Below are 65320 nucleotides of genomic sequence, written 5' to 3'. Positions count from 1 at the left end.
GGTCCTGGTATTTAGACTATTCTGTAACTGGTCTCTCTCCAGAGTTATTGTGGTGAGATTATTCTGCAACTGGTCTCTCTCCTTAGTTTTGGTTGTGAGACTATTCTGTAGCTGGTCTCTCTCTGTGGTCCTGGTATTTAGACTATTCTTCAACTGGTCTCTCTCTTTGGTCCTTGAATTAAGATTATTATTTAATTGATCCCTTTCAGCAGTCATAACGTTAAGTCTATCTTTCTGCTGGTCCCTGTCTTTGGTCCTTGTGGTGAGACTATTTTGTAGCTGGTCTCTCTCTTTGGTCCTGGTATTTAGACTATTTTCTAGCTGGTCTCTCTCTGTGGTCCTGGTATTTAGACTATTTTGTAGCTGGTCTCTCTCTGTGGTCCTGGTATTTAGACTATTCTGTAGCTGGTCTCTCTCTGTGGTCCTGGAATTTAGCCTATTCTGTAGCTGGTCTCTCTGTGGTCCTGGTATTTAGGCTATTCTGTAGCTGGTCTCTCTCCTTAGTTTTTGTGTTAAGGCTATTCTGCAATTGATCCATTTCCTGTGTTTGTGTGGTGAAAGTATTCTGCAACTGGTCTTTCTCCTTAGTTTTGGTTGTGAGACTATTCTGTAGCTGGTCTCTCTCTTCAGTCAGGGTGTTGTAACAGGTCTGTAGCTGGTCTCTCTCTTTCTGTAGCTGGTCTCTCTCTTTAGTCAGGGTGTTATAACTAGTCTGTAGCTGGTCTCTCTCTTCAGTCAGGGTGTTGTAACTGGTCTGTAGCTGGTCTCTCTCTTTAGTCAGGGTGTTGTAACTGGTCTGTAGCTGGTCTACCTCTTTAGTCAAGTTATTATAACTGGTGGGTTGCTGATCTCCTTCTTTAGTAAGAAGGCTGTAACTGGCCTGTTGGTCTCTCTCTGTTGAGTAGTGATGACCAATAACTCCATCTTTAAAAGGGAAAAGTTAATCAATTATTCAAATATGTGTAACTATCACACCATGGAAGTTTACAAATGTTTCTGTCCAAACCTTCTAAACTTACAGTAGACAGACAGGCCTATGATCCCAGCCAGTAGGAGAACACACAGCAGCCCCAGACACACTGCAGCAACTCCAGAGGGTCTCTTCCACCACTGAAAATTAGCTGAATTACAGGGAATTATCATGTAAGGTCTTTGAACTCTCTCTGGTAATGTTAAAAATACCTACATCATCCAGGATTGTAAGCAACAAAAGCTGTGTGTTTGTACTTGAATTGATACCTGAAAATGTAACACTGGGCTTGTTGGGATACGTGACGTCATCAATATCCATGGTCTGCATTGTTGGATTCTCCACCTGTGGTTGTATAGATTGTCTCTTACATTTCTAGAAATCAAATGCTATATTTTCCTCTGTTACTTCAGGAATCATCATCTAGATTCAGCCATGGGACAATTTTGTAGGTTTGTATCTGTGCCTTATGTATCATCAACTCAAATACTAGAGGTGAGTTTGACTTCGCTTACCCGGTACAAAGGAAAAAATAGGATAGTCCCAAGTGCAAATTCTACCCAACTAGCGACACATGCACGGTGGTCAAGCTCAATCAAGCTTACTTCAGTATTTGACATACAGTGCATTCGGAAAGTATTCAGACCCCTTGACTTTTCCGACATCTTCTTACGTGGCAGCCTTATTCTAAAATGTATTAAATTACTTTTTTTCCACATCAATCTACACACACAATACCCCATAATGACAACGTGAAAACTGTTTTTTAGAATTTTTGCAAAGGTATAAAAAAACAAAAACAGAAATACCTTAATAACATAAGTATTCAGACCCTTTGCTATGAGACTCGAAATTGAGCTCAGGTACATCCTGTTTCCATTGATCATCCTTGAGATGTTTCTACTACTTGATTGGAATAAACCTGTGGTAAATTCAAGTGATTGGACAGAGTTGACAGTGCATGTCAGAGCAAAAACCAAGCAATTAGGTTGAAGGAATTGTCCGTAGAGCTCAGAGACAGAATTGTGTCGAGGCACAGATCTGGGGAAGGATACCAACAAATGTCTGCAGCATTGAAGGTCCCCAAGAACACAGTGGCCTCCATCATTCTTAAATAGAAGAAGTTTGGAACCAGCAAGACTCTTCCTATGGCTGGCCACCTGGCCAAACTGAGCAATCGGGGGAGAAGAGCCTTGGTCAGGGAGGTGACCAACAACCCGATGGTCACTCTGACAGAGATCCAGAGTCCCTCTGTGGAGATGGGAGAACCTTCCAGAAGGACAACCATCTCTGCAGCACTCCACCAATCAGGCCTTTATGGTAGAGTGGACAGACGGAAGCCACTCCTTTGTAAAAGGCACATGACAGCCCACTTTGGAGATTGCCAAGAGGCACCTTAAGGACTCTCAGACTATGAGAAACAAGATTCTTTGGTCTGATGAAAGCAAGATTGAACTCTTTAGCCTGAATGCCAAGCCTCACGTCTGATGGAAATCTGGCTCCATCCCTACGTTGAAGCATGGTGGTGGCAGCATCATGCTGTGGTAATGTTTTTCAGTGGCAGGGACTGGGAGACCAGTCAGGCTTGAGGGAAAGATGAACAGAGCAAAGTACTGAGAGATGTTTGATGAAAAACCTGCTCCAGAGAACTCAGGACCTCAGACTTGGGCAAAGGTTCACCTTCCAACAGGACAACAACCCTAAGCATACAGTCAAGACAACGCAGGAGTGGCTTCGGGACAAGTCTCTGAATGTCCTTGAGTGGCCAAGCCAGAGCCCAGACTTGAACCCAATCGAACATCTCTGGAGAGACCTGAAAATGGTTGTGCAGCGATGCTCCCCATCCAACCTGACAGAGCTTGAGAGGATCTGCAGAGAAGAATCGGAGAAACTCCCCAAATACAGGTGTGCCAAGCTTGTAGCATTATACCCAAGAAGACTCAAGGCTGTAATCGCTGCCAAAAGTGCTTCAACAATGTACTGAGTAAAGGGTCTGAATACTTATGTAAAACAGTTTTTTTTAAACCTGTTTTTGCTTTGTCATTATAGGATATTGTGTGTAGATTGATGAGGAGAAAAAACTATTTCATACATTTCAGACTAAGGCTGTAACGTAACAAAATGTGGAAAAAGTCAAGGGGTCTGAATACTTTCCGAATGCAATGTAGATGTGTACTTTGTCCCAGTTACAGTTCACCTACTTATTATCCCAGAGACTCTAACATATTACAAAATAATTAGACAATGCATAAAATAATAATATCTGGTGAAATAGAGAAAATAAATCTTACCACAGTCTTTGAGAGTTGAAAACGGATACATACAACTAAGTTATATTGGTTTGTTACGTCGACCTAATGAATGAGCATGACATGTCAGATTGGAGTAACGTGTCCACAAGTTTTTTATAGTGTAAGCGACCCCACCTTTCGTGTCAACATCAGCATTTCCTTTACCTTATTTAGCCTAACAATTATGAACTAATATACCACTGGATGGTAGGTTCAGATATGAGGTAACGTGGTTAACATGTGGTCATGTCACGATCGTCAGGGAGAGACCAATGCGCAGCGTGTTGAACGAACATGGTGAACTTTATTATCTTTAGTGATAATCGATACAATAAACAAATCAAGAAACGACTCGTGAAGTCCACGGTAACAATGACCGAACACGGAACAAAAACCCACAAACACAAAGGGAAAAACATACAGTTTAAATATGGCTCCCAATCAGAGACAACCAACGACAGCTGACACTCGTTGCCTCTGATTGGGAGTCACTCAGGCAAACATAGAAACAGACGAACTAGAACCCCCAACATAGAAATATAACACATAGAATACACACACCCTGGCTCAACATATAGAGTCCCAGAGCCAGGGTGTGACAGGTCAAGCTCAAGTCAAACTGAAAGTTCAAGTTACAGAATGCTGCATAGAAGAGTTTAATTTCCCCTCTCTCAAGCACATAAACTACACGAGTATAGTTTATACTTAAATTTATGGTTGAATGTTCAGCTACTCCAAAATTCTAAAGCTTGGTAAACTTGGAAGGCTGAATGTGGCAAGGCAAAATGTGTCTATACCTTATTTAAAGCCCTGTCAACTGCCATTATATAACAATGTTCAGTGTTCAAACTTGGTTCCGAACTTTCTAACCCTTTTCCTGTCCCGACCTACAGTAACTCAGTAACTGGTTGTTGAACCCTGTTCAGGAGGAGGGTGCTAGAATGGTTTTAGCCAACAACAGATTCACCGAAATGTCCATGACAGGCATAGCTGGTAACATCCTAATCATTCTAGATGCAACGTTAAACATTCCCCCTTCACTTTAATGGATTTGACATCCTGCAGTCAGTGCGTCAGCATCCTGTAACGCATTTGTCATTCCCAAGTTTTCATCACTTGTAAAAATACAGCTTTCTCTTTGACATAGGGTTGCTAGCTAGCCTATAGCCTATTGTAGGGGTGCTGTCTTCATTTAGACTTGCTAGTTAGCCTATTGTAGGGTCGATAGCTTAATTTACACTGACTTGGTAGCCTATTGGAGGGTCGATAGCTTAATTTACAGCAACTTGGTAGACTATTGTAGGGTTGCTAGCTTAATTTAGAGTTGCTAGTTAGCATATGACGTGATTTGCATCTCTGGCGGGTTGATTTGTATCTGGCAGGATGATTTGCATCTAAAAGCGGGCGCCCTGCCAGTAAGGCCGGTGAGCAAGTCTGCTGTCTCGCTGCCCAAATCATTTTGGAGAGCCACCTGCCTGCTGAGTGGTTGTTGATAACTGGGTAGCTAGCCTGTTGGAGAGCCACCTGCCTGCTGAGTGCTTGTTGCTAACTGGGTAGCTAGCTGTTGGAGAGCCACCTGCCTGCTGAGCACAGCTCCGTCTCTTCTCCTTTTCTCTCACCAAACTTTCATATTTTCATCTTTCACTTTCCTCTCTTTTTCTCTCTTGTTTCTGTAGAATATTTAGACGGATGTAAAATCTAAATAAAGTGCTGCGTTAGCAGCCTCAAGTCAGGGCCCATATTTATCACGTCTCAGTGCAGGAATGCTGATCTAGGATCTGCTTAGCCTTTTTGATCATAATGAATAAGGTGATGTAGACACTGATGACTTGATCCCAGGTAAGTATTCCTGAGATGGTTGATCTCTAGATCTGCATTTGTTTTGCATTGAGTCAAGGTTTGGGTTTATTTCACTGAAGAAGATTCCCTGCACTGTCATTCACACAGACTACATAAACTTTAGTTACACTTCCTGCCTGTTTCCAACCACCCACACATTCTGTTGTTGCCACATGTTGTATCTGAACCTACCAGACAGCGGTACATTAGTTCATTATTGTTTGGCCAATCTTAATAATGCTCCATCACTACTATTGTGTTATGTTTGTGTTAACAACAAACCAACATGATAAGATGTAGTTTTTCTTCATTTCACATGATATGATCATTTTATGGATTGTCTGATTCTTATGTAATGTGTTAGTGGTTCTGGGGGACTGAGCAGGGGGTGATAAAATAAAATGCCAGCAGGGTTGAAAGCAAATAATCCAACTAGAGCAATGCAGACAATGGATATTGATGTCGACACCTATGCTGACAAGGCCAGAAAAAAGGATGGCATTAGTGTTACATTTTCAGGTTTCAATGCAAGTACAGACAGACACATAGACAGAAACACACACACACTTACACACTACTCATTTCATAAGTAGAATGAACACATGGTCCATATTCAGCTGCTGTCATTTAAATGTATTGATAACTGTAAAAACGTACAAATGAAATCAGTATGTGGTTAAATTGTTACATCACACTATAATGGTAAATATTGATATTGCAACCACAGCCTATTAGACAAAGGCGTGTGTCCCCTGGACCTGATGAATGATGGACAAGCTCACATAGCTCCAATACAACTCCATTAGACATGGGCTACAGCACGAAACATTATCGGTAATTTACGTTTGAAGCGACATGCACAGCATTTACCATTAATGCGGTTTCTGCAAACATACTGTAGGGGAAAATGCCTTTAAAAGACGCATTGTCTGCTGTATAGTGCTCCACGCTATAACACGCCTTGCATTGAATCCCAGTCTGTAGCCATTTACACACGTATCCCATATACGGGTTGAACATGGCAGATTTGGACACGGATAAACGCCTAAATTGGAATGCTGTGGCTGTACAGTAACCTGCTATACATGACATCAGAGCTCAGGGTCTCCCCTTCACAGTTCTGTATGGGTTTTGACAGACAGCTGTTCTGAAATTGAGCGCTGCGCGCCACAAGAAGTTGAGCCCATTCCTTATCGCTAATTGGGACACTTTGAAAATGTTTTGTTGTCTGAGTGAGAGAATGCTGTAAATTAAGAGGACTCAATGTATTTTGAAAGATGAGACGTTGGGGATGATAATAAATACCACGTTGATGTCATACAAGAGTCCAAATCTGCACTTCACATTCATAAAACTCATGTAATATAGTGTCAATGTTTATGATCACAGAATGAGCCTATGTTTGTTGTATTGTGAAGACAATTTGCAGCAAATGACGAATCTGAAAGCACTCAAGACTCCATTTTATGCGCACCAAAATTACCATCTGCTTGCATGAATTGCCTTGTGAAAGCTTAACACTGTCAAATCGTATTTTATAATTCATCTAGTCATGTTGGCAATGATTAAGCTTTCAAATGATGACAACCTGACCCAGATTGCGATTTATAATGGAGCGTTTTTGGATTGCGTAAACAACAACAGTAATTGTGTGATGGAGGGGATGCAGGGCTGTTTCCAAACATAACGATTACACATTTGCTTGCTCTAGTTCCTCAACAGCACAGCTAGGAGAGCTCAACAAATCACCTTTATAGTTGAATACTATTCTTTGAGTCATAAAAGTGCATTGAAATGACTTAGGATCTGTGCACACTTTGGAGAGGTGTGTGGCCACTTGGAGACACCAGTTAGACCATTCACTCAAACCCTAGTTGTCACGGATTCAGCCGAGGCTGCCCCTCCTCCTTGCTCGGGCAGGCTTCGGCGTTCGTCGTCCCCGAAGTACTAGCTGCTACCGATCTATGTTTCGGTGTTTGTCTTGTTTGGTCTTAATTGTGTACACCTGTTCCCAATTACGTTGTATTGTATTCCCTATATAACCCTCTGTCTTTCATTGTGTGTGATTGTTTTCGTCATTTCGGCAGTTGCTTATTGTGCGGGTTATTTTCCTCCCTGTTTGGAGGTTGTTTTGTACTCTGGTTACGTTGTTAGTAAAGTACGTTTCCAGTAGCTCGGTGTCCTGCGTTTGACTTCGCCTACCGCATTCACGTCGCACATGACAGAATCACACACCACTGACATGGAGTCAGCAGGAGCAGCGGTGCCAGCTGGATCAATGGAAGAACGCGTACAACAACAAGCGGCCATGATCGAGGCTCTCGGCACCGCCATGGAACGGGTAGTAAACACCATGGAGCGATGGGAGTGAGGAGGTCTGCCTACACCTCCTCCGACTATACCACCACCATCAGCGATGCCCATCGCTTCACCTCCGGGGTCCAGTGGGATTCGGCTCTCGCTCCCGAGGACTTATGATGGCACAGCTGCCGGGTGTCAGGGTTTCCTGCTCCAGGTCGAACTCTACCTGGCGTAGAGTGTCCGGCGTGTCCGCCTTCATCTCCTGTCTGTCCGGCAAGGTGCTGGAATGGGGGGGAATAGACGCCGCTACTGTCAACTATGCGGAGTTCACCCGCCGCTTCAGGGCAGTATTCGATCATCCACCAGAGGGTAAAGCGGGTGAGCGTCTATTCCACGCAGGAGTTCGCACTGGACTTCCGGACGCTGGCTGCCAATGCGGGATGGAAAGAGAGGGCCCTCATCGACCACTACCGATGTAGCCTGAGGGAGGACGTGCGTCGGGAATTGGCCTGCAGGGACACCAACCTAAGCTTCGACCAACTGGTGGACATGTCGATTCGCCTGGATACCCTGTTGGCTACCCGCGGACGTCCGGATTCGGGGTCGTCCATTCCATCCCCCAGCACTTCCGAACCGACCCCTATGGAACTCGGTGGTGCTGGTACCAGGGAGACCAGGAGAGGGGCCGTCCCCTGCACCAACTGTGGCCGCAGAGGACACAATTCTGGTCGGTGCTGGGGAGGGTCTCCTAGGAATCGAGGCAGTAGGCAGCGCACTGATGAGTCATTCCAGGTGAGTAGGAACCCAACTCACCCAGAGCTCCCTGTTGCGCATATGTGTATTAAAGTTGTGTTTCCCGAGGTTTCTCCTCATTCCCAGCATAAGGCGCTAGTAGATTCAGGCGCAGCTGGGAATTTTATCGATCGCCAGTTTACCTATAAGTTAGGGATTCCTATTGTTCCAGTTGATGTGCCCTTCCCTATCCATGCCCTAGATAGCCGCCCTTTGGGGTCAGGGGTTGATTAGGAGGTCACAGCGCCTCTCAGGATGAAAACGCAGGAGGGCCATGAGGAGATCATTCGTTTGTATTTGATTGATTCTCCTGCGTTTCCCGTGGTGTTGGGGCATCCCTGGTTAACTTCTCATGACCCCAACATTTCATGGCAACAGAGGGCTCTCAAGGGATCAGTGTTTGGGGAGGTGTGTAGGTGTTTCCGTAGGGGCAACGACGGTGGAAAGTCCGAACCAAGCACATTCCACCTGTATATGCCGATTTGGCTCTCGCCTTTTGTAAATAGAAGGTGACTCAATTACCACCCCATCGACAGGGGGATTGTGCGATAAACCTCCAAGTAGGCGCTGCGCTTCCCCGAAGTCATGTGTATCCTCTGTCTCAGGAGGAGACGGCGGCTATGGAGACATACGTCACCGTTTCTCTGAGACAGGGATACATACGGCCGTCCACTTCCCCTGTGTCATCGAGTTTATTTTTTGTGAAGAAGAAGGATGGGGGTTTACGCCCGTGTATTGACTTCCGTGGTCTCAATCAGATCACAATCAAATACAGCTATCCTCTCCCTCTGATTGCTAGTATGACTGAGTCATTACACGGGGCGCGATTCTTCACAAAATTGGATCTCAGGAGCGCGTACAACCTGGTGCGTACTAGGGAGGGAGATGAGTGGAAGACAGCATTTAGTACCACCTCGGGTCACTGAGTACCTCGTCATGCAATACTGTTTAATGAATGCTCCTTCAGTCTTCCAATCGTTTGTGGATGAGATTTTCCGGGACTTGCATGGACAGGGTGTAGTGGTGTATATTGATGACATTCTAATATACTCCGCTACACGAGCCGAGCATGTGTCTCTGGTTCGTCGGGTGCTTGGTAGACTGTTGGAACATGACCTGTATGTGAAGGCGGAGAAATGTCTGTTCTTCCAGGAGTCCATCTCCTTCCTGGGACACCGGTTGTCCGCGTCAGGTGTGGAGATGGAAATTGACCGCGTTTCGGCCGTGCGCATTTGGCAGACTCCCACCACGTGAAGGAGGTGCAGCGGTTCTTGGGTTTTGCCAATTACTACCGGAGGTTTATCCAGGGCTTTGGGCAGGTAGCAGCTCCCATTACTTCCCTGCTAAAGGGGGGGTCCGGTGCGTCTGCAGTGGTCGGCTGAGGCGGACAGGGCTTTTAGGCATCTGTCCTGTTACGAACCCCGTGGCTTTAAACGTCTAGGGTGAATGGACAAGAGACCCGTAACATAATTCATGCAAATTAGAGTCGTGACATGGAAACAGTGAGAACAAAAACTACACGACAACCATAAACTACCGTCAAACATAAAATGTTTATTTTTGAACACACAGTAAATGTTTGGGAAAAAGGGCTGAACAGGACCCAAGAAATGAAACAATAGTGTAAAAAAAACCTAAACTGATCTTGCCTGCATCAAGAACCGCTAAGCTACTGCTAATCATACAAAAATTACAGTGGGTGGTCCGCTCAGGTCTAACTAGTGTTTTTAGACCGTTTTCTTCCTACGGGTAATGTATGCCCAAGGGCAACTTGCTTAAATTCCCCTTTTCCCAGAAACACACAACAAAGTTACCAAACAGAGTAACCAGCAAATGAGTGAGTACACAAAACACAGGACACCACAGTATCCATGCTCACATACGGAAAAATAGTCTCTCCCTACAAACACAACTGACCGGCTTTTAAACAATGGGATGTGTGATTGAAAAACCAGAAACAGGTGGTGCAATTCAGAGGAATGTCCACTGATTGGTCCACCTCAGCAATCAGCAGACACCCCAACAACCACCAATCAGTAACATACAGGACACCTGTGATTAGGGCAGAAGGAGAGGAAAAACACAAAAAGACACAGGATACCTGTATCCGTAACACCTCGGCTCCGGTGCTGGCACATCCGGATCCCTCTTTGGCCTTCCAAGTTGAGGTGGATGCGTCCGAGGCTGGGATCGGTGCTGTACTGTCTCAGCGCTCGGGTACGCCACCAAAACTCTGTCCCTGTGCTTTCTTTTCTAAGAAGCTCAGTCCGCGGAGCGCAATTATGATGTGGGGGGACAGGGAGCTGTTAGCTGTGGTTCAAGCCCTGAAGGTGTGGAGGCATTGGCTTGAGGGGGCTAAACACCCTTTTCTCATTTTGACTGACCATCGTAACCTGGAGTACATCTGGGCGGCGAGGAGGCTGAACCCTCGCCAGGCAAGGTGGGCTATGTTTTTCATCCAATTCGTATTTACGCTCACCTACAGACCAGGTTCCCAGAACGCTAAGGCAGACGCCCTGTCCCTCCTCTGGTCATCCTGGTATTGGTCGGACAGTTCACTGCCTTAGTGGGTAGCACTGGTGGCCCACGTTAGCTAAGGACGTGAGGGTTTATGTTTCCTCCTGCTCGGTGTGCGCCTAGTGTAAGGCGCCTAGACACCTGCCCAGAGGGAAATTACAACCCCTACCCGTTCCACAACGGCCGTGGTCTCACCTATCGGTGGACTTTGTTACGGACCTTCCCCCCTCACAGGGAACACTACGATCTTGGTCGTTGTGGATCGGTTTTCAAGGCCTGCCGTCTCATTCCCCCTGCCAGGTCTCCCTACAGCCCTACAAACTGCTGACGCCCTGTTTACACACGTCTTCCGGCACTACGGGGTACCTGAGGATATAGTGTCTGATCGGGGTCCCCAGTTCACTTCTAGAGTCTGGAGGGCGTTTATGGAACGTCTGGGGGTCTCGATTAGCCTTAGCTCAGGTTTTCAACCCGAGAGTAATGGGCAGGTGGAGAGTGAACCAGGATGTGGGTAGGTTTCTGAGGTCCTATTGCCAGGACCAGCAGGGGGAGTGGTCGGGATATATCCCCTGGGCAGAGATAGCCCCCCCCCAAAAAAAGTTAAATGCACAAGAAATCAACTGATTAATGTTTGGATTCAGTCTTGTCAGGTGAACTGTGGTGTCCTCACCTTTAGTGTAATACATTTCCCATAAACTGTTCCCTTGGGATTGCTACCATGGTTATGCATATGCTTTCCATAATTATTCTGTATTTAACATTTCAATTGAGCCCTATCCATACAGTCCAATTCCCATAAAGGTGTGCATTTTACAATTTAACAACATAACATTTTGATGTGATAAACGTGTTATTCCACCTTGTAGACAAGTACCAGAAAATCAATATATGATTAAAGATGTATGTATACTGTACTACTAGCTGTTGTAATGTACTAATACTATATTAACACCAGTATTTCACTTCTAAATGGTGTCAGTTATACCTTGGCAAAACACAGTTTGAAAAAAATCTAATTGAATAGATAGAAACCAATGATAAACCCCGGAGTGGTGATGCTATGTATTGGCCAATGAGAGGCTTTGAAGCCACCGGTCGGCCATATTGGCCCTCCCCAGTAGGAGCAGTCCTCCATAGGAATGAATGGAATTCTACAGTATTTCAATGAAATGTTTCAAGGCCCAAATTACATGTATTTAAGTATTTCTTTGTTGTAGTGGTGACAGTAACATTAGTACTCTCTAAAATATATTTGAAGGAATGTTTTTATATGGATGGTTTAGCTGACAACTTCACTAAAACAATGTGCACGCTTCCATGGGACAGAAGTCAGACTATAGTCTTCCTAAAGAGCATGATGAAAAGTCAATACACCCTGTTCCTATTGGACGGTTGAGTAACTCAGAGATTCTAGAAAACATTGATGTCTTTTCGGCATACTTGTCTCCAGAGGAAAAAGGGGACATTGTTGCACTGCTTTTAGAATATCAGGGTTTATTATCAGATGTGCCAACTCCGACATATGTACTAGAGCATGACATTGACGTTGTGGACTCTGCCCCAATCAAACAACATGCCTATCGAGTGAACCCTGAAAAGAGAGAGAAGCTCCGCAGTGAGGTAGTTCATGCTTGAGCATGGCATTGCAGAACATGGCAACAGTCTGTGGAATTCGCCCTATATACAGCTGTGGAAAAAATTAAGAGACCACTGCACATTTTTCTTAAAATCAGCATCTCTGCATGTATGACAGCCATTCTATTCCAGTGTCTGTTGAATTCCAACACAGGCACACCTCATTCTACTGAATTAGGTACTGATTAGGTGATCACATGAACCAAATCTTATTTAAATGAGGAAAAGTATAAAAACCACTGCTGTGGTCATCACTATCCTCTTGCATTAGGACCAGCTGGATGGCAAAAACAGTGCTGATAGTACCTCAAAAGTAATATTAATCAAAAAATAACTATTGCCCATGCCAAAAGAGTTGAAAAGGAAAGTTTTGAGTAAGGAAAAGAAGGGTTCAATTCTGGCTTTACTGACAGAGGGATACAGTGAGCGTCAGGTTGCTTCCATTCTTAAAATGTCAAAGACGGCGGTTCATAAGAACAAGGTCAAGCAGCAGACATTGGGGACAACAAAGCTACAGACCGGCAGAGGGCGAAAACGACTCTCTACTGACCGGGATGACTGCCAACTCATTCGAATGTCACTCAACAACCATAGGATGACATCAAGTGACCTACAAAAAGAATGGCAAACGGCAGCTGGGGTGAAGTGCACGGCGAGGACGGTTCGAAACAGGCTCCTAGGGGCAGGGCTGAAGTCGTGCAAAGCTAGAAAAAAGCCCTTCATCAATGAGAAGCAAAGAAGAGCCAGACTGAGGTTTGCAAAAGACCATAAGAATTGGACCGTAGAGGACTGGAGTAAGGTAATCTTCTCTGATGAGTCCAATTTTCAGCTTTGCCCAACACCTGGTCGTCTAATGGTTAGATGGAGACCTGGAGAGGCCTACAAGCCACAGTGTCTCGCACCCACTGTGAAATTTGGTGGAGGATCGGTGATGATCTGGGGGTGCCTCAGCAAGGCTGGAATCGGGCAGATTTGTCTTTGTGAAGGACGCATGAATCAAGCCACGTACAAGGTTGTTCTGAAAGAAAACCTGCTTCCTTTTGCTCTGACATTGTTCCCCAAATCTGAGGATTGGTTTTTCCAGCAGGACAATGCGCCATGCCACACAGCCAGGTCAATCAAATCAAATCAAATCAAATCAAATTTTATTGGTCACATGCGCCGAATACAACAAGTGCAGACATTACAGTGAAATGCTTACTTACAGCCCTTAACCAACAGTGCGTTTATTTTAAACAAAAAAAGTAAGAATAAAACAACAACAAAAAAAAAAAAGTGTTGAGAAAAACAAAGAGCAGAAGTAAAATAAAGTGACAGTAGGGAGGCTATATATACAGGGGGTAACGGTGCAGAGTCAATGTGCGGGGCACCGGCTAGTTGAGGTAGTTGAGGTAATATGTACATGTGGGTAGAGTTAAAGTGACTATGCATAAATACTTAACAGAGTAGCAGCAGCGTAAAAAGGATGGGGTGGGGGGCAGTGCAAATAGTCCGGGTAGCCATGATTAGCTGTTCAGGAGTCTTATGGCTTGTGGGTAGAAGCTGTTGAGAAGTCTTTTGGACCTAGACTTGGCACTCCGGTACCGCTTGCCGTGCGGTAGCAGAGAGAACAGTCTATGACTAGGGTGGCTGGAGTCTTTGACAATTTTGAGGGCCTTCCTCTGACACCGCCTGGTATAGAGGTCTTGGATGGCAGGGGAGCTTTGCCCCAGTGATGTACTGGGCCGTACGCACTACCCTCTGTAGTGCCTTGCGGTCAGAGGCCAAGCAGTTGCCATACCAGGCGGTGATGCAACCAGTCAGGATGCTCTCGATGGTGCAGCTGTAGAATTTTTTGAGGATCTGAGGACCCATGCCAAATCTTTTTAGTCTCCTGAGGGGGAATAGGCTTTGTCGTGCCCTCTTCACGACTGTCTTGGTGTGCTTGGACCATGATAGTTCGTTGGTGATGTGGACACCAAGGAACTTGAAGCTCTCAACCTGTTCCACTACAGCCCCGTCGATGAGAATGGGGGCGTGCTCAGTCCTCTTTTTTTTCCTGTAGTCCACAATCATCTCCTTTGTCTTGGTCACGTTGAGGGAGAGGTTGTTGTCCTGGCACCACACGGCCAGATCTCTGACCAATCAAGGTGTGGATGGAGGACCACCAGTTCAAGACCCTGTCATGGCCAGCCCAATATCCAGACCTGAACCCCATTAAAAACTTCTGGAATGTGATCAAGAGGAAGATGGATGGTCACAAGCCATCAAACAAAGCCGAGCTGCTTGAATTTTGCTGAAGGGATATTGGCAGGTCCCTCTAACTCAGAGCGCCAAAGAATTGTCTGCTTTTGTCACTCCTGACTGTTTGTTTTCCTACCTTTGTCTTCCGTTCATGTTATGAAATGCTAACAACTTTTTGGTCTCTTCACCAGTGCTAACTGCTCCAGATTTCCGTCGTCCATTTGCTTTGTACACCGACTCCAGCGACGTAGGAGCAGGGGGAGTTTTTCCCCTTGAAATCAGAGATATCTGCAGTAAGGACAACTTGGTTGCTGATTGTCTTTCAAGGGTGGGCAGTCAATACGTTTTGTGTTTAGCCAGTGTGTAGCTCTGGCTCACAATTTATTGACTGCATGTTTTGCCGTTTTGGGCATTCGTTTTGCTTTGGTTAAAAGTTATAGAAACGTACGTGATTTTACCTATGTTTCTCAAAACTTCTGCGTTTTAGGCAACTAAATAAAAGTTAAGGTAAAAAAAGTGTCTGTCTTGTCTTTAAGTGTTGACAGCCAGTAGACACCATGTTTATATTGAAGGAGGCAATGATTAAGTTGATCATATTGTGAGAGATGGAAGAAACTTTCTGTTGGTTGTGAGCAAACTTGTCTTAAGGGGTAATGTGTTACAGGCTTTGGTTTTTCCATTTCTATTTTGAGGTTGGACGTTAGAACATTAGTCAGTATGTCTTACACCTTCTTCTTCTATGGTATCTTGGCGATCACACAATTGAATGTGTATCCCGCCACCTACTATGCGGGATGGAAACAGGATTCCCCTGAAAAAAACTGAACTACCAAAAAATGACCAAAAAATGAATAAATCTAATAAATCAAACAACTTTTCTGTTAAAAATATATAAATAAAACAGATCTGATCCCTACACAGGCTCAAGGGGAACATGGGAGCGCGGGTCTTCCAGTACAACCTTGTAAGTCTTTGGATGTAAAATCCCTGAGTCCCAAAAACCTTTCTGCTGCAGCCACAATAATGTCCAGTTTCTTCGACTTCTTTGAGACTTGTGCCGTACAGTTTATAACTGTGGCAAGGAACGCAACAAAATCCACCTTTTTAACACACAGGGTATGTTTTGTCTGGCAGCAAACATTTACTACATGCTGTGGTGTATACACTACCATCTCTTCACTAGCATCACTTGTTTTCTCAATTATTTTAATCACCTCCACATAGGAGATTCGATTGACCGCTAACTTTTGCCACCTCAATCTCCTTCACCCTTACACGTCACTCCAGGAACTCAGGATCATGATCCCCACCACAATTGCAACACCGTCGTCCTTCTACACACCTTTCTTCAGTATACTCTGTTTGTCTGCACACACCGTTGAAACATGGCCAAATCCTTTACAATTCTTAGACTGCAGTGGTTTGGGAACGAAAGCTCTTACGGCGTATCTTACATAACTAAGCTTCACATACGCAGGTATTTGCTCTTTATCAAAAAACAACAGGACCGACAGACTTTCTTATTTTTCTCCATTCACCCAGCGGGTCAGACGCCGAGCACCAACCACACCAGGAATTCTCTTCAGGTATTCAACCTGAACATCTGTTATCACCCCTGAGATGACTCCTTTGACGGATGCTCTACTCCGAAGTTCAAAACATAAAACTTCTGTTGTCCGGATTCTTTTGAGGCCCACTACAATCTTCATCTGCTCTTCAGAAATACAATGAATCAAAATAAGACCACTCCTGGTCACTCTGACAGACTCCACTTTTCCCAGCGCATACTTCACCATTTTTGACACCTCAAACGTGTTTCCCATATCCTTACTCAACAAACACATCCCAACAAGAAGCCATTCATTATCATTTACACACGTATCTTCCACTCCAGTTTTAGACAATTTCCTTTTTGTTCCAGTTTTCGATACTACTATTGTCCATTCAGAACATTCGTCTTCACCATATTTACTTGACGCGCTGCTTAATTCAAACTCACCATGTGTTACACCTGTGCTGGCTTGTCCATCTCATTAGTCGAAGGTGTTGGCCCAGTGCTCCAGTTGTGTTGAGAGATGTGGAGGGTCAACACCTTTTAGTTGGTGCTCCCTATTTGATTTCTATGAAAACATGCCTTTGTCTGATCTTCCCTGATTTCGTTTTGCTCCACTTTTTGGTTTGCTTCCTGTCTTTCAGTTTGGGTTTTTTCTTTTGTTTGGCTCTTCTTGGGCAATTTTAGTGGGCGCTCATGGTGGGTGTCTTCTAGGTTCCAGTTGTTGTTGCTAGTCAACTTCCAGTGGACATCTCCATGAGTGTTTTTCAGAACCCCTCCTAAAAAGCACCTGTTTCTTTTTGGTTGTGGTCAGTGACTCTTTGTTAGTTCCCCTTCTATTTGATCTACGTTATTTGGCTTTCTTGCTGGGGAATATAAAAGTGGTTCTGGATTCTGGATGGCCAGATTGCTAGTAAGAATTACAAGAAACTGCCATGTGGGGAGTGGCTTGTTTCATCTTGTCATTCATACCATGTCTTGTTTTGAGGTGTTTTGACTGACTTCACATCAAAACTTACAGTGAGGGAAAAAAGTATTTGATCCCCTGCTGATTTTGTACATTTGCCCACTGACAAAGACATGATCAGTCTATAATTTTAATGGTAGGTTTATTTAAACAGTGAGAGACAGAATAACAACAAAAAATCAAGAAAAACACATGTCAAAAATGTTATAAATTGATTTGCATTTTAATGAGGGAAATAAGTATTTGACCCCTCTGCAAAACATGACTAAGTACTTGGTGGCAAAACCCTTGTTGGCAATCAGAGGTCAGACGTTTCTTGTAGTTGGCCAAATAGGTTTGCACACATCTCAGGAGGGATTTTGTCCCACTCGTCTTTGCAGATCTTCTCCAAGTCATGGATGTTGAGGCTGACGTTTGGCAACTCGAACCTTCAGCTCCCTCCACAGATTTTCTATGGGATTAAGGTCTGGAGACTGGCTAGGCCACTCCAGGACCTTAATGTGCTTCTTCTTGAGCCACTCCTTTGTTGCCTTGGCCGTGTGTTTTGGGTCATTGTCATGCTGGAATACCCATCCACGACCCATTTTCAATGCCCTGGCTGAGGGAAGGAGGTTCTCACCCAAGATTTGACGGAACATAGCCCTGTCCATCGTCCTTTGATGCAGTGAAGTTGTCCTGTCCCCTTAGCAGAAAAACACCCCCAAAGCATAATGTTTCCACCTCCATGTTTGATGTTGGGGATGGTGTTCTTGGGGTCATAGGCAGCATTCCTCCTCCTCCAAACACAGCGAGTTGAGTTGATGCCAAAGAGCTCGATTTTGGTCTCATCTGATCACAAGACTTTCACCCAGTTCTCCTCTGAATCATTCAGATGTTCATTGGCAAACTTCAGACAGGCCTGTATATGTTCTTTCTTGAGCAGGGGGACCTTGCGGGCGCTGCAAGATTTCAGTCCTTCACGGCGTAGTGTGTTACCAATTGTTTTCTTGGTGACTATGGTCCCAGCTGCCTTGAGATCATTGACAAGATCTTCCTGTGTAGTTATGGGCTGATTCCTCACCGTTTTCATGATCATTGCAACTCCACAAGGTGAGACCTTGCATGGAGCCCCAGGCCGAGGGAGATTGACAGGTCTTTTGTGTTTCTTCCATTTGTGAATAATCGCACCAACCTTCTCACCAAGCTGCTTGGCGTTGGTCTTGTAGCCCATTCCAGCCTTGTGTAGGTCTACAATCTTGTCCCTGACATCCTTGGAGAGCTCTTTGGTCTTGGCCATGGTGGAGAGTTTGGAATCTGATTGATTGCGTCTGTGGACTGGTCTTTTATACAGGTAACAAGCTGAGATTAGGAGCACTCCCTTTAAGAGCGTGCTGTATAAAAAGACACCTGGGAGCCAGAAATCTTTCTGATTGAGAGGGGGTCAAATACTTATTTCCCTCATTAAAATGCAAATCAATTTATAACATTTTTGACATGCGTTTTTCTGGTTTTTTGTTGTTGTTATTCTGTCTCTCACTGTTCCAATAAACCTACCATTACAATTATAGACTGATCATTTCTTTGTCAGTGGGCAAACGTACAACATCAGCAGGGGATCAAATACTTTTTTCCCCTCACTGTATATGGGTAAAATTTGCTATCTAACCAACAACAGTAACGATGTACAGTACCAGTCAAAAGTTTGGACACCTACTCATTCAAGGGTTTATCTTTTTTTTTTTTACATTGTAGAATAATAGTGAAGACATCAAAACTATGAAATAACACACATATGGAATCATTTAGTAACGAAAAGAGTGTTAAACAAATAAAAACATTTTATATTTGAGATTCTTCAAATAGCCACCCTTTGCCTTGATGACAGCTTTGCACACTCTTGGCAGAATTGGTATCAAACCCATGGTTTCTATGTGTTTGATGCCATTCTACTTGCTCTGTTCCAGCCATTATTACTAGCCGTCCACCCCTCAGCAGCCTCCACTGATGTATATACTTTTACATGAATCATACATGAATCTCACACACACCATGCCTAAGGCTGTCTCTCTGATATCTGGAGGTCATTGCCACCTGTCCTACTGTAGTCAATGATTAGTCCCAGTTAGTTTAGTAACAAAATCATAGACACTGTTTTCATAACTGATGGTTATTTATGACCCAACCCTTCATTCTGGTGTTGTCACCGCAAAGAGGTTAAAAAATATGAGTTAAAATGGAAACAGTAACATTCACACTCTATCTATAAGTGGCAGAGAAGTGTCTTGTCCTTCTAGATTCCATGTTAATATTAGATAAAGTATAAAACAGAGAGGTGTCTTGTCCTGGAAGTGTCTTTAATCTAGGTTGAATGATTTATTAAAATAGCAGGACGTAGACATTGTTTATGTTCAGTATGATAAAAGCACAAGAAGCAAACATACAGTATATCTGAAACATAAACTGTCATTTCAAATGTATTTAGTACTGTAAAACTGTAATTGATTGACAGCGGCTATTGAATGATATACCCCTATTATACAACTCATTGTTTGACATATTAATAAATGATTGTGTGTCAGCTTGTGTAGAGGACATGTGTCGGTCATGATTGGTTGCTCATGGTCACGTGATGAGGTAGCCCCGCCTGCAACTTCAAAATCAGTGTCTCGGCCCAAAAGGGAATTTCCTCTAACTAAGAGGTTGTTTTCTCCCGTTGGAGACTCAGGTTCAGATCAGTGTGTGTGTGTGTGTGTGTGTGTGCGCGCGTCTGAATGTGTGTTTGTCTCCTACCTGTAGTTCAGAGTACCATTCTACCAAATCACGCCAGTCTTCAGACCATCATTAACATAAAGTAGATTAATCAGCAGTGCAGAGAAATTACCTATGAGAAGCTTATTTCTCACAGATCCATTGTTGTGAAAATGAACACTCATAATCCCACCATACTCCTTGGCCTGGTGATATGTAAAAGATTTCCCCACAGTTCCCCACTCTACCACCATCAGGGTCTCCACTCTTCCAATACCTGCAGTAGAAACAACAGAGTTAGACTGGCCACTCTCTCAGAATCTAGAATATGAACAACACAGAGAATCAGTCCTACTCCTTACACTGTGGTCAGTGTTATCAGAGCAGTAGTATATTACCTTGGGGTGGTCAGTGTTATTATAGAGCAGTAGTCTCTTACCTTGGGGTGGTCAGTGTTATTAGAGCAGTAGTCTCTTACCTTGGGGTGGTCAGTGGTGTGCCGTCCACCCATTTCCAGGTCCCCTCCGTAACAGAGTCAGTCAGACCAATCCAGGCAAAAGTGAATGCTTCAAATACATTGATGAATGCCTGTTGTGGTGGCACAGAAAAAGCATTGTTAATAATACATGATAAATACAGTAGTTCTCTCTGTCTCTGTCTCTCACCTGTTCCTCTTCACTGTTAATGATCACCAGGTCTGCTCCTCTCTCCAGACAGTCCTGTCTACTCTCAGTCCAGGATTTCTTCTCAGTAGAGAGGTAGTAACAGCTGCAGCCAAACCTTCTCCATCCTTCAGGACAGGACCCTAGAAGTTTGGCATTTTTACTATCTTCGACACTCGAATGTTACAAAAAAGAATGTATGAAAAATAAAAAAAGGACATGACATAGAAAAGTACAAATATTTAAATAAAATATTCTAATAAACCCTTCCAATGAGCTGATTGAGATGTCACCTTGCAGCTTTAGGTAATATTCAAATGTTCTGGGGATTTCACAGAGCAATTGTTTGTGTGAATTGCCTGTTTGCCTATAGCTTTTACACTGAACAAAAATATAAACGCAACATGCAACAATTTCAAAGATTCTACTTAGTTACAGTTTATAAGGCAATCAGTCAATATTGCCCCACTCCACATCAATGGCTGTGCAAAGTTGCTGGATATTGGCGGGAACTGGAACACACTGTTGCACACGTCGATCCAGAGCATCACAAACATGCTCAATGGGTGACATGTCTGGTGAGTATTCAGGCCTTGGAAGAACTGGGACATTTTCAGATTCCAGGAATTGTGTACAGATCCTTGCTACATGCAGATGAGCTTCCCTGAGACGATTTCTGACAGTTTGCGCAGAAATTATTTGGTTGTGCAAACCCACAGTTTCATCAGCTGTCTGGGTGGCAGGTGAAGAAGCCAGATGTGGAGGTCCTGAGCTGGCGTGGTTACACGTGGTCTGCGGTTGTGAGGCCGTTTGGACGTACTGCCAAATTCACTAAAACGACATTGGAGGTGGCTTATGGTAAAGAAATTAACATTAAATTATCTGTCAACAGCTCTGGTCGACATTCTTGCAGTCACCATGCCAACTGCATGCTCCCTCAAAACATGTGAAGAGTCGTCGTCGTCGTCGGGTGAGGTTGTGTCTCTCTCTGGCGGGAGGTAAGCTTGGCTTATATGGCTTATATACATAGTTTAAGCTTTACTCGACAAAGCCCAAACTATGTATTTAGATTGTAGTTAGGTATTGTAGGTAGTTATCATGGGTTGTTGTATGTAATTATTGTAGGTTAGTATTGTATTCAGCTGAGCCCGGTGAAGCACGAATCTAGCTAACCCACTACCTGGACTAGCTAGCGGGTAGCTACTGGTAACTATTAGCAACTGTGGATAGTTGTTTCACGCCTGAGAGTACCTGTAATTACGCCAGCTAGCTGCCTACAATAATTGCATACAATAATGCCTACCATTCAGCTGTTTTTCTAACCTCATTGTCTGAAGTGTTAACGTTAGGTAGTAAGTGGCTACTGTGCTTGAAATGTAGCTAGCTTGTTGCTACCTGGATAGCTACTAAACAATAGCTGGAACGACCTAGCGAACAGACGCGAACTGGCTGAGTCAATTCAGTGGCTAGCTTTGCACTTGGCTAGCTAACAGTAGCTGCTAGGGGTAAGTTATAACCTACATTTGTGTTTTGTTTTTACATACTGGTAGCCAGAGTCGTTCAAGGGAATTCAGGACATGGGTGACTAGTTAACGTTAGCTTGGCTCTCTCTGTGTGTTCGTGCCGTGGGAGGAGGGGTTTCTTCTTTGTCTGAAAGCAATGGCTAGCTAGTATGCTAACTATTCTAGCTTTCTAGCTAACCCTCCAGTCCCTCGACTTCTTGGCGCTGACGGAAACATGGATTACCACTGAAAACACTGCTACTCCTATTGCTCTCTCCTCGTCTGACCATGTGTTCTCGCATACCCCGAGAGCATCTGGTCAGCGGGGTGGTGGCACAGGAATCCTCATCTCTCCCAAGTGGACATTCTCTCTTTTTCCCCTGACCCATCTGTCTATCTCCTCATTTGAATTCCATGCTGTCACAGTCACTAGCCCATTCAAGCTTAACATCCTTGTCATTTATCACCCTCCAGGTTCCCTTGGAGAGTTCATCAATGAGCTTGACGCCTTGATAAGTTCCTTTCCTGAGGAAGGCTCACCCCTCACAGTTCTGGGTGACTTCAACCTCCCTACGTCTACCTTTGACTCATTTCTCTCTGCCTCCTTCTTTCCACTCCTCTCCTCTTTTGACCTCACCCTCTCACCGTCCTCCCCTACTCACAAGGCAGGCAATACGCTTGACCTCATCTTTACTAGATGCTGTTCTTCTACTAATCTCACTGCAACTCCCCCTCCATGTCTCCGACCACTACTTTGTATCCTTTTCTCTCTCGCTCTCCTCCAACACTACTCACTCTGCCCCTACTCAGATGGTAATGCGCCGTCGCAACCTTCGCTCTCTCTCCCGCTACTCTCTCCTCTTCCATCCTATCATCTCTTCCCTCTGCTCAATCCTTCCTCCCTCCAATCTCCTGATTCTGCCTCCTCAACCCTCCTCTCCTCCCTTTCTGCATCCTTTGACTCTCTATGTCCCCTATCCTCCAGGCCGGCTCGGTCCTCCCCTCCTGCTCCGTAGCTTGATGACTCATTGCAAGCTCACAGAACAGGGCTCCGGGCAGCCGAGCGGAAATGGAGGAAAACTAGACTCCCTGCGGACCTGGCATCTTTTCACCCCCTCCTCTCTACATTTTCTTCATCTGTTTCTGCTGCTAAAACCACTTTCTACCTCTCTAAATTCCAAGCATCTGCCTCTAACTCTAGAAAGCTCTTTACCACCTTCTCCTCCCTGCTGAATCCTCCTCCCCCTCCCTCTCTGTGGATGACTTCGTCAACCATTTTGAAAAGAAGGTTGACGACATCCGATCCTCGTTTGTTAAGTCAAATGACACTGCTGGTCCTGCTCACACTGCCCTACCCTATGCTTTGACTTCTTTCTCCCCTCTCTCTCCAGATAAAATCTTGTGACTTGTGAAGGCTGGCCGCCCAACAACCTGCCCACTTGATCCTATCCCCTCCTCTCTTCTCCAGACCATCTCCGGTGACCTTCTCCCTTACCTCACCTTGCTCATCAACTCATCCTTGACCACTGGCTATGTCCCTTCCGTCTTCAAGAGAGAGAGAGTGCAAAGAGCCCTGGCGTGACCCTGGACAACACCCTGTCGTTCTCCGCTAACATCAAGGCGGTGACCCGATCCTGTAGGTTCATGCTCTACAACATTCGGAGAGTATGACCCTGCCTTACACAGGAAGCGGCACAGGTCCTAATCCAGGCACTTGTCATCTCCCCGTCTGGATTACTGCAACTTCGCTGTTGGCTGGGCTCCCTACCTGTGCCATTAAACCCCTACAACTCATCCAGAATGCCGCAGCCCGTCTGGTGTTCAACCTTCCCAAGTTCTCTCACGTCACCCCGCTCCTCCACACACTCCACTGGCTTCCAGTTGAAGCTCGCATCTGCTACAAGACCATTGTGCTTGCCTACGGAGCTGTGAGGGGGAACGGCACCTCCGCACCTTCAGGCTCTGATCAGTCCCTACATCCAAATCGAGGGCATTGCGTTCATCCACCTCTGGCCTGCTGGCCCCCTACCTCTGCGGAAGCACAGTTTCCCGCTCAGCCCAGTCAAAACTGTTCGCTGCTCTGGCACCCCAATGGTGGAACAAGCTCCCTCACGACGCCAGGACAGCGGAGTCACTCACCACCTTCCGGAGACACTTGAAACCCCACCTCTTTAAGGAATACATGGGATAGGATGAAGTAATCCTTCTAACCCCACTTACCCCACCCCCCAATATGTTTTTTAAATATATATATATATATATATATATATTGTAAAGTGGTTATCCCACTGGCTATAAGGTGAATGCACCAATTTGTAAGTCGCTCTGGATAAGAGCGTCTGCTAAATGACGTAAATGTAAAGTGACATTTATGGCATTGTGTAGTGGACAAAACTGCACATTATAGAGTGGCCTTTTATTGTCCCCAACACAAGGTGCACATGTGTAATTATCATGCTGTTTAATCAGCATCTTGATATGCCACACCTGTCAGGTGGATGGATTATCTTGGCAAAAGAGAAATGCTCACTAACAGTGATGTAAACAAATGTGTACATACAGAACATTTCTGGGATCTTTTATTTCAGCTCATGAAACATGGGACCAACACTTTACATGTTGCGTTTATATATTTTTTTTCTTCAGTGTATGTGTGGACATTTTCACATTAAATGTAACTTTTGCAACTACTATTTAATCACACATTCAATAAGTGAGTAGCTTTGCACGAGCCTTGGCTTGAGAAGAGTCGGAACAGCTCATAGGATCTAGGCTCCTGCTCCTGTTTCTGTAAGCGTGACCATAGTCACCAAGAAAACAATTGGTAACACACTACGCCGTGAAGGACTGAAATCCTGCAGCGCCCGCAAGGTCCCCCTGCTCAAGAAAGCACATATACAGGCCCGTCTGAAGTTTGCCAATGAACATCTGAATGATTCAGAGGAGAACTGGGTGAAAGTGTTGTGGTCAGATGAGACCAAAATGGAGCTCTTTGGCATCAACGCAACTTGCCGTGTTTGGAGGAGGAGGAATGCTGCCTATGACCCCAAGAACACCATCTCCACCGTCAAACATGGAGGTGGAAACATTATGCTTTGGGGGTGTTTTTCTGCAAAGGGGACAGGACAACTTCACCGCATCAAAGGGACGATGGACTGGGCCATGTACCGTCAAATCTTGGGTGAGAACCTCCTTCCCTCAGCCAGGGCATTGAAAATGGGTCGTGGATGGGTATTCCAGCATGACAATGACCCAAAACACACGGCCAAGGCAACAAAGGAGTGGCTCAAGAAGAAGCACATTAAGGTCCTGGAGTGGCCTAGCCAGTCTCCAGACCTTAATCCCATAGAATATCTGTGGAGTGAGCTGAAGGTTCGAGTTGCCAAACATCAGCCTCGAAACCTTAATGACTTGGAGAAGATCTGCAAAGAGGAGTGGGACAAAATCCCTCCTGAGATGTGTGCAAACCTGGTGGCCAACTACAAGAAGCGTCTGACCTCTGTGATTGCCAACAAGGGTTTTGCCACCAAGTACTAAGTCATGTTTTGCAGAGGGGTCAAATACTTATTTCCCTCATTAAAATGCAAATCAATTTATAACATTTTTGACATGCGTTTTTCTGGATTTTGTTGTTGTTATTCTGTCTCTCACTGTTCAAATAAACCTACCATTAAAATTATAGACTGATCATGTCTTTGTCAGTGGGCAAACACACAAAATCAGCAGGGGATCAAATACTTTTTTCCCTCACTGTAACAGAAACTCAGATTTGTTGTGTGCAAAAATATGTGAACCCCTTCAGTCAATAGCTTGTGGCACCTCCTTTAGCAGCGATAACTTGGACTAAACGTCTCCTATAGCCAGTAATTAGTCTCTGACATCTCATTTGAGGGATTTTTGCGCACTCCTCCTTACTCAGCATCTTGATTGGATTTACATTTTACATTTTAGTCATGACTTTGACTTGGCCAATCCAAAACACAAATCTTCTTTCTCTTGAGCCATTGTTTGGTAGATTTGCTTTTATGCTTTGGGTCGTTGTCTTGTTGGAAGATCCATTTTCGGCCCAGCTTTAGATTTTTGACTGATGGCCTGACCTTCTGTTCAAGGATCTCCTGGTATACCTCAGAATTCATGGTTCCCTTAATGATGTGGAGTCGTCCAGGTCCAGAGGAGGAAAAGCAGCCCCATATGATGACATTCCCACCACCATGCTTGACCGTTGGGTTAAGGTTATTTTAGTGGTAGGAGGTGTTGGGTTTTCAACAAACATCGCGGGGTGTTGATTGTGACCAAAAAGGTCAATTCTGGACTTGTCGGTCCAGAGAATGGACTTCCAGAAACCTTCAGGTTTGTTCAAGTGGTCCATGGCAAAGTTAAGATGGGCAGTTTGGTTCTTTGTTGACAGCAGAGGCTTCTTCCTAGCAACCCTCCCATGAATGGCATTTCGATTCAGTAATCTTATTGTTGAAGCATGCACAGTTATCTGAGAAGCAGCAAGGGAGGTATGCAAATCTCTAAGATGTTTGGGTTGGCTTTTACCTGATTTATTATTGTTCTTGTGGACCTTGGGGATAAGTCCATCCACTCCTAGGCCGAGTTGCTGTCATGTTAAATGCTCTCCATTTGTAAATGATTTGCCTCAGTGGACTGGTGGAGCTCAAATCTTTTTGAGATGATTTTATAGCCTTCCCAAGACTAATGTGCTCTCACTACGCTCGTCCTGATGTCCTCTGAGATCTCCTTTCCTCTCGGCATGGAGTGCTTTGCATTCACCTGGATGAGTAACACCAAACTGACCAGGTTTCTGCTTTCAGAAACCTGCCCAAACTCTTTCCTAATGATCTCTCCTTTGATTGGTTCATTTGGTTGCTAATTATTTACCCACCTGATTCTACTTACCTACTTGATTTAATCAATGCAACTTGGGGTTCACTTATTATTGCACCTGCACTAATTCCTTTTAAATTGTGTTTTTCTACTACAGGCATGATTTCCTCTACACCAACATATGGTATTGGTAAATATAAACCTGTTATGTCAGATAAAAAAAGACTGGTTCTGATTAAATGAAGATTTCATGGTAAAAACAGAAAAATCTGTAATTGCACAAGGGGTTCACATACTTTCAAGCAGCACTGTATGTCTTGTGTCTGTGTAGTTGTGCATATACCTTCGCACTTTCTCTACATTTTGTTACGTTACAGCCTTATTCTAAAATGTGTTAAAAAAAAAAATATTTACCTCATCAATCTACACACAATACCCCATAAATGACAAAAGGGAAGAAAAAAAAATTGTGGACATTTTTGCTAATTTATTTAAAATAAAAAACAGAAATATCACATTTACATAAGTATTCACACCCTTTACTCAGTATTTTGTTGAAGCACCTTTGGCAGCGATTACAGCCTCGAGTCTTCTTGGGTATGATGCTACAAGCTTGGCACACCTGTATTTGGGTAGTTTCTCCCATTCTTCTCTGCAGATCCTCTCAAGCTCTGTCAAGTTGGATGGGGAGCGTCGCTGCACATCTATTTTCAGGTCTCTCCAGAGAGGTTCGATCGGGTTCAAGTCCGGGCTCTGGCTGGGCCACTCAAGGACGTTCAGAGCCTTGTCCCGAAGCCACTCCTGCATTGTCTTGGCTGTGTGCTTAGGGTGGTTGTCCTGTTGGAAGGTGAACCTCGCCGCAGTCTGAGGTTGTGAACACTCAGGAGCAGGTTTTCATCAAGGATATAAGCACTTTGCTCCGTTCATCTTTGCCTCGATCCTGACTAGTCTCCCAGTCCCTGCCGCTGAAAAACAACCCCACAGCATGATGCTTCCACCACCATGCTTCACCGTAGGGATGGTGCCAGGTTTCCTCCAGATGTGACACTTGGCATTCAGGCCAAAGAGTTCAATCTTGGTTTCATCAGACCAGACAATCTTGTCTTTATGTGCCTTTTGGCAAAATCCAAGTGGGCTGTCATGTGCCTTTTACTTAGGAGTGGCTTCCGTCTACATTTACATTTACATCATTTACAAATTGGTGAATTCAACTTATGATAGCAACCACTTTTTTTCTTCTTTTTTTTTTAAATGGGGGGTGGGGGAGGGGGAGGTACAAGGATTGCTTTATACTATTCCAGGTATTCCTTAAAGAGGTAGGGTTTCAAGTGTCTACCATGAAGCCTGATTGGTGGAGTGCTGCAGAGATGGTTGTCCTTCTGGAAGGTTCTCCCATCTCCACAGATGAACTATAGAGCTCTGTCAGAGTGATCATCAGGTTCTTGGTCCCTTCCCTGACCAAGGCCCTTCTCCCCTGATTGCTCAGTTTGGCCGGGTGTCCAGCTTTAAGAAGAGTCTTGGTGGTTCCAAACATCTTCCATTTAGGAATGATGGAGGCCACTGTGTTCTTGGGGACCTTCAATGCTGCATAACTTTTCTTGGTACCCTTCCCCAGATCTATGCATCGACACAATCCTGTCTCGGAGCTCTGCAGACAATTTATTCGACCTCATGGCTTGATTTTGATCTGACATGTACTGTCAACTGTGGGATTCTGGAAAAAATTAAAATTAAATAGGTACACCCGCTGGACGCTAGTTTATCGTAGGACCTCACCTTCACTTTATCTCCTTAATGCTGAGTGCCAAGCAGACACTCATCGGGTACAATTTTTACAGCCTTTCATATGACTCGGTCGGGGATCGAACTCCCAAATTTCCAACTCAGGGTGGACACTAACCATTCTTAAAGATGCCACAGTGAATTATAAACGATGTCGAACAACAATATATCTAACTTCCTTGACTGACAAAACAAAATCTAAAGGAAGTTCTAGGTAGTTCTGATTACTTCTGATCTCCTATGGCATGTGTTGAGCGCTACGGCAAAACACAGTTCCTGTCATTTGTTTTTGGTCCTAATGGCCACAGCTAGCGCTGACAATCCTTCTTGAACATGCTTGTCTGTGAGATAACAGGTCAAACTGTGGATCATTATATTTGTTTTTTTGTGGGGGGCTGTCCTTACCTTTGATTATCCAGTTCAGCCTTTCTATCTCCTTCTGTAGCTGGTCTCTCTCTGCAGTGGCATCTGTAAAAGGGAAAAGTCAATCAAAATGTGTAACTGTCACAACATTGACTACACATTTTTTAGTACAAAAAAAAAAACACTTACAGGAATCCCACAGGCCTATGATCACAGCCAGTAGAACACAAACTGCAGCAACTCTGGAGGGTCTCTTCCACCACTGAAAATGTACTGAATCACAAATTATTAAAGTAAGATCTTTGGTAATGTGTTAATGTGTTTTACTTGTATCATCAGTGCTTTATTTGAGCTGGATCCTGCGGGAACAGGATCCGGCACCTCTCCAGTTTGGACTGATGCGTTACAGAACCTATTTGGCCGGATCCGCTACCTTTCGTAGCATGAAAAATGATTGTTAATGTTTGCAATGTAAAAATTATGATTAAAGCGCTCAAAGTATCCTCGTTAATTCTCCTGCCCCCTAAAAGAAAATGCAATGTGAAAACGTAGATTTTCAGCCCGCGCCTGATATTCTGAGAATACTCAACTCTTAACTACTATATTACACATGATGTTATTTCTAAATGGTTCACCCGATATGGATGAAAATACCATCAAATTAAAGCTGACTGTCTGCACTTTAACCTCAGTCATGATTTCAAATCCAAACTTTTGGAGTATAGAGCCATAAGAAGAAATGCTGCACTGTCGAGGACACTAGGTAGGGGTAAGGTAGAGGCAGGTAGTCTCAATATTAACGGAGGACACTGTAGGTAGGGGTAAGGTAGAGGCAGGTAGTCTCAATATTAACGGAGGTCACTGTAGGTAAGGGTAAGGTAGAGGCAGGTAGTCTCAATATTAACGGAGGACACTGTAGATAGGGGTAAGGTAGAGGCAGATAGCCTCAATATTAACGGAGGACACTGTAGGTAGGGGTAAGGTAGAGGCAGGTAGTCTCAATATTAACGGAGGACACTAGGTAGGGGTATGGATGAAAATACCATCAAATTAAAGCTGACGGTCTGCACTTTAACCTCAGTCATGATTTCAAATCCAAACTTTTGGAGTATAGAGCCATAAGAAGAAATGCTGCACTGTCGAGGACACTAGGTAGGGGTAAGGTAGAGGCAGGTAGTTTCAATATTAACGGAGGACACTGTAGGTAGGGGTAAGGTAGAGGCAGGTAGTCTCATTATTAACGGAGGGCGCTGTAGGTAGGGGTAAGGTAGAGGCAGGTAGTCTCAATATTAACGGAGGGCTCTGTAGATAGGGGTAAGGTAGAGGCAGGTAGCCTTGAGGTTACAGTGTTGGGCCTGTAACCGAAAGGTTGCTGGTTCGAATGCCGGAGCAGACAAGGTGAAAAATATGTTGCTGTGCCCTTGAGCAAGGCAAATAATCCTAATTGCTCCAGGGACGCAGTGCATTGGAGCCATTGTGATCATTGTCAAGAAGTCACACCCATTCGCGTTCAGAGTGAGAAAGTAAAGGCTATAGAGAATCAATTACGCTCAAATGATGAGGATTTCTATCATCTTTAACAGGAGGAAAAGTAGAATATTAGTCAAAGTAGAAAATATAATGTACCTTTACATCCCATGCTGACACATCCATTATGATTAGTTCAGTCATTTTGATAACTAGTTAAAAATAAATAAACTTTGACACCAGACATAATACTTTAGTTGGGTACTTCCTTACCTGTGGTGAGGGTTGTTGACACTAGTTTACTTTGCCTTCCATTTTCCAACACAGTGCAGACAGTGACAGAGTACTGAGTACCACCTTGCAGGTCAGAGAGGGTGATGCTGTGTGAAGATGTGGTAGTGATGTGTGGTTCTGTCCCTGGACAGTGGTAGGATATCTGGTAATGATGTTCGGTTTGGTCCAATCCTGGTGGCTGGCTCCAGCTAACAGCAGCTGATGTGGTGTCCACTGAGTCAACAGTCAGCTGGTCTGGAGCAGGAAGTACTAAGTGAAAACACATTATTGTCAGTGTTACAGTTTAACTCCAGAAATAAACTGCACTAAGAAAAGTAAAATAGTAGTCAAAGTAGAAAAGGCCTTCAATTATTTTAGGTTTGGGAAGAAATAAGCTAAAAAACAGAAGTCACACAACAAAAGTTTAATTCGTAAAGTAACAAAAATAAAGGGTTTCTGCTGTATTCATTTAGCGACGGTGCTGTGCTGCTAAATTGTTGCTGCCACTCCAAAAAATATATAAATAGAACTTAAAATAATGTGATTATAAATCCTCTCCACAATAACAAGTGTTTAACACTGTACTACTGATAAAGTTAAAGCAACCAGAGGCAAATCAACTCCTTGACTTAATGACTCACAGGAATGGAAGAAAGCATGAATTCAGTTACTGTCCTATAAACAACATTTAATGATTTCAGCACCAAACTGCATTACAACATCTGGGGAATTTACCATCATATATTTCTCATCAGGGAAGATACTGTACCATTACATCCCATGCTGAATGTTACGTGTTTCGGTTCTGTTACGGTTTCTCGATCCATTTCGAGGTTGACTAGGTTGGGCGCTCTGATTGGAGTCACCTCGTTAGTCAGGATGTGTTACAGCTATGCTGGCCCTTTAAGAGCTGCTGGCCCTTTAAGACCTGCTGGCCCTTTAAGAGCGGCTGGCCCTTTAAGAGCGGCTGGCCCTTTAAGAGCGGCTGGCCCTTTAAGAGCTGCTGGCCCAGTGCATGAATTGGAGAGATGTTGGGAGAGCTACACCTCATGTTAGGGCGGCCATGGCATTTAGCCAGAAACTCCTGTTTATTTAGCTCCATATCCTTTTCACTCCAGGTCCTGAGTTGGTGTGGTTTTGTCTTTTAGTTTGTCTTTTTTGGAGGTAAACCTTAGTGGGCATCCATGGTGGGTGTCTTTTTAGAATCCCCTTACTAGTGGCTTTGCCATCTCTCAGTGGGCACCCCCCATGGTGCCTTTCAGAACCCCTTTTGAAACCCTTTCTGTTTTTGGTTTGGTTGTTGAAGTGATTATCTTTGTTAGTTCCCTTTTCTGTGAGCGATGACATTGTGTTTGTCTTTTGGGAACGTAAAACCGACACATCCATTATGATTTGTTAATTTACATTAGTCTTTTTGATAACTAGTCAAAGTTTGACACCAGACATAATACTTTAGTAGGGTACTTCCTTACTTGTGGTGAGGGTTGTTGACACCAGTCGACTTTGCTTTCCATTTTCCAGCACAGTGCAAACAGTGACAGAGTACTGAGTGGCACATTGCAGGTCAGAGAGAGTGATGCTGTGTGAAGATGTGGTAGTGATGTGTGGTTCTGTCCCTGGACAGCGGTAGGAGATCTGGTAATGATGTTGGGTTTGGTCCAATCCTGGTGGCTGGCTCCAGCTAACAGCAGCTGATGTGTTCTTCACTGAGTCAACAGTCAGCTGGTCTGGAGCAGGGATAACTAGTGGAAACACATTATTGTTAATGATACAGTTTAACTCCAGAAATATATTACAGGAGGAAAAGTAGAAATGGCCGGCGTGCAATTCCTTTTGATATGGGAAGAAATACGTTAAAAAAACAATAGAAGTCACACAACATTGGTTAGATTTGTAAAGTAACATAAATTAGGGGTTTCTGCTGTATTCATTTAGCAACGGTGCTGCTACATTGTCACCGCCTCACCAATTTATTTCTATATAAAGAATGCTGTGATTATAAATCCTCTCCACAATAAGAAGTGTTTTACACTAGTACTGATAAAGTTAAAGCAACCAGAGGCAGATCAACTCCTTGACTTAATGACTCACACTAATGGGAAGCATTAATGATTTCAGCACCAAACTGCATGATGAGATCTGGGGAATACACCATGATATATTTCTCATCAGGGAAGATCCTGTACCTTTACATCCAATGCTGACACATCCATTATGATTAGATCATAGTTATTTTGATAACTAGTTAAAGTTTAATCAACTTTGACACTAGATATAATACTTAAGTTGGGTACTTCCTTACCTGTGGTGAGGGTTGTTGACACCAGTTGACTTTGCCTTCCATTCTTCAGCACAGTGCAGACAGTGACAGAGTACTGAGTCCCACATTGCAGGTCAGAGAGAGTGATGCTGGGTAAAGATGTGGTAGTGATGTGTGGTTCTGTCCCTGGACAGTGGTAGGAGATCTGGTAATGATGTTGGGTTTGGTCCAATCCTGGTGGCTGGCTCCAGCTAACAGTACCTGACGTGGTGTCAACAGTTAACTGGTCCGGAGCAGGAGGTACTGAGGGAAAATAAATTGTCAGGGCTGTTGTTAATGTCTAGAAACTACAGAAGGAAAAGTAAAATAGTACTTGAAAAATCAAGGTCAGCTTGCAATTCATTTTGATATGGGAAGAAATAAGCTAAGGCAGAAGTCACACAACATAGGTTAGATTTGTAATGTAACAAAAATGAAGAGTTTCTGCTATATTAATTAAATTACATGAATTAAAAGAATGGTGTGATTATATAGTGGCTTGCGGAAGTATTCACCCCCCCCCCCCCTTGGCATTTTTCCTATTTTGTTGCCTTACAACCAAAAATTAAAATAGATTTTTTGGGGGTTTGTATCATTTGATTTACAAAACATGCCTACCACTGAATATGCAAAATATGTTTTATTGTGAAACAAACAAGAAATAAAACGTGCATAACTATTCACCCCCCAAAGTCAATCCTTTGTAGAGCCCCCTTGTAGAGCTATTACTGCTGCTAGTCTCTTGGGGTATGTCTCTATAAGCTTGGACCCTGGACAACACCCTGTCGTTCTCCGCTAACATCAAAGCGGTGACCCGATCCTGCAGGTGCATGCTCTACAACATTCGCAAAGTACGACCCTACCTTACACAGAAAGCGGCACAGGTCCTAATCCAGGCACTTGTCATCTCCCGTCTGGATTACTGCAACTCGCTGTTGGCTGGGCTCACTGCCTGTGCCATTAAACCCCTACAACTTATCCAGAACGCCGCAGCCCGTCTGGTGTTCGACCTTCCCAAGTTCTCTCATGTCACCCCACTCCTCCGCACACTCCACTGGCTTCCAGTTGAGGCTCGCATCTACTACAAGACCATGGTGCTTGCCTACGGAGCTGTGAGGGAAATGGCACCTCCTTCCCTTCAGGCTCTGATCAGACCCTACACCCAAACGAGGGCACTATGTTCATCCACCTCTGGCCTGTTAGCTCCCCTACCTCTGCGGAAGCACAGTTCCCGCTCAGCCCAGTCAAAGCAATTTGCTGCTCTGGCACCCCAATGGTGGAACATGCTCCCCCACGACGCCAGGACAGCGGAGTCACTGACCATCTTCCGGAGACACTTGAAACCCTACCTCTTTAAGGAATACATGGAATAGTATAAAGTAATCCTTCTAACCCCCCCTCCCCCACCCCCCAATAAAAAAAAGAGGTTGTCCCACTGGCTATCATAAATTGAATGCACCAATTTGTAAGTCGCTCTGGATAAGAGCGTCTGCTAAATGATGTAAATGTATCAACTGGGATTTTTGCCCATTCTTCAAGGCAAAACTGCTCCAGCTCCTTCAAGTTGGATGGGTTCCGCTGGTGTACAGCAATCTTTAAGTCATACCACATATTCTCAATTGGATTGAGGTCTGGGCTTTGACTAGGCCATTCCAAGACATTTAAATGTTTCCCCTTAAACCACTCGAGTGTTGCTTTAGCAGTATGCTTAGGGTTAAATTTACATTTACATTTTAGTCATTTAGCAGACGCTCTTATCCAGAGCGACTTACAGTTAGTGAGTGCATACATTCTTTTTAAATTTTTCATACTGGCCCCCCGTGGTAATCGAACACAAAACCCTGGCGTTGCAAACGCCATGCTCTACCAACTGAGCTACATCCCTGCCGGCCATTCCCTCCCCTACCCTGGACGACGCTGGGCCAATGTCCTGCTGGAAGGTGAACCTCCGTCCTAGTCTCAAATCCATGGAAGATTGAAACAGGTTTCCCTCAAGAAATTCCCTGTATTTAGCGCCATCAACCATTCCTTCAATTCTGACCAGTTTCCCAGTCCCTGCCGATGAAAAACATCCCCACAGCATGCTGCCACCACCATGCTTCACTGTGGGGATGCTATTCTCCGGGTGATGAGAGGTGTTGGGTTTACGTTGCAGACATAGCGTTTTTCCTTGATGGCCAAAAGCTCAATTTTAGTCTCATCTGACCAGAGTACCTTCTTCCATATGTTTGGGGAGTCTCCACATGTCTTTTGGCAAACACCAAATGTGTTTGCTTATTTTTTTCTATAAGCAATGGCTTTTTTCTGGCCACTCTTCCGTAAAGCCCAGCTCTGTGGAGTGTACGGCTTAAAGTGGTCCTATGGACAGATAGTCCAATCTCCGCTGTGGAGCTTTGCAGCTCCATCAGGGTTATCGTTGGTCTCTGTTGCCTCTCTGATTAATTCCCTCCTTGTCTGGTCCGTGAGTTTTGGTGGGCGGCCCTCTATTGGCAGGTTTGTTGTGGTGCCATATTCTTTCCATTTTTTTATAATGGATTTAATGGTGCTCTGTGGGATGTTCAAAGTTTCAGATATTTTTTTATAACTCATTCCCGATTTGTACTTCTCCACAACTTTGTCCCTGACCTGTTTGGAGAGCTCCTTGGTCTTCATGGTGCCGCTTGCTTGGTGGTGCTGCAGACTCTGGGGCCTTTCAGAACTGGTGTATATATACTGAGATCATGTGACAGATCATGTGACACTTAAATAAAGTCCACCTGTGTGCAATCTAACTAATTATGTGATTTCTGAAGGTATTTGGTTGCAACAGATCTTATTTAGGGACTTCATAGCAAAGGGAGTGAATACATATGCACATACCACTTTTCCGTTATTTAATTTCTATAATTTTTTTAACAAACTTTTTTTTTCATTTCACTTCACCAATTTGGATCTATTTTGTGCATGTCCATTACATGAAATCCAAATCAATTTAAGTTACAGGTTGTAATGCAACAAAATAGGAAAAACGCCAAGGGGGATGAATACTGTTGCAAGGCACTGTAAATCATCTCCACAATAACAAGTGTTTAACACTGTACTACTGATAAAGTTAAAGCAAGCAGAGGCAGATCAACTCCTTGACATAATGACTCACAGGAATGGAAGAAAGCATGAATTCAGTTACTGTACTATAAACAACATTTATTGATTTCAGCACCAAACTGCATTACAACATCTGGGGAATTTACCATCATATATTTCTCATCAGGGAAGATACTGTACCTTTACATCCCATGCTGAATGTTACGTGTTTCGGTTCTTTTACGGTTTCTCGATCCATTTCGAGGTTGACTAGGTTGGGCGCTCTGTTTGGAGTCACCTCGTTAGTCAGTATGCGTTACAGCTATGCTGGCCCTTTAAGAGCTGCTGGCCCTTTAAGAGCTGCTGGCCCAGTGCATCAATTGGAGAGATGTTGGGAGAGCTACACCTCATGTTAGGGCGGCCATGGCATTTAGCCAGAAACTCCTGATTATTTAGCTCCATATCCTTTTTACTCCAGGTCCTGAGTTGGTGTGGTTTTGTCTTTTAGTTTGTCTTTTTGGAGGTAAACCTTAGTGGGCATCCATGGTGGGTGTCTTTTAGAATCCCTTACTAGTGGCTTTGCCATCTTTCAGTGGGCACCCCTATGGTGCCTTTCAGAACCCCTTTTGAAACCCTTTCTGTCTTTGGTTTGGTTGCCGACGTGATTATCTTTGTTAGTTCCCTTTTCTGGGAGCGATGACATTGTGTTTGTCTTTTGGGAACGTAAAACCGACACATCCATTATGATTTGTTAATTTACATTAGTCTTTTTGATAACTAGTCAGAGTTTGACACCAGACATAATACTTTAGTAGGGTACTTCCTTACCTGTGGTGAGGGTTGTTGACACCAGTTTACTTTGCCTTCCATCTTCCAGCACAGTGCAGACAGTGACAGAGTACTGAGTACCACATTGCAGGTCAGAAAGACTGATGCTGTGTGAAGATGTGGTAGTGATGTGTGGTTCTGTCCCTGGACAGCGGTAGGAGATCTGGTAATGATGTTGGGTTTGGTCCAATCCTGGTGGCTGGTTCCAGCTAACAGCAGCTGATGTGTTCTTCACTGAGTCAACATTCAGCTGGTCTGGAGCAGGGATAACTAGTGGAAACACATTATTGTTAATGATACAGTTTAACTCCAGAAATATATTACAGGAGGAAAAGTAGAAATGGCCGGCGTGCAATTCCTTTTAATATGGGAAGAAATACGTTAAAAAAACAATAGAAGTCACACAACATTGGTTAGATTTGTAAAGTAACATATATTAGGGGTTTCTGCTGTATTCATTTATTAACGGTGCTGCTACATTGTCACCGCCACACCAATTTGTTTCTATATAAAGAATGCTGTGATTATAAATACTCTCCACAATAAGAAGTGTTTTACACTGTAGTACTGATAAAGTTAAAGCAAGCAGAGGCAGATCAACTACTTGATATATTGACTCACACTAATGGGAAGCATTAATGATTTCAGCACCAAACTGCATGATGAGATCTGGGGAATTCACCATCATATATTTCTCATCAGGGAAGATACTGTACCTTTACATCCAATGCTGACACATCCATTATGATTAGTTCATAGTTATTTTGATAACTAGTTAAAGTTTAATCAACTTTGACACTAGATATAATACTTAAGTTGGGTACTTCCTTACCTGTGGTGAGGGTTGTTGACACCAGTTTACTTTGCTTTCCATTTTCCAGCACAGTGCAGACAGTGACAGAGTACTGAGTACCACATTGCAGGTCAGAGAGAGTGAGGCTGTGTGAAGATGTGGTAGTGTAGTTGGGTTTTGTCCCTGGACAGTGGTAGGAGATCTGGTAATGATGTTGGGTTTGGTCCAATCCTGGTGGCTGGTTCCAGCTAACAGTACCATATGTGGTGTCAACAGTTAACAGGTCCGGAGCAGGAGGTACTGAGGGAAAATAAATTGTCAGGGCTGTTGTTAATTTCTAGGAACTACAGAAGGAAAAGTAAAATAGTACTTGAAAAATCAAGGTCAGCTTGCAATTCATTTTGATATGGGAAGAAATAAGCTAAGGCAGAAGTCACACAACATAGGTTAGATTTGTAATGTAACAAAAATGAAGAGTTTCTGCTATATTCATTAAATTAGATGAATCAAAAGAATGGTGTGATTATATAGTGGCTTGCGGAAGTATTCACCCCCCCCCCCTTGGCATTTTTCCTATTTTGTTGCCTTACAACCTAAAATTAAAATAGATTTTTGGGGGGTTTGTATCATTTGATTTACAAAACATGCCTACCACTGAAGATGCAAAATGTTTTATTGTGAAACAAACAAAAAATAAAACTTGCATAACTATTCACCCCCCAAAGTCAATCCTTTGTAGAGCCCCCTTGTAGAGCTATTACGGCTGCTAGTCTCTTGGGGTATGTCTCTATAAGCTTGGACCCTGGACAACACCCTGTCGTTCTCCGCTAACATCAAAGCGGTGACCCGATCCTGCAGGTGCATGCTCTACAACATTCGCAGTACGACCCTACCTTACACAGAAAGCGGCACAGGTCCTAATCCAGGCACTTGTCATCTCCCGTCTGGATTACTGCAACTCGCTGTTGGCTGGGCTCCCTGCCTGTGCCATTAAACCCCTACAACTTATCCAGAACGCCGCAGCCCGTCTGGTGTTCGACCTTCCCAAGTTCTCTCATGTCACCCCCACTCCTCCGCACACTCCACTGGCTTCCAGTTGAGGCTCGCATCTACTACAAGACCATGGTGCTTGCCTACGGAGCTGTGAGGGGAATGGCACCTCCTTCCCTTCAGGCTCTGATCAGACCCTACACCCAAACGAGGGCACTACGTTCATCCACCTCTGGCCTGTTAGCTCCCCCTACCTCTGCGGAAGCACAGTTCCCGCTCAGCCCAGTCAAAGCAATTAGCTGCTCTGGCACCCCAATGGTGGAACAAGCTCCCCACGACGCCAGGACAGCGGAGTCACTGACCACCTTCCGGAGGCACTTGAAACCCTACCTCTTTAAGGAATACATGGAATAGTATAAAGTAATCCTTCTAACCCCCCACCCCCAATAAAAAAAAGAGGTTGTCCCACTGGCTATCATAAATTGAATGCACCAATTTTTAAGTCGCTCTGGATAAGAGCGTCTGCTAAATGATGTAAATGTATCAACTGGGATTTTTGCCCATTCTTCAAGGCAAAACTGCTCCAGCTCCTTCAAGTTGGATGGGTTCCGCTGGTGTACAGCAATCTTTAAGTCTTTAAGGATTACTTTATACTATTCAGTGACTCCCCCTTCTGATAACCAGGTGGCGAATCGCATCTCTGCATGTCTGGCAGACATATCAGTATGTATGACGGATCACCACCTCAAGCTGAACCTTGGCAAGACGGAGCTGCTCTTCCTCCCGGGGAAGGACTGCCCGTTCCATGATCTCGCCATCACGGTTGACAACTCCGTTGTGTCCTCCTCCCAGAGGGCGAAGAGCCTTGGCGGGACCCCCGGACAACACCCTGTCGTTCTCCGCTAACATCAAGGCGGTGACCCGATCCTGCAGGTTCATGCTCTACAACATTCGAGAGTACGACCCTGCCTTACACAGGAAGAGGCACAGGTCCTAATCCAGGCACTTGTCATCTCCCGTCTGGATTACTGCAACTCGCTGTTGGCTGGGCTCCCTGCCTGTGCCATTAAACCCCTACAACTCATCCAGAATGCCGCAGCCCGTCTGGTGTTCAACCTTCCCAAGTTCTCTCACGTCACCCCGCTCCTCCGCACACTCCACTGGCTTCCAGTTGAAGCTCGCATCTGTTACAAGTCCATGGTGCTTGCCTATGGAGCTGTGAGGGGAACGGCACCTCCGTACCTTCAGGCTCTGATCAGTCCCTACACCCAAACGAGGGCATTGCGTTCATCCACCTCTGGCCTGCTGGCTCCCTTCCTCTGCGGAAGCATAGTTCCCGCTCAGCCCAGTCAAAACTGTTCGCTGCTCTGGCACCCCAATGGTGGAACAAGCTCCCTCACGACGCCAGGACAGCGGAGTCACTCACCACCTTCCGGAGACATTTGAAACCCCACCTCTTTAAGGAATAACTGGGATAGGATAAAGTAATCCTTCTACCCCCCCCCCTAAAAAAATATTAAAAATTGTAAACTGGTTATCCCACTGGCTATAGGGTGAATGCACCAATTTGTAAGTCGCTCTGGATAAGAGCGTCTGCTAAATGACGTAAATGTAAATGTAAATGTATACCACAGATTCTCAATTGGATTGAGGTCTGGGCTTTGTCTAGGCCATTCTAAGACATTTAAATGTTTACCCTTAAACCACTCGAGTGTTGCTTTAGCAGTATGCTTAGGGTTAAATTTACATTTACATTTTAGTCATTTAGCAGACGCTCTTATCCAGAGCGACTTACAATTAGTGAGTGCATACATTCTTTTTTAATTTTTCAAACTGGCCCCCTGTGGTAATCGAACCCAAAACCCTGGCGTTGCAAACGCCATGCTCTACCAACTGAGCTACATCCCTGCCGGCCATTCCCTCCCCTACCCTGGACGACGCTGGGCCAATGTCCTGCTGGAAGGTGAACCTCCGTCCCAGTCTTAAATCCCTGGAAGATTGAAACAGGTTTCCCTCAAGAAATTCCCTGTATTTAGCGCCATCAATCATTCCTTCAATTCTGACCAGTTTCCCAGTCCCTGCCGATGAAAAACATCCCCACAGCATGCTGCCACCACCATGCTTCACTGTGGGGATGCTGTTCTCCGGGTGATGAGGGTGTTGGGTTTGCGGCAGACATAGCGTTTTCCTTGATGGCCAAAAAGCTCAATTTTAGTCTCATCTGACCAGAGTACCTTCTTCCATATGTTTGGGGAGTCTCCCACATGTCTTTTGGCAAACACCAAATGTGTTTGCTTATTTTTTTCTTTAAGCAATGGCTTTTTTCTGGCCACTCTTCCGTAAAGCCCAGCTCTGTGGAGTGTACGGCTTAAAGTGGTCCTATGGACAGATAGTCCAATCTCCGCTGTGGAGCTTTGCAGCTCCATCAGGGTTATCGTTGGTCTCTGTTGCCTCTCTGATTAATTCCCTCCTTGTCTGGTCTGTGAGTTTTGGTGGGCGGCCCTCTATTGGCAGGTTTGTTGTGGTGCCATATTCTTTCCATTTTTTTATAATGGATTTAATGGTGCTCTGTGGGATGTTCAAAGTTTCAGATATTTTTTTATAACCCAACCCCGATTTGTACTTCTCCACAACTTTGTCCCTGACCTGTTTGGAGAGGTCCTTGGTCTTCATGGTGCCGCTTGCTTGGTGGTGCTGCAGACTCTGGGACCTTTCAGAACAGGTGTATATATACTGAGATCATGTGACACTTAAATAAAGTCCACCTGTGTGCAATCTAACTAATTATGTGATTTCTGAAGGTATTTGGTTGCACCAGATCTTATTTAGGGACTTGGGAGTGAATACATATGCACATACCACTTTTCCGTTATTTATTTTCTATAATTTTTTTAACAAACTATTTTTTTCATTTCACTTCACCAATTTGGACTATTTTGTGCATGTCCATTACATGAAATCCAAATCAATTTAAATTACAGGTTGTAATGCAACAAAATAGGAAAAACGGGGGATGAATACTGTTGCAAGGCATAGTAAATCATCTCCACAATAACAAGTGTTTAACACTGTACTACTGATAAAGTTAAAGCAAGCAGAGGCAGATCAACTCCTTGACTTAATGACTCACAGGAATGGAAGAAAGCATGAACTCAGATATTAGTGCATTCGCGAAGTATTCAGACCCCTTGACTTTTTCCATATTCTGTTACGTTACAGCCTTTTTTTAAAATGAATTAAATTGTTTTTTTTCCCCTTGTCAATCTTCACACAATATCCCATAATGACAAAGCAAAACCAGGTTTTTACAAACTTTAGCAAATGTATAAAATAAAAAAAACGGAAATATCACATTTACATAAGTATTCAGCCCCTTTACTGAGTACTTTGTTGAAGCACCTTTGGCAGCGATTACAGCCTCGAGTCTTCTTGGGTATGACGCTACAAGCTTGGCACACCTGTATTTGGAGAGTTTCTCCCATTCTTTTTAGATCCTCTCAAGCTCTATCAGGTTGGATGGGGAGCGTCACTACACAGCTATTTTAAGGTCTCTCCAGAGATGTTTGATAGGGTTCAAGTCCGGGCTCTGGCTGGGCCACTCAAGGACATTCAGAGACTTTTCCCGAAGCCACTCCCCAGTCTGAGGTCCTGAGCGCTCTGGAGCAGGTTTTCATCAAGGATCTTTCTGTACTTTGCTCCGTTAATCTCTCCCTCGATCCTGACTAGTCTCCCAGTCCCTGCCGCTGAAAACCATCCCCACAGCATGATGCTGCCACCACCATGCTTCACCGTACGGATGGTGCCAGGTTTCCTCCAGAAGTGATGATTCGCATTCAGGCCAAGTAGTTAAATATTGGTTTCATCAGACCAGAGAATCTTGCTTTCATGTGCCTTTTACTGAGGAGTGGCTTCCGTCTGGCCACCCTACCATAAATGCCTGATTGGTGGAGTGCTGCAGAGATGGTGGTCTTTCTGGAAGGTTCTCCAATCTCTACAGAGGAACTCTGGAGCGCTTTCAGAGTGACCATCAGGTTCTCGGTCAACTACCTGACTAAGGCCCTTCTCCCCTGATTGCTCCAGTTTTGGCCAGGTGGCCAGCTCTAGGAAGCGTCTTGGCGGTTCCAAACTTCTTCCATTTAAGAATGATGGAAGCCACTGTGTTCTTGGGGACCTTCAATGCAGCAGACATGTTTTGGTACCCTTCCCTAGATCTGTGCCTCGACACAATCCTGTTTCGGAGCTCTACGGTCAATTCCTTCCACCAAATGGCTTGGTTTTTGCTCTGACACGCACTGTCAACTGTGGGACCTTTTATATAGACAGGTGTGTGCCTTTCCAAATCATGTCCAATCAATTGAATTTACCACAGGTGAACTCCAATCAAGTTGTGGAAACATATCAATGAGGATCAATGGAAACAGGATGCACCTGAGCTCAAGTTCAAGTCTCATAGCAAAGGGTCTGAATACTTTTTAATTTGTAATATATTTGCAACAAATTCTAATAACCAGTTTGTGTTTTGTCATTATGGGGTACTGTGTGTAGATTGATGAAACAAAATATATTTTATACATTTTTTATTAAGGCTGTAATGTAACAAAATGTGGAAAAAGTTAAGGGGTCTGTATACTTTCAGAATGCACTGTATAAACAACTTTTATTGATTTCACTACCAAACTGCATTTCGAGATCTGGGGAATTCACATAGTCATTTTGATAACCAGAAATAATACTTAAATAGGGTACTTACCTGTGGTGAGGGTTGTTAACACCAGTTGACTTTGCTTTCCATTTTCCAGCACAGTGCAGACAGTTACAGAGTATTCAGTAGCAGATTTCAGGTCAGAGAGAGTGATGTTGTGTGAAGATGTGGTAGTGATGTGTGGTTCTGTCCCTGGACAGCGGTAGGAGATCTGGTAATGATGTTGGGTTTGGTCCAATCCTGGTGGCTGGCTCCAGCTAACAGCAGCTGATGTGGTGTCCACTGAGTCAACATTCAGCTGCTCTGGAGCAGGAAGTACTAAGGGAAAATAAATACATTATTGTCAGGGCTACAGTTTAACTCCAGATATACACTGAGTTTACAAAACATTAAGGATATCTGCACTTTCCATGAAAGACTAACCAGGTGAATCCAGATGAAAGCTATGTTCCCTTATTGATGTCACTTGTTAAATCCTCTTCAATCAGTGTAGATGAAGGGGAGGAGACAAGTTAAAGGATTTTTAAGCCTTGAGACAATTGAGACATGGATTTTATACATGTGCCATTCAGAGGGTGAATGGGCAAGACAAAATATTTAAGTGCCTTTGAACGGAGTATGGTATGTGCCAGGAGCATAAATTTGGGTCAAGAACTGCGACGGTGCTGGTTTTTTCACACTCAACAGTTTCACGTGTGTATCAAGAATGGTCTACCACCCAATGGATATCCAGCCAACTTGACACAACTGTGGGAAGCATTGGAGTCAACATGGGCCAGCATCCCTGTGGAATTCAAAAATTGACTATGCAAATGAGCAAAAGCTGTGTGCATTAAGGAAATAGAAGCCTGGCTCAAATAGAAGCCTGTCTCTAAAAATTGCCTGTTGTGTCCAGTGATTCATGCAAATAAACACCTGGGCTATGATGAGTGCCTTTGAAACATCAACAATTTTAAGAAGTCTAAATGATTTAATATACACCATCACAATAAATCAATGATTTATTTTAGGCAGGACTAAAGAAACATGATATGAAGAAAATGTATTTCGGAAGAACAGAAGAGTTGGCCTACTGTATATTATCTGGCTATGCACCATGCCATAGGCTTGTTCATTTAGCAGACAAGATATGCTCAAGTCCCATGCAATTATTTTATAGTTAGAAGAATATAATTGAATTTATGTGAATAAAATATAAAGGATATTTCTCCCAATCCAGAGCCCATGTGCATATGAAGTGGCTATGCTGAGCGTAAAAGTGATCATTTGAAACAGATCCTATATGCTAGATTTAAAGTTATTTGGCAACTTTAGTTGTGAATTACAGAAACCTTAGACTGTCTTACAAACTAAAACATATGGGCTGCATGATGGGATTATAGGGACAGAGTGCAAGCAAAAAAAGCTTCAGGCTGCACACACTGTTCTCTCATCAAGTAATCACATTTTTACCCATCAGACTAGTCTCAATTTAATCTTGTCTTTACTATACTGAACAAAAATATAAACGCAAAATGTAAAGTGTTTGTCCCATGTTTCAGGAGCTGAAATAAAATATCCCAGAAATGTTCCATACACACAAACAGCTTATTTCTCTCAAATTAGTTTACATCCCTGTTAGTGAGCATTTCTCCTTTGCCAAGATAATCCATCCACCTGACAGGTGTGGCATGTCAAGAAGCTGATTAAACAGCATGATCATTACACAGGTGCTGGGAACAATAAAAGGGCACTATAAAATGTGCAGTTTTGTCACAACACAATGCCACAGATGTCTCAAGTATTGAGGGATTGTGCAATTGGCATGCTGACTGCAGGACTGTCCACCAGAGATGTTGCCTGAGAATTTAATGTTCATATTTCTACCATAAGCCGTCTCCAACATTGTTTCAGAGAATTTGGCAGTACTTCCAACTGGCCTCACAACCACGCCAGCCCAGGACCTCCACATCCGGCTTCTTCACCTGCGGGATCGTCTGAGACCAGCCACCCGGTCTGTAATAAAGCCCTTTGTGGGGAAAAACTCATTCTGATTGGCTGGGCCTGGCTCCCCAGTGGGTGGGACTGTCTCCCAAGTGGGTGGGCCTAATCCATAGATTAGGGCCTAATGAATTTATTTCAATTTACAGATTATCTTGTAAGAACTTTAACTCAGTAAAATTGTTTAAATTGTTGCATTTATATTTTTGTTGAGTATAATACGTAGCTGAGCAACCTCTGTCCAGTGAAGTCCACAAAGCATATTGCATGTACAGTAACATGACCTACAGCATGGTCAAGCAAGTTAATGTTTAACATTTTAGGACCACTAAACAACGATTGATTTAGAACCATGGAGAGTTACCGCAAGTCGCAAAGAAAACAGGAGCTGCATCCACTATTCCAGCACCATTTCAACTTCAACATCATCAAATCACCTCTGCTTAGTCGAATACAGTGACAACTAAAAGATACCAAAAAAAATGATTTTGTCCAATTAACATAAGCTAAATATGATGTGGCTGTTGAAATGACTGTCCATGAGAATCCAAATAGGTCAGATCAGGTTTGCAATGAATAACTTCAATCAGACTCCTCAGTAGAGGGGGAAGGAAAGAACTAGGAGGGGGTTAACAGCTCACGCCCTGTTGTAAATCAAAGGAGAACATTCAGGCTCTCCCCTCTCAACATCCACCAAAGGAATGTCTGTTTCAACAGACCTTTTCCAGCTGAAACTTTAACACTTTCAAAAGCGAATACTGGAACAATATTTTGAATGTAGAATGTGGGGAATGGTCAGATGCGATCTATTGGACACTAAAGTCATTATGTTTGTTATTTTGTGTTGTCATTAAACATTTTATAAAAGGAAATACTGTAACTTGGAAAGTATACCCACTACATGTACGAAGTGTCCATCATATGCGTTGTGCATGTAATATGAAACATGAAAGTATGTGTTTATTTAGTCATTTAGCAGACGCTCTTATCTAGAGCGACTTACAGTTAAGTGAGTGCATACATTTTTTTTTTATACTGTTAAGAGGGATGTGATTTCAGAAGCTCTGAGAGATAATTGTTTTTCATAACTTTGCACAGTTACTAGTCACCTTCCCGAAGTGAGGTCAGAGAGCGTGTCAGCCTGACGGAACCGCCCCTTTCAGAGTGTATAAATGGGGGGTAAATAAATGAACATACTAGACCAGAAAAACGTGAAGCAGCCACTACATGTTTCAAATGGTTGGAACTTGGAATCTCAACACGAGGTGAAGAAAATATACTCACCTCCCGGACAGTCACTGGTAAGGCTGATTAGCTGTCCTAATTAAGGTCTCTTCGAAAGCGAATTTAAGTAGGACCATCTGCTAACCTGCTCAAACCACCGTATTACGCTACTCTCATCACCCCACTGGGGAACCATCGATACGGCTGGCTAGCCTATCTTCAAAGAAGCAACTTCAAGAGCGTATGGAAGGAAAGTCAATTCTGTAGTTCTGTTCAGGACTACATGACAAGTCACCGGATACCGGACAACTACAGAGGAGAAAAACAGAAGACTTGTTGGAACCCTTTCGGACAATCAGAGACTTACAAGCGTGCCGCGAAAAAGGCCCAACAACCTTTCCAAGGCGGCGCTGTCCACCGAGAGAGATACATGGCGAACCAGGCATTTCAAAGAGGGCGGCGGTTCGTGTGCAAAGTATATGGTTACAGTAGAAGAGAGTAGTTTCCGAATGTGGCAATGTTAAGTGATTCTCTCCCTCTCTTCTTTAACAAGCATCAATGTTGTTGTCATTCCACTAGGGACCTGTTTTAATCACATTAAGTTTCCAGTCAATAACCGGTATAGTGGGTGTGTTTATCCTGTGTTCCCATTTAATTAGCTACTAAATAAATAATTAAACTAATTTCTGTAGTACTGAATCATAAGTAAGGCTCGGGTTTTTGCAGATGAAAGGAGGTTATGACTGTTCAGAATAATGATATGATACGAGGTTTTGATTAATACGTTGACTGTTTATAGATGTGATAGGTAAAGACCTTTTAGAGTTTAATTTGGGAGATGGTGACTCTTTAAAGAACCGCTCTCGTGGTGCCCCAGATCCCTATGAGTTAATTGTTACATTATTAATTGAAATCGGGTAACAATTAATCATAGTTAGTTGATTAGATAAATAACAGTCGTCAGATTAATGTTAAAGTCAAGTCACGACACTGTCCATGGTTCTGATATGAAGATGTTGAAAGGTCATGTAACTGTTTGTTACTGTACATGCAAGCCCTAGTTCTACCTTAAATTTTAGCTCACCTCATTTTCAAAAAATTTAATAAAATGTTTATAGCCTTACAGGTGGAAAAGTACAAAAATCCAGGGCTTTTGATATGGGGAAAAAACGAAACAAATAAAAAAACAGAACAGAACACTAACAACAAAACAAAAACGTGTATTTGTAATGTAACAACATCGTTGTAGTTAGTGGTAAAGAGACAATGAGCTGTAATTGGGGGAAGATCTCTTACTAGTGCAGATTGTTGTAGAGACAGGTTCACTCTGTTCCCCATTGGTCAGCACAGTTGAAACACTAACAGTGTACTCTGTGCCAGGTTGCAGGTTTGAGAAGGTTTTGTGGCAGTCGTCAGTAATGGCTGCGAGGGGGTCTCTTCCTGGAATGCAGTTGGATATGAGGAAGCGCTGTGGGACTTTCTCCATCCCTTCAGCCTTGGACCAGTGGAGAGTGAAGGAGGTCTCTTCCAAATGGTCTATCTTTAAATCTCTGGGTAGGACCACTGGAACAAAAATCAAGATTTGTTTAGAATAGAGGATGTGCTGTTTTTGACAGAGAGTCCAAAAATGTCTCTAGGAATGAATGAATGATGTAGTCTGAATAAAAACACAAGTTAGCCTACTGTACCTGTGGATAGGGATGCTGAGACGCATATGCTTTGGCTTCCATCTTCTCCCTCTGTAGCCACGTTGAACTGGTACTTTTTACCAGGTTGGAGACTGCTTATTTCAAGATGATGCCCACCTTTCACTCTTGTTGACCTTGTTTCACCGTCACACCCCCAGGTCACTCTGAATGTCTGTGGTCCTGTCAGCCCCTGAGGAGAACTCCAGCTCAGAGACACTGAATCTAATGTCAGCAACAGGACCTGGATGTCACCAGGAGGGGGCAGCACTGGTGAAGGAATAATGAGAGAGAAACAAACTTTATTGACAGTAAAATGACATAAACAAATGTGTATTATTCATCCCAGCAGTTAAGGGACAACAATTGATATCTTACTAAATATCCTCTTAAACTGAGATTTAAATTAAATAATATAGCTTGGGTCAGTTTATTACGTGTTTCCACATATACCTACCATCATCTGAGGCCAGCATTGTGTGATGGTCGCCAACACAACTCTTAAAGCGTGAGAACAAAATATGAATCAGTCATTTCTTTAAAAACACAGAAATTGTTACTTTGCTAAATGTACAACAGATATTTTAAAATCAAGATACATCAACTGCTTTTGACATACAGGTAACTGCCAACATAAAGGAAACACTTGAGTAAATGATGGATACAAAGTATATTGAAAGCAGGTGCTTCCACACAGGTGTGGTTCCTGAGTTAATTAAGTGATTAAAACATCCCATCATGCTTAGGGTCATGTATTAAAATGCCCAGGTGCCCATTATTTTGGCTACCATGGCTAGACAAGATCTCAGTGACTTTGAAAGAGGGGTCTCAACGGACCATAGGGGCTTTAAAGGATGTGTGTCTGTCGCCAGGGTGGAACACTTATATAGCAAACGCTCTTATCCAGAGCAACTTACAGTTAGTGAGTGCATACATTATTTTTTTATTTTTCATACTGTCCCCCCGTGGGAATCGAACCCACAACCCTGGTGTTGCAAATGCCATGCTCTACCAACTGAGCTACATCCCTGCCGGCCATTCCCTCCCCTACCCTGGACGACGCTGGGCCAATTGTGCGCCGCCCCATGGATCTCCCGGTCGCGGCCAGGCTACGACAGAGCCTGGATTCGAACCAGGATCTCTAGTGGCACAGCTAGCACTGCGATGCAGTGCCTTAGACCACTGCGCCACTCGGGAGGTCTACAATCAACAAAACACCAAATTATAGAATTTATTGTGGAAGAACTCCAATAGAGTTCCAGACAGTTGTAGAATCTATGTCAAGGTGCATTGAAGCTGTTCTGGCAGCTGGTGGGGGCCCAACTCCCTGTTAAGATACTTTATTTAGGCAGATACCTGTATAATCATTTTACATTTACATTTTAGTCATTTAGCAGACGCTCTTATCCAGAGCGACTTACAGTTAGTGAGTGCATACTTTTTCATTTTCATACATATTCCTCCACAGCGTTCCGACTTATACGGGCACTGAAGTTCTCCTGAATGTTTTGCCACGGTGAAAGAAACAAGCACAATTGCACGTTTCATTGCATAAAAAAAAAAAAGACATGTTCGGATAAAACACTGACGGTGCCTTTTCCAACTTGTTAGTAGGTGCATAATCCTAACAGGGTGGAAACTAACTGGGTGGACATTTGTTGGCTAAATTAGCCATAGTTTTGTGAGTGATCAAGTTTGAGCTAGCATAATGTTGGACCCTTGAACATGATTTTAACTTCTCTATCAAACATATTTTAACATTTTGAAATGTGGTTAATTTTCATGTAGCTTTAGAACATTGTTTTCCCACCAAAGAAATTATGATAATTCCTGAATGTGGGGTCATTGTAGGAAAGGGTGGTTTTCTTAAATGGAGATTTACAAACTAACAGGGTGGAAAGTGATATCAGGGTCACACATAACATCTTAAATACAATAATAATTAATAAAAAAACATTATTGATGAGAGAATTTAACTTGGACTATAAAATAATGAAGAAAGATTAAATATTTTATGTCTTATATTTCTTGTGTAAATTGATGAATAACACCCGGGGACATGGCAAAAACACCAACATCCACTGAAGAAAAGTGTTCAAAATACATACACTTCCCTTTCAAGATCCATATTTTTGTGTTTTTAAGGACGGCGGACCTTATATTTAAAGCCTTTTGGAATCCACATGTTAAACTAAATAAGAATTTATATTTCCTGGAGACAGAAAACGCACCGCATTGTAGAAATGATCCAGGCCTAGGCTGGACACCAATTCGACCTAACCTGATACAGTTTATGTCTAATTCACGTCAAAAGATGATTTCCTTTTGCATTTAAGTTAACCCTAACCCGTTTCCTAACCTTAACCTTAATTATCCTAACTTGCTGCATAATTTATCCTAACCAACCTGCTACGAAAAGTCAAACCTGGTCATTTCTGACAAATGGTATCCCTTCTAGCCCAAACGCCCCAATCATAGAGAATGATAGAGGCCTCTAGTGGCCAAAAGGCCACGTTAGAATGGGCAGCGCCATTGAGGGATGCCATCATATTAATGTAGTCAACTGGGTGGGACTTCCAACATCACTGGCTGAAGAAGAAAATGTACTCCTTTAAAATGGAGATAGCCTCATCGGCTCTGCCCAAGCTGTCAGAGATGCTAAATAGAACAGATACAAGGGTGAGTCCTCTATCTAGCTCTATGGTTCCAACTTAAACCGAAAGTGGTCGCGTTTTTACGCGTCCATGTTGTCCGGTTTGACTGGGTGCAGCTGCGACGGGAAGTCATAGGCCATGTCTGAAATCTGTATTGTCCACTACATAGTGTACTAATCGTAATACATACTATTTCGAAAGTACTGTTTTGTAAAAATGAATGCACTAAGTACACTGCATCCCCTCAGCTAATAACCATCTGTCAAACAACGGAATCTGTAAAGACGATTATCTTCCTTAAGTGTGGAGCGAATTCTACCAAAGCCGAAATTAGTATAAAATCCTAGTAGTTAAAGCACTCAATTTTCGAAATGTTTCATTATTTTCGAAATTTCACATAATATAAAAAACGGACTATTTTCGCATACGTAAAATTAAACGCAAGTATTCGGACACAACCACTGTAAAAATGTACTGCAAGTCAATTAGGCCTACAGAGCACTCATCGACATGACCACCTATCAAAGTTTGAAAGAAATACACTGTATACGCACGATTGCCTATTGTTTCTTTCAACATCAGCATGTATTATTTTAGGATAAATATATCGGCTTAATAGATTACATCGTAGCGTCAGATCGCTGTGTAAAAGAGAACACCTTTCGTAGACTTCCTTGTGCGCACTCCGCCATAGTGGGTCTAGTTGGGTTTTTGATATTTTTACCTGCCATTTATTAGAAAGAGAAGTTAAAAACCGGGACTTATTATGTTCACGTTTTGTTGGGATAAATAAGAATAGACTCCTAAAGAATCTTACACCTGACCTTTTTAAAAATACAAATATTAACCTACCATTTCTCCTGCTGTCGAGAAGCCTCGGGTGAAGCCACATAAAAAAGTTGTCGAATTGACTTTCCTCTTCTTCTTTGGTATAATGGCATTCGCAACAATTGTATCTGCATTCTGCCACCTACTGTACATGTGGATAATAAGGATCCTTGCAGTGCTTCTGCTGTTAAGTCTTGGAGGCCCAAAAACTTATCGGCTGCAGATATAATGCTGTCCAGCTTCTTGGACACTTGTGCAGTACAATTAAGAACTGTGGCTATAAATACTACAAAATACACCTTCTTCACAATAAGTGTATCCAGATCACTTGGTTGATGTATAACATGTGCAACTGGTTGTGGTGGATCCACCGCCATATCTTCTTCAGAACTGTGGCCTCTTTCCCCTTCAACGTTCTTCACCGCCTCCACATAGGAGATTTGCTTGATAGCTCAACCTCTTTCACCCTAACAGGGCACTCAGGGAATTCGGAAATATGATCCCCACCACAGTTGCAACATTTGACGACGCGCACCACTGGCTTGGTGCGGGGAGCAGGAACAGGCCAGACCGGGCTGACGACGCGCACCACTGGCTTGGTGCGGGGAGCAGGAACAGGCTGACGACGCGCACCACTGTATTCAAGTGCTGTCAAGTTGGTTGTTGATAATTGCTGGGCAGCCATTTTCGAGTCTTGCCATAGATTTTCAAGCCAATTTAAGCCAAAACTGTAACTAGGCCACTCGGGAACATTCAGTGGCATCTTGGTAAACAATTACAGTGTATTTGACCTTGGGTTTTAGGTTATTGTCCTGCTGAAAGGGGCATTTGTCTACTAGTGTCACGCCCTGGCTCTGGGGACTCTTAAATGTTGAGCCAGGGTGTGGATTTTCCTATGTTTAGTTGTTCCATGTTTTCATTCTAGATCGTTTAGATCTATGTTGGCCAGGGTGGTTCCCAATCAGAGGCAGCTGTAGCTCGTTGTCTCTGATTGGGAACCATACTTAGGCAGCCTGTTTTCACTAGTCATTGTGGGATCTTGTTCCGGAAGGTTTGTGTTAACCTAGGACTTCATGTTTCGTTTGTTGTTTGGTTCTTGGTGTATACACAATAAAGTATGTACGCCTATCACGCTGCGCCTTGGTCCGCATCTGTCAGCGATCGTGACAACTAGTGTCTGTTGGATAGCAGACAGCCAGGTTTTGTCTAGGATTTTGCCTGTGATAAAGCTGTATTCCATTTCTTTTTATCCTAACAATCTCTGTACTTCTTTGCCAATGACAAGGATACCCATAACATGATGCAGCTACCACCATGCTTGAAAATATGAAGAGTGGTATACAGTTATGTGTTGTGTTGGATTTGCCACAAACATAACACCTTGTATTTAGGACATACATTTCATTTCTTAGCCACATTTTTAGCAGTTTTACTTTAGTGCCTTATTGCAAACAGAAAGGGATACCTAGTCAGTTGTACAACTGAACGCATTCAACTGAAATGTGTCTTCCGCATTTAACCCAACCCCCTCTGAATGCGGCAACTGAGTTTGGAAGGAAGCCTGTATCTTTGCAGTGACTGGGTGTATTGATACACTATCCAAAGTGTAATTAATAACTTCACCATGCTCAAAGGGATATTCAATATCTGCTTCTTTTTTTTTACCCATCTACCAATAGGTGTCCTTCTTTGTGAGGAATTGGAAAACGTCCCTTTTCTATGTGCTTACATCAGTGTTTTAAATTCACTGCTCGGCTGAGGGACCTTACAGATAATTGTATGTGTGAGGTACAGAGATGACAAAACACTATTAGTCATGTTAACACTATTATTGCACACAGAGTTAGTCCATGCAAATTATTATGTGACTTGTTAAGCACATTTTTACTCCTGAACATATTTAGGCTTGACATAACAAAGGGGTTGAATACTTCAGCTTTTCATTTAATTAATTTTAAAACATTTCTGAAAACATAATTCCACTTTGACATAATGGGGTATTTTGTGTAGGCCAGTGACCCAAAATCTGAATTTAATCAATTTTAAATTTAGGCTGTGACACAACAAAATGTGGAAACATCAATTGGTGTGAATACTTTCTGCAGGCACTGTATGTAGTGTTTGACAGTGTACAACTACATTCACAATTTTAATTGGCTGATGTGGATTTTGAGACAGAGGCAAAAAGTTTAATGTTTGTTAAAAGGGATCCCTGTTACCATATTTATTTACATTTATTGTTGTATGTTACACATTTACTTATGAGCAATTCTAATATCTTATAGTGAATATTAAGGCGTTATAAATGTTTTACAGGGCATTATATGTGTATGCATCATAGAAATTGTTACTGGATATTTAACTTGTGTTGCAGAAGATGTCTTCAAATTTAACCAAACAGAAATTACCATATCAAATCTGATCTCATAAATTACCATATATCTGATCTCCTACAGTACCATATCATATCTGAGCTAATAAATTACCATATCATATCTAATAAATTATATGTGATCTGATCTCATACAGTATCATATCTGATCTGATCTCATATCATATCATAACATATCTGAACAGATCCCCTAATGATGTACCCAGGAAGGTTGTGGGTGGTGAGGAACAGATCCCCTAATGATGTACCCAGGAAGGTTGTGGGTGGTGGAGAACAGATCCCCTAATGCTGCATTCAAAACACCTGGGAACTCAGAAATCTCAGACTTCAGTATGTTCAAGACACCTGTTAAGGTGTAGATGTGTAGAAGTTATGTTGAATATAATAATAACCTACATTTATCAATCTAACTCCATTATTATGTGAACGCTATAGGTCCATAATGGTATCCAGTGGGTATAGCTAAGGTTGGAGCCTTAGAAGATGCACATGTTTAGGTTTTAAGTTCAAGTTCCAGAATACTGCACAGAAGTTCTAAATGTGAATATTTCATCCAACAGGAGTATTGTGTCGCTAGTTGGGCAGAGTTTGCTCTTTTGGGACTATCCCATCGGTTCCTTTGTATTGGGTAAGCTAAGTAAAAAGATAAAACAACGAACATTACCAGAGAGAGGTCAAAGACAAAACTGATCCTAGATCAGCACTCTTACTCTGGGATGCTTTGTGAATACGGGCTCTGGTCACATGTCCATGGATGACACAATCCTTCTAGTGGTCAATTCTGGTACTGCTATAACTTTACTGATAACGACTGTTTTCTATCTATTAACTAAAGTGTTTTTACTGTGCTACGTCAACTAATAACTGACACCATTTAGAAGGAAAACATTGGAGTTACTATTCATACATTACAACACTTAGTATTACAGTATACCTGACAAGTAAATGACATACCTGGATCACAGTATGTCGATGTATTTAATCAGTAGAATGAACACATGGTACATATGGAACAGAATGGAAGCAAAAATAGAAAACTACTGCATTTGAAATGGATTGATATATGGAGGACTAAAAGTGCCACAATTAAATAAATAAATACACCATTAAATAATTACTTAAATGTGTCATTAATTAATTAAAATTAGAATTAAATACATAAATGTGTTATTAAATGTGTCATTAATTAATTCAAATACCGATTCATTTTATGTAAAATACATATATAATTATTTCACTATTTACATTTACATTTCATGATCCTGCATTGCAGTGATTCATGAATTACTTAAAACTGTCAAACTGACCCATCAAAGTCAGTGGGCGGGGCTAACGCGAATCTAGTCTGATCCATTGCTTTGGTCTGAAGTAGAGTAGGCCAACCTGGATAGAGACAATGGAGGATCTCCGTGAACTTTCCAGGGAGTTGGTTAGAGACATTTTAAACTTAGCAGAGGATGTAGAAGCAGGACCTGCTGACCCAGAGCATGTAGCTAGTAAAGCAGAGGAACTTATTGAAGTTGTTGGAGTCATTTCCGCACTTTCCGACGAAGATATCGACCACAGAGTGATTGCAAATCTAGAAGAAGTTGTCCACCGCTTCTCTGGTACCAGGGCACTTCAGGCCCAACACACACAGGGACCGGGGCGTTTGGCGTTTGACGTTTGACATACCGAGTGCAGTTCTGGAGCATCAACTTCTTTGTGGAGTTCCCGCAGTTCAAATTGCAGCGATGTTCGGTGTGTCAAAGAGGACCATCAGGAGGCGCATGCAACAATACAGTTTAAGGTATTTACACTAAATTAATGAGTTTTCTGTTTATGAATTGCTGCTCTCATACACTCGGAAAGAATATGACGTTTAAGGTAACATTACTTGATGTTGTGTTTTTCTTGTTTGTACAGAAAGACAGATCTCTATTCAGCTGTGAATGATGAGGAGTTAGACCGTATTGTAAGTGAAATTCACAGAAGTCATCCAAACACCGGCTACAAGCTAATGCGTGGTCACCTGAATGCAAGAGGTGTGCATGTTCCAAGTGAGTAGATAATAATATGGGCATTATTTAAATGTATTTTTAATTTGGAGCTCTGCCCCTTTGAAAGGTGAAGGAAGCCCGCTTATGGAAAGACATCGCCTCTGAGATGTAGAATGTGTAGAAGAAATGTGAAGAGAAACACACATTTCAGGACCGGCTGACTTGTATCATCAGGATAGACATGTCCTGTGATTTTTTAGCCTCCTGTTTAATAGAGGTGGAACAATATCTGACAGTAATATTCTCAGCTGTCCGGATGTGCCCCTGCTGTAAAGGGTATAATATAATCATAGAAAAGCAAAATATCATAGGAGGCAAAAATCTCAGGTCATCTCTGTTCGAGCATGTGGTATCTATCTATCTATCTATCTATCTATCTATCTATCTATCTATCTATCTATCTATCTATCTATCTATCTATCTATCTATCTATCTATCTATCTATCTATCTATCTATCTATCTATCTATCTATCTATCTATATATGTGTGTATATATGTATATGTGTATATATATGTATATGTGTATATATATGTATATATATGTGTGTATGTATATATATATATAAATATATGTATGTATGTATGTATATGTATGTATATATATGTATGTATATGTATGTATATATATATAAATATATATATGTATGTATGTATATATGTATGTATATGTATGTATGTATGTATGTGTATATATATATGTATATGTATATATAATTTTTATATATGTGTATATATATGTGTATGTATATATATATATATATGTATATATATATGTATGTATATGTACAATATCTGACAGTAAAGTACATTTTTGAAGCTGTGGTGGTTCTGTAATAGTTGACTGTTTTACACACATTATTTATTTTATTATGACACCACTATATCCTCAAAATAAGTAGCCAGTGAGTGTGTGGTTATTCATTTTACATTCCTCCCCTCAGTCTCAAGACTGCAAGAGTCTTTACGCAGAGTCAATGCAGAGGGAGTCTACATGAGACGTCTGAGGCTGCGTGTATTAAGGCGACGGCAGTATTTTGTTCCTGGCCCAAACTCTTTGTGGCATATAGATGGCCACCATAAGCTTATCAGGTCAGTGATATTAGCAGATAAACAATGCATCTTTCTATATGTTTCATTACAATTGTTATACAATAAAGTTATATTTTTTCATGTGTTTGCAACAGGTGGAGATTTGTTGTCCACGGTGGGGTGGATGGATTCAGTCGTTTAGTGGTCTACCTGACTGTGGCCGGCAATAATAGAGCTCATACGGTCTTACAGAGCTTTATCGCCGCTGTTGAGCAGTATGGGCTGCCATCAAGGGTACGGTCTGACAAAGGGGGGAGAATGCAGATGTAGCAGAATTCATGATCAGAAGCAGAGGTACCGACAGGAATTCACACATCACAGGCAGAAGTGTCCACAATCAGCGGTAAAGAAATATGTTTGGCAACTAGGCTCACACAACTAACATACTAGTTGAATGTACTTTAGCATATGTCATAAATTAACAATTTCTCAATTTTATCCTAAACACAGAATAGAGAGGATGTGGAGAGATGTTTATGAACATGCCCTGGACCTCTTCTATCAGATCTTTACTTCATTGGAAGATCAGGAGACACTGAATCCAGACAATGAAGTCCATCTTTTCGCTCTGCACCGGATTTTCCTTCCACTGGTTCAGCAAAGCCTCGACTCTTTTCGAGATGCTTGGAACTTCCACGGTCTTAGAACTGAAAGGAATCAGTCACCACAGCAACTCTGGAGAAGTTACAGAGAGCAAGGCCCTGAGGAGGATCCTACTGAGGTTAACAATGAACTTTAAACACTTTCTTAAAATTGTTTCCCCAAAGGAATTATGGGAGAAAAAAATGGTGCTAAATGTGATACTTTAAATGAAACATTTACTATAGATTATTGTCTCTTTAAAATCTCCCGAGCTTTTAAAGATCAACCTGTGAGCTGTAGTTTCTACAGTGCATACTATGCAAAGCTGTATTATTTTAAAAAACTGAATAAGTAGCATTTCATTTCTCACTGCCTTGGTGACCAAAAATAACAATCTTGTGTAAGGACATGTCAAACTAGTTTTAAGTACAAGACTGATTATGCTTGTCATCCATTCAGGTTCCTGAAGAATATGGGATCGATTGGAACGGACCTCACTGCCTTCATTGAGGCACTGTGTCAGTCCCCGAGGTTCAGCTGGCCCGTGAGCTCTCAGATGAAGAGGTTGCAATTTTGCCAGCTCCAGGAGTTTCTGTTACTGATGCACTTAGACTATATGTAGAGACTGTGGAAGTGTTATCAAGAATCTTAGACTGATGTCCAACCCATGTTTTTATTTGTTGTGTTAGAACAAGCAAGGAAAAACTGAAAGTTTACTTTCCTTTTAAAAGAAAGGAAAAAAAGCTGTTTCTTTGAAGCTTCCTGTCTCATTATGGTCCACAGAATGACTAACATGAATGCTGTACTGTTAGCACTGAAGGTGCAGAACAGTTTGATTTTTAGTAAATGGAAGAAAAAAGTCAACTACTGCACAGTGTGTTAATGTTTTCAAAGACACTGAACTTGTGTCAATTCATCTGAACTGTGTATGCATTGACATTAGGGCTGGGCAATATGGAGAAAATCAAATATCACATTTTTGACCTAACACCTTGATGTCGATATTGCAACGATATTGTAAGGTTGACAATTGGTGCATTCACAAAATATCTTCCACATTTAGATTTCGGATAAATAACTATCATATTGTGGATATAATGACTAAGTGGTAAAAGGCAAATAATAGAACAGCTAGAACAGTCTGGTAAGTTCAGAAAATGACATCACTTTACTGTAATGCAGCCTTTGAAACCAGGAAAAGACTAAAGCCTGTGATAACTATTATTGACACTATGAACACCAATTAAGTTTGAGTCACTATAAAAAGAAATGCAAATAATTTCAACAAGCCACAGACAGTACAAACTTTTTTTACTTTTGGTAAATGCCTAGTTTCGCACTGACCTGAAAATGTTACTTTTTGCTCTCCAAGTCCTGAAGTAAGAAGTTCAGCTTTAAACAGTACGCTTGGAATTTTATCCGCATTGTGGTCAGCCAAACAACAGACAGTGTGTGTGTAGCTTCTTGGCTAACTTGGACTTGTGCTGGTCAGTCTCGTCATATTACTTCTGGCTCCAATGTTATATGGCGCAAAGAGCCTTGCTACCTCCGCTGCAACACAGAAAAACGTAACAGCTCAATGGTCACCAGTCAGCTAAAACAGCCTCTACTTCTATCTTGGGATGCTCAAGCCAGCTAACACCATTTAGCCGATTAGCGAACTAGCTAGGTTTATGCTTCCCCCCATTAACAATAAACGTGTCACGCACGAAGCATCATAATACCGCATGCAAATACATGTTCGAGTCGATCTAATTTAACCTACACGTGTGTCCCGAATCATTAAATAGTAGCACACCTGGCTAACATGAAATTACTTAGCTTACCTTGGACAGGTGTACGTGATTGGCGGCCGTATCTGCTGTGACTGAGCTGCCGGAGTCACCGGTGCCGCGGGGAGCCGTTGGACTTCTGCTCAGAGCTTCCTCAATCAAATTCGCTGCTTCTCTCAGCAGCTCCGGGCAACTTTTAGACATTTTGTCCTGCACCTCACAGCGTCTCAACATTGGGGCTAGCAGGACCGAGTCTTCTCTTGATTTTTAGCCGTTGCAATGAAAGTTCTGTTTAACCGTGTAACTAAACCAACGTAGAGGTGAATAGCGCCACCCAGTGTATTGGAATGTGTTCAGTAGCTCTGCATCAATCCATTATCCGGAATTGATTTGTCTTGGCTTGATGCAGAGGGTAACCAATCAGGCGTTAGGTTCCGCCTACCAACTTTTGATGGGTCAGTTTGACAGTTTTAAGTAATTCAGGAAGCACTCCAACGCAGGACCATGAAATGTAAATGTAAATAGTGAAATTATTATATATGTATTTTACATAAAATGAATCGGTATTTGAATTAATTAATGACACATTTAATAACACATTTATGTATTTAATTCTAATTTTAATTAATTAATGACACATTTAAGTAATTATTTAATGGTGTATTTATTTATTTAATTGTGGCACTTTTAGTCCTCCATATTGATAACTGTAAAAACTTAAATGAAAACAGAATCTTATTCAATTGTTATATGCACACATTAAATGGTAAAAATTGTAAATATAGTTTAAAAAAATGTCAACCACAGTTAGTGCCTACTAGACCACAGTTAGAGCCTACTAGACCACAGTTAGAGCCTACTAGACCACAGTTAGAGCCTACTAGACCACAGTTAGAGCCTACTAGACCACAGTTAGAGCCTACTAGACCACAGTTAGAGCCTACTAGACCACAGTTGGAGCCTACTAGACCACAGTTCCACTCCCCTGGGCCTGATGAACGGTGGACAAACTCCACATAGCCCTGGTCTCTTTAAAGACATCAAATACATCTTTCAATGTAGATACACATAGAAACACGTTAGGCCTAACAAAGGGAAAACCAGTGCAACTCCATAAGATAGGGGCTTACATTAGTTATTATAATTAGACTACGGTGTGAACGGTTTTTCACATACCCAGTAATTTGAAGTACATATTCTACCCTTCCAACTCTTCAATGGGTCTGATGCCGTCTGTGAGATCTCAATACAAGCCACCTTGTCATTCAAGTTACTTGGTTCCCCTTCCATCCAATAGCTATAAACAACACAGAGAATCAGAGTTTAATATCATCCAATACAAAATAGAGAATCAGACGGTTAACCTAGTGTCCAGGCTCAATTGCTACCATTCGACAGAGAGTGAGAGAGACATCTGGCTGAGGACAAGATTATCGGACTGTAAAAAGTAATTTATTACAACAGAAAAAAAGTCCTCCAGAACCTGTTCACTTACGTAGGTTTAAATGTTGAGTTGCCAACCCAGTTCCAGATTCCATCTTTTTTATATGCACCAATCCAGACATTCTTCTTAAATCCATTGATAAATATCTATAATATCATTTTGTAAGAAAAACAATGGCCATTATTTAATCTCCACAGCAGAGGAACACTTCTACATTTTTATAAATAATAACAGTAGTAGTAGTCTAATAGTAGTAGTAGTAGTAGTATAATGTACTGAGCCTGGTCAATAGAAATACAAGGGGATTTAGGATGTTTGAAAAGGTCCTAAGTACTTTGATATATGCCTTCTTCAGCGCTCACAAAAAAATACAAAAATGTTGCCGAGCACTGGTGCAAACTCAGGACGCTTGGAGGGGAAGCGTGCTCACACCACACAGACCAATCTGCACTGACGACTGCGCCACGGCAGTTCACAATGCTCAGGCAAGAGGGAGAGTACTTGATGGAAACAGAGCGTTGTTTTTAATCATTTTTGTTTGAAGCCTTCCCCAACCAATTGCCCTAACCTTAACCCCTAACCATAACCCTTTGAGTTGTTTCTGTTTTAACCCTGTAACCTCACAGAATTAACCCTGTAACCACATGGAATGAGTGCGTCAAAAATAGACTTTCATTCAGATTACGTCGAATGTCGAAGTGAAACTATGAGATCAGGTTTCAGCCTCAGCTGCTATACTATAGTATAGGTATAGATATAATCTCATGCAAACTTGCTTTGCTGACAGGAAGTATATTCTATAAATTGACAGTGACATGAACATTGGTGATACAATTATTTACACATATTGAATACTAATCAGAGATGTAGATAATGATTAATAATTATTATAATAATACTAAAGAAACAGTAGTATTATAGCATTACTAATGTATTCTCTATTACCTGTTCTTCTCTGCTGTTTATAACAACCAACTCTCCACCCATTGCTCTGCACTGCCGCTCACCGTCCCCGCCTGAGTCCCTCGTGGAGGAGACATAATAACAGCTGGTGCCAAACTTCCACCATTCCTTCAGACAGGGTTTCTCTGAAATAAACGAAATAGAACAGAAGGCATTTCAAAGTCTACAAATATATGAAATCTCTTCTAAGTATGAAATAAAATGATACTTGTAAATTAAGAAAATAAAAGACTGCACTCACCATAGGACCAAAGGCTGGTATTTAATTGGTCTCTCTCAGTGGTCCTGGTATTTAGACTATTCTGCAACTGGTCTCTCTCCTTAGTTTTGGTTGTGAGACTATTCTGTAGCTGGTCTCTCTCTGTGGTCCTGGTATTTAGACTATTCTGTAACTGGTCTCTCTTCAGAGTTATTGTGGTGAGATTATATTCTGCAACTGGTCTCTCTCCTTAGTTTTGGTTTTGAGAGTATTCTGTAGCTGGTCTCTCTCTGTGGTCCTGGTATTTAGACTATTCTTCAACTGGTCTCTCTCTTTGGTCCTTGAATTAAGATTATTATTTAATTGATCCCTTTCAGCAGTCATAACGTTAAGTCTATCTTTCTGCTGGTCCCTGTCTTTGGTCCTTGTGGTGAGACTATTTTGTAGCTGGTCTCTATCTGTGGTCCTGGTATTTAGACTATTCTGTAGCTGGTCTCTCTCTGTGGTCCTGGTATTTAGACTATTCTGTAGCTGGTCTCTCTCTTTAGTCAGGGTGTTGTAACTGGTCTGTAGCTGGTCTCTCTCTTTAGTCAGGGTGTTGTAACTGGTCTGTAGCTGGTCTCTCTCTTTAGTCAGGGTGTTGTAACTGGTCTGTAGCTGGTCTACCTCTTTAGTCAAGTTATTATAACTGGTGGGTTGCTGATCTCCTTCTTTAGTCAGAAGGCTGTAACTGGCCTGTTGGTCTCTCTCTGTTGAGTAGTGATGACCAATAACTCCATCTTTAAAAGGGAAAAGTTAGTCAATTAATCAAATATGTGTAACTATCACACCATGGAAGTTTACAAATGTTTCTGTCCAAACCTTCTAAACTTACAGTAGACAGACAGGCCTATGATCCCAGCCAGTAGGAGAACACACAGCAGCCCCAGACACACTGCAGCAACTCCAGAGGGTCTCTTCCACCACTGAAAATTAGCTGAATTACAGGGAATTATCATGTAAGGTCTTTGAACTCTCTCTGGTAATGTTAAAAATACCTATATCATCCAGGATTGTAAGCAACAAAAGCTGTGTGTTTGTACTTTAATTGATACCTGAAAATGTAACACTGGGCTTGATGGGATACGTGTCGTCATCAATATCCATGGTCTGCATTGTTGGATTCTCCACCTGTGGTTGTATAGATTGTCTCTTACATTTCTAGAAATCAAATGCTATATTTTTCTCTGTTACTTCAGGAATCATCATCTAGATTCAGCCATGGGACCATTTTGTAGGTTTGTATCTGTGCCTTATGTATAATCAACTCAAATACTTGAGGTGAGCTTGACTTCGCTTACCCGGTACAAAGGAAAAAATAGGATAGTCCCAAGTGCAAATTTTACCCAACTAGTGACACATGCACGGTGGTCAAGTTCAATCAAGCTTACTTCAGTATTTGACATACAGTGCATTCGGAAAGTATTCAGACCCCTTGACTTTTTCGACATCTTCTTACGTGGCAGCCTTGTTCTAAAATGGATTAAATTACTTTTTTTCCACATCAATCTACACACACAATACCCCATAATGACAATGTGAAAACTGTTTTTTAGAATTTTTGCAAAGGTATAAAAAAACAAAAACAGAAATACCTTAATAACAAAAGTGTTCAGACCCTTTGCTATGAGACTAGAAATTGAGCTCAGGTACATCCTGTTTCCATTGATCATCCTTGAGCTGTTTCTACTACTTGATTGGAATAAACCTGTGGTAAATTCAATTGATTGGACAGAGTTGACAGTGCATGTCAGAGCAAAAACCAAGCAATTAGGTTGAAGGAATTGCTCAGAGACAGAATTGTGTCGAGGCACAGATCTGGGGGAAGGATACCAAATAATTTCTGCAGCATTGAAGGTCCCCAAGAACACAGTGGCCTCCATCATTCTTAAATAGAATAAGTTTGGAACCAGCAAGACTCTTCCTATGGCTGGCCACCTGGCCAAACTGAGCAATCGGGGGAGAAGAGCCTTGGTCAGGGAGGTGACCAACAACCCGATGGTCACTCTGACAGAGATCCAGAGTTCCTCTGTGGAGATGGGAGAACCTTCCAGAAGGACAACCATCTCTGCAGCACTCCACCAACCAGGCCTTTATGGTAGAGTGGACAGACGGAAGCCACTCCTTTGTAAAAGGCACATGACAGCCCACTTTGGAGATTGCCAAGAGGCACCTTAAGGACTCTCAGACTATGAGAAACAAGATTATTTGGTCTGATGAAAGCAAGATTGAACTATTAAGCCTGAATGCCAAGCGTCACGTCTGATGGAAATCTTGACCATCCCAACGTTGAAGCATGGTGGTGGCAGCATCATGCTGTGGTAATGTTTTTCAGTGGCAGGGACTGGGAGACCAGTCAGGCTTGAGGGAAAGATGAACAGAGCAAAGTACTGAGAGATTTTTGATGAAAACCTGCTCCAGAGCACTCAGGACCTCAGACTGGGGCGAAGGTTAACCTTCCAACGGGACAACAACTCTAAGCACACAGTCAAGACAATTTAGGAGTGGCTTCGGGACAAGTCTCTGAATGTCCTTGAGTGGCCCAGCCAGAGCACAGACTTGAACCCAATCGAACATCTCTGGAGAGACCTGAAAATGGTTATGCAGCGATGCTCCCCATCCAACCTGACAGAGCTTGAGAGGATCTGCAGAGAAGAATCAGAGAAACTCCCCAAATACAGGTGTGCCAAGATTGTAGCATTATACCCAAGAAGACTCAAGGCTGTAATTGCTGCCAAAGGTGCTTCAACAATGTACTGAGTAAAGGGTCTGAATACTTATGTAAATGTATATTTCGGTTTTTTTTAAACCTGTTTTGCTTTGTCATTACGGATATTGTGTGTAGATTGATGAGGAGAAAAACTATTTCATACATTTCAGACTAAGGCTGTAACGTAACAAAATGTGGGAAAAGTCAAGGGGTCTGAATACTTTCCGGTGCATTGTAGATATGTACTTTGTCCCAGTTACAGTTCACCTACTTAGTATCCCAGAGACTCTAACATATTACACATAATTAGACAATGCATAAAATAATAATATCTGGTGAAATAGAGAAAAT

General features: G+C 42.6%; 1 protein-coding gene and 2 long non-coding RNA genes across 3 annotated transcripts; all 3 read right to left on the bottom strand.

The window, feature by feature from the left end:
• Positions 1-1021: 1021 nt before the first annotated feature.
• LOC123489129 lies at positions 1022-3321 on the bottom strand. The gene is made up of 3 exons (XR_006660451.1): positions 3262-3321; positions 1240-1315; positions 1022-1121 (listed from the first exon to the last, which is right to left on the bottom strand). It is a non-coding gene; the product is annotated as an uncharacterized LOC123489129 (long non-coding RNA).
• Positions 3322-19021: 15700 nt separating this feature from the next.
• LOC121562007 (fibronectin-like) lies at positions 19022-51821 on the bottom strand. The gene is made up of 11 exons (XM_045219811.1): positions 51764-51821; positions 48715-48757; positions 48261-48527; positions 47869-48135; positions 43417-43686; positions 37716-37976; positions 29143-29226; positions 28996-29058; positions 20480-20619; positions 20293-20402; positions 19022-20091 (listed from the first exon to the last, which is right to left on the bottom strand). Exons 1-11 carry the CDS (start codon positions 51764-51766, stop codon positions 19959-19961), a joined length of 1641 nt encoding a protein of 546 aa, XP_045075746.1. The 5' UTR covers positions 51767-51821; the 3' UTR covers positions 19022-19958.
• Positions 51822-60322: 8501 nt separating this feature from the next.
• LOC121562008 lies at positions 60323-62410 on the bottom strand. The gene is made up of 4 exons (XR_005999374.2): positions 62263-62410; positions 62004-62146; positions 61110-61204; positions 60323-60911 (listed from the first exon to the last, which is right to left on the bottom strand). It is a non-coding gene; the product is annotated as an uncharacterized LOC121562008 (long non-coding RNA).
• Positions 62411-65320: the final 2910 nt, after the last annotated feature.

The sequence above is a fragment of the Coregonus clupeaformis genome, unplaced genomic scaffold (genome assembly GCF_020615455.1).
Source record: "Coregonus clupeaformis isolate EN_2021a unplaced genomic scaffold, ASM2061545v1 scaf2767, whole genome shotgun sequence".
Taxonomy (NCBI): Eukaryota; Metazoa; Chordata; class Actinopteri; order Salmoniformes; family Salmonidae; genus Coregonus; species Coregonus clupeaformis.
The sequence above is the reverse complement of the archived record's forward strand: the minus strand, read 5'-3'. Positions and strand labels throughout refer to the sequence as shown.

Bases quoted from the DNA above. Each gene is read 5' to 3' on its own strand.
- LOC121562007 (XM_045219811.1), bottom strand. The intron at 29,059-29,142 runs GTAAGTGTTTTT...TCCCTTTTACAG, and splicing joins CATAGGCCTGTGGGATTCCT to ATGCCACTGCAGAGAGAGAC. The intron at 20,092-20,292 runs GTAAGAGACTAC...TTTCTACTGCAG, and splicing joins ACACCACTGACCACCCCAAG to GTATTGGAAGAGTGGAGACC.